The sequence below is a fragment of the Lissotriton vulgaris genome, chromosome 5 (genome assembly GCF_964263255.1).
Source record: "Lissotriton vulgaris chromosome 5, aLisVul1.2, whole genome shotgun sequence".
NCBI lineage: Eukaryota > Metazoa > Chordata > Amphibia > Caudata > Salamandridae > Lissotriton > Lissotriton vulgaris.
The window spans coordinates 1447072583-1447144671 of NC_141693.1; the positions used below are offsets into that span (position 1 = coordinate 1447072583).

At 45.6% G+C, this 72089-nt stretch overlaps 1 pseudogene across 1 annotated transcript; it reads right to left on the reverse strand.

Annotated features, from left to right (window-relative positions):
• Positions 1 to 3723: 3723 nt before the first annotated feature.
• On the reverse strand, positions 3724 to 40365 carry LOC147712720 (histone-lysine N-methyltransferase SMYD3 pseudogene; annotated as a pseudogene). The gene is made up of 2 exons (XR_015295766.1): positions 40289 to 40365; positions 3724 to 6153 (listed from the first exon to the last, which is right to left on the reverse strand). The product of XR_015295766.1 is annotated as a histone-lysine N-methyltransferase SMYD3 pseudogene (transcript).
• Between the last annotated feature and the right edge of the window lie 31724 nt (positions 40366 to 72089).

The following is a 72089-nucleotide window of genomic DNA, read 5'->3' on the forward strand; positions in this document are numbered from 1 at the left end:
TGGTGCTGACGTGGGAGCTGCAGGAGAGCTGATTCTACCATTTAGACGGTGCAGGTGATGAAACAGATGCAAAAGCTCAACAACTGGGCCCCTGAGGTGGCGAGCTGAAGGTGTTGCGGTGTTCCCTCGAGGTGCAGTGTAGAACAAAGGTAGTAGTAGCCGGACTTGCCACCAGCAAGCAGTGGCAGCAGTAAGCTCAGCTTTGGGTAACTTCGACATCCTGGAGTCCAGTAGAAAATAGTTTCCCACTATGCAATAAACCATTTACTTTTGGGTAATCCCTTGGCAGGCCTGATGGCCAAAGATTCTTTGGTTGTGAGAGCATTCTGTGCCTGCAGACTGCAGGGGACTAGTGCCTCTAGTCCAAGGGAGTTCTGCAGTGGATTTTGGTTCTCTCTTTTTGGAATCAGTCTCTGATCCAGGATGAGTCGCAGTCATGCAGTTGCAGGGTGGTTGCCACAGGTGCAGGTTTTTGCAATCAGGTCTTTTCTTTGTCCTTCGCTGCAAGTTGATTCAGATCTGGTGCCAGGGGTGCCCCTTAAATCCTAGATTTGGGGACATTAGGAATGTGGGAGCAAGTAGCCAATGAGCTACTAGCCACAGAGGATAATCTGTGCCTGAGGTGACCACATCTGGGGGGAGCCACATTTTCTACCCAGAACCTTCCGTCCTACCACTTTTTAAAATGGCAGAACCCATCCTCGTCTACACCGACCAGGCAGCCCACCCTAGGGGTGTGGCAAGCCTTCTGGGGGCTTACACTTCCTGACTACCTAATTTTCCCATCTGCCAAGTTGCAAATGTTCCTGGGGAAGGGGATTGCTTTGTCCTCCTTTTGGAATCAGTCTGATTGCATATCAGAAATGCTGTGGGCTTTAAAGCTCACCGCCTTGAGGTGCTACTTCATGCTACTTCACAAGCCATCCTGTCAGGGAAGAAGGTGACACCGTCCGCCCAGGTAGGCCTTTGTTTCTGACACCTGGGAGTGTTCACACCTCCTGGCAGTTGGCCAGATTCCTGTCTTGGTTGCAGCAGCTGCAGGCTGCCAGCCAGGGCACAGGAAAGGCTGGGGCAATCAGGCGGGCATCCTCTAATGTAGCCACCTGGGTACATGTCACATCAAATCTGAGTTGGAAATATAAAGACACACACATACAGAGGAAGAGTAAGTTAGAATTGATTGAAAAAGTTAAAAACGTCATCTGATGTTCTTAAGTTGTGTCTGTTGAATGTATATAGAGGTTCAGTTGAGAGCAAGTGTGAATAGTTAGGTTTTTAGAAATTTCCGGACCAGCTAGTGTTTGGATTGGGATCTAAACGTAAGCGTAGACACTCAGTAGTCGGCCCAATTGAAAACGTCATCATCTTGAAAGCTTTTGTGATCATGTGGAGGATGCTGACAGAGATTCGGGGTGGATGCATAATGGGGTGTTAGTGTCTGTAAGCATTCTGTGCCTTTATTTCCATATGCTTTGTGACCTGTGGGGCAGGTTTGATATGGTTGCACATGCAGAAGGGGAGTCTTATTGCACCTGCCAAGTTCTCTAATCTTTGTAGCCTGGCAATGAGGTTCTTGAAGAGGCCAGTGTAAATAATGTTGCAATAACTCTTATGAGCTTGCTACCAGACCAAATGACATACTGGTAGCAGTGTATCACTAATAAAAATCATAAATGTGAATATTGCCATCCAGATTAAAGTGTTACAAAGGTTAGGTATCGTCAATTATAACTCCTCATATAGTATATTACTGGAGAAGATTCATTATGTTGTTCATGTTTTGGGGCATCTTGAAAAGAAATGTTGCACAGAGTCATAACTGTAAGCTTGCGACAAGGAATCTAGGAGAATATAAAACACAGTGGTACTGAAGAAGAGATTGTAATTCAGGGTCTGTAATTAAGGGTAATAGGTGACTCAATGTCACCATGCAGGGCAGTGCTTCGTTTTCCTCCTAATACGTCCTGGGAACTGTGCTACTGGTTCACTCCAGCTGACTCACTTAACTAACAGACCTGAAAACAATGATCTGTAAAATATAAGTCCAGGACATGTGCATTGTATCCTTGGTGACATGGAGTAATCTAGAAACCTCATATAAATTTGGCAAAGCATGGCCATGACATCGGTAAAATCTACCATGGTCCATTGAGGTCCAGCAGGTAGTTGGTGGGGCAAAGTACTCCAATCATATAACTGATGCGTTGATGTGGCAATGGGTGGTTTCTTCAATCAGATAAGTTTAATAGTTTGCTTAAAGGACGGCACAGTAGTTACAGCATCAAAGTCAAATCTTCAGAGTTATCGTTGATGCTCAACACAGTTGGTTCTGGCGTAAAAAAACAAATCATGCAATCTACACCCGCACACTTCCTTAGAAATGAAAATGAGGCCGTTTTCTCTACCATCTCCAAAAAACATTCAGTCAGTTATGGAAGTGCTAGTTGGACCTTGCATCAATTTTTTTTAATTATTTTTCATCTGGGCTTCCTCTAAAAGCTGCTTTGAACTCAGCTTCACTCTTGCATTCATACATTTTAACTACAATATACAGATCCTTAACTTCACTGCCTTTTGTTTGAAAGGGTGGAGACTCTGGAGTCTACATCTGGGGTAGTTCCTCACTTGAAAATGGTGTATAGCAAAAAGGTGGAGCTGTACACCTGGTGTAGGAGTAGATCTACATGTGAGTAGATCTTACCTTGTAAACGTACCTTTGTGAATCAGGCCCCAAGTCTCCTCACCACAGAAATGGATCAATATATTATTAGAACGCTCTGCAACACCATTAAACTCTGTGTTGTGCAGAGAGTAGCAAATGTGCTTTATCTCACAGCCTAATTGGACACTCTTGTCAGTTACCGAATATGAGGTAAATTGCCTTGAATAACCTCATCGCTACCGGGGTCCTCTTTTACTCTCACTCTAGACTCTCAACCATGAGCCTCTACTCACACACTTTCTGCAATCAGTACTCTTCACTACCCACTGTAAATCTTCACCATCTATTCTGGTCCACCAAAATGCCTCTCTCAACCGCCTTTAGTCAGTGTTTGGCCCAAATGACCCTCCTGGGCCAGAAGAACTAATTTGGATTTAACAGTCGGTGCATTATCACTTTGTGGTAGCACAAAAGATTTGATAAGGCACAGGCTGTAAGACTATGGAGAGGCATTTATTAAACAGCATAGTGGGTTGGTCCATCGACTTCCAGCGCCAACTGACAGCTTTACAGGCCTACTCAGTACTGAACATTGGAACCCCACTGAGTGCTGGAACTTTAACAGAACAGCCCACTACCATGGCAGCAAGCTAATATGTGGTTAATAACTTACAGCCAGATAAGCAACATATCACCTACTTTGAGAAGTAGGCCACATCTGTGTTTTCCATATAAACTTGAATGCTATCCAGTACAGTCTAACAGAGATTAATTTGTGCCACCATTCAGTTTATTTTAAATGTCGTTATCATATACTTTTGAATGTTAGCAACAGGGAGAACAGATGAAATAATGACAGACTTGATAACACCATGAGAGTATGAAGGCCAAAACTGTTTTCAGCTTCCTCTGTATGATCTGTACTCTGCTTCCTGTGCTCCCTAATTGGCTGCTCTGTTTAGTTAGTCATCCACTTGATTTTAGCAAGCTGAAAAGGGGCCAGTTTGAGTCAGAAATAAAAGCAAGACATTCTATTTCCTTCATGGACCACACTGAGCAGGAGGGATTCTTTTAGCCTTTATTGTCATCACAGTTACATTAATACAAACACCCATTTTTCTCTATAATGCAAGCAAATTACAGTTTCAATTTTGAACAGTTTAATTGACAATATGCCATGTTGCTACAGCAGAGACATCCATTTCAACTAGTTAGTCACTCTGTATGGACGTATTACCCCCTCCGTTTCTTCCTCCTTCCTTCCCTACCTATTCAAAATCTATGCCACATGAGCATTCCTACATGTTGGAAGTGTACTCCAAAAACGATTTATTTTCATTGAAATAAGCTCTACCTAAGAGCAATGCCACACTAAGCAAAAGCAAATCACACATAATGCCCAATTTTCACCATTGTTCTGTACCTCGTAAATATGCACAGCTGTAGAGATGAAAAAACTATGGTCCTCATTTATGAGAAGTGACGCATCGATGCGAGAAAGCAGCGATGGTCACTTCTCAGTGCACCCTCCTTGCGACACCAATGATGCATCATATTTATTGTATGACGCATCATGTCACAAGGAGTTACAGATACGTCAGTATTTCTGACGTATCTGTAGGTGCAAAAGTGACGCATTTCTGGAGTGTGTCACAAAAGTGACGCAACTCCAGCAACATGTCCTTTCACATGGGGCAAGCCCCATGTAAACATGTGAAGGGGCCTGCATCAGTCTTACACCTGCTGTGAAGCAGGCATACGTTTTTGACGCATTTGCACTCTAGAAGTGGTGCAGTGAAATCTCGTAGATTTCACTGTGTCACTTCTACAAGGCTTACATACGTGGGAACGCCACCCTGCATACATTATACCTGACCAGGTATAATGTAGCGCAGGGAATTACAAAGTGACGCATCTGCTTAGATGCATCACTTTGTAAATAGGGCGCACCAGGAGGCATGTTTTACGCAGCTGATGTGTCAAAAAAAGTGATGCAATGGAAGCGCAAAACTGTTGCAAGGCCTCATAAATAAGGCCCTATGTGTTTAGTCGCCTTGTTAACATCCTATCATCTTCATCAGGTTCTGTGTCATTGGATGTTCATGTCCATAAAATAGTTTCATAATACCGTACGCTTCTTGAAACATAGACATACATTCAGGGAACTTGGCTTGCTGGAATAGTAATGAGCCCATTTGTATCATATGCAGTGCTTGCGAAGCATTGATTCCTGAATTATAGTGTCTATTGGGTTCCAGAGCTCTGTATCCATAGCTCAAAGCTTCTTGTGGTAGATTGAGTTTCATGCAGGCATCCATAGCACAAGTCAGTATTTTTAGCTGATAGATGTTCTCGTCTGGAACTAGTCCAGTGTTCCTCTCTAATTGAGCCCTGCACAGAGCCAGGCTTTCCCCCCAATGTTTCTTTGATTGTAGTTCAAGCACTTTTGATACCAAGTCCTTGGTCTTATTCGAAGCTTGTCTGTCACCTGCCAGCATCCTCTCATCATTGGCATGTGTCTGACACAGACGACAGTCACATTCAAAGCAATATTTGACCTTGAGCTGATTCTGCCGTTCCACTGTGAGCATCAGTTGGTCAATATAGGTAATAGTAAGCTCCTCTCCTGCCTGAATCTTTCTGATTGCCCGCAAGTGGAGGTGCCGTCCTATGAAAATGGTCGTACAGTTTGGCTCACAACTGTGCTTGAGAAGAGACATGCTGGGATACAGACCAACTGCAACACCTAGCAGGTCTCCATTAACAACTGAGCAACGGTTACAGGTCACTTTCGCAAAGAGGTCAGGAAGGTTTATATTAGCGAGGAACTGGGAGGGATCTGGGATTTCTTCTTTCAGATACAGCTCTAATATGTCTGAAAATAATTCAAACTCATTTTTAAATTCTTTGCATATTTTTCCAAAATTAGACTCAAGTTCAGACACAGAATAGAGCTCTTCTGAAGGACAAGGTGATTTTCGATTCATCTTGAAGACAATCTTGCCAACAAGCCTGACTGTGTCAGTGTCAAATTTAGACTTGGCACTCTTTAGACATTTGCACTCTCTCTTGTGGTCAAGCCAGGCTTCTGTCTGGCATGCTTTGCTACAGTATTTGGCAAACTTGCACTGAGAGCACTGAAGGAGTTTTTGTGTAGTGCGCAGGCAGCACTCGCACACTAGTCCCCTTCCTTGCTTGTCGACAGTGTAGGCAAAAGGCTCAGAAACATACAGCACTTCTCCGGGTGACAAATGCACAGCAGCCCGCAATCCATTTCTTTTGCCAACACTCTGAAATTTCTCCATCTTGCGAGTCATTGTAGGGAACTGGCTCATCATCAAATTGTGATCTGCTGAAACTAGGGGCCAGACTGTATCAAGAGGGCGTGAGGCTTTCCCTTTCTTCTTTTTCAGTGACGGTCACTTCGTTGCTTGAGTGTGAAAGCTCAGGTCATGGGCTGAATGAACAGCAACAATCTCTGGACACTTTTGCTGTGAAAAAAGACAGATAATGAGTCACAATTGCTTACTGGCCACCAAGCAGCATGACACTGAAATTAATGACGAAATTATACCCTACACTGATTAGTGTAGGGTATAGTAGGAATACTTAATACAACAAACATTAGGCTATGGTTGTATGTTAGAATATCAGAGTTATAAATATTTAAGTACAAGAATATCAACTGCCGCGTTTCAACTACCACAATATTGTGAATGTAAGTATATGATGCAGCTGATAAACAGCTAGATTCTTTGATATATATATATATATATATATATATATATATATATATATATATATATATATATATATATATATATATATATACATACATATATATATACATACATATATATATACATACATATATATATATATATACTGATTACGAGACATTTTGGGTAACTCACGAATAGACGTGCGCCAATCACACATTGAACAGTCCTTAATATGTGATAGAACTTAGTTACTGCATTGTAAAAGCAGGCAGATACATTCTAGAATAGGTGGAATCACACGCATTAAATAATATAGGTTCATAGTTTAACCAGCCTCGCCAATGTCGGACTGGAACAGCTTGTCACGACGCTGACACACACTCAACGCCATCTTCTCTTCAAGCCCCCACGTCTCCTTCAGCCACGTCTCCGAACCCACCTGGACCGAACACCACTACATCCACTTCACCTTTTGGAAACCCGTCGTACATCACAGCACCCTACAGGTCCCCCGTCAAGTACAACTACAGACAAACCTCGCACTCAACCCACCGACTAACCCTGACGATGGTGCACGCATCCTCAGGCGATGGACGGACGACTGCGCCAACACCTTAGCCCTGCTGAAAAAACAAACCCTCAAAGACACCAGCAAGAGACCCAACTGGTTCACCCCGGAACTCCTACCGTCAAAGCGCACCTGCTGGAAGTTGGCACAGCGAGAAGTCGCTGGGCAACCGCGCAGCCCACAAAGACGCCATCCGCAACCACCACCACCTCATCAGGACCGCCTAGAGGAACTCCTTCAAAGACGCATTGACAACAACGCACACAATAGCAATGAGCTCTTCAACATCGTGAAGGAACTCTCCAACCCCAGCTCCAATGGCAACGACATCCCGCCGTCGCTAACCCTGTGCGACTCCCTCAACACCTTCTTCCACCGCAAGATCGCCGACATCCACAATAGCTTCAACCCCTGGACGGCCCTAACAAGCCCCAACACGTTGGAACCACCACACCCCACCGACCACGACCCCCTGACAACCTGGGCCAACGTGAGCATTGAACACACAATCAAGATCATGGGCACAATCCACTCCGGCTCGCCGTCTGACCCTTTTCCACACCACATCTTCAACAAAGCTGGCAGCTCCAATGCACCCCACCTGCGCAACATCATCAACATCTCCTTCGATACCGTGACCTTCCCTGAAAGCTGGAAACACGCCGAGATCAACGCCCCACTGAAGAAACCCAAGGCGGACCCGAGCAAGCTCAAAAATTTCCGGCCCATCTCCCTGCTTCCGTTCCCAGCGAAGGTCGTCGAGAAGATAGTCAACATCCAGCTCACCCGCTACCTTGAAGACAACAGCATCCTGGACCCCTCCCAGTCAGGATTCCGCAGCAACCACAGCACCGAGACCGCCCTCATCGCCGCCAAAGACGACATCAGGATCCTACTGGACAACCGCGAGACGGCGGCCCTCATTCTTCTGGACCTCTCCGCGGCCTTCGACACCGTCTGCCACCGCATACTACGCACACGACTCCACGACGCAGGGATCCGAGACAAGGCCCTGGACTGGACCTCCTCCTTCCTCTCCGGCAGAACCCAGAGAGTCCGCCTCCACCCGTTCCGATCCGAAGCCTCCGAGATCATCTGCGGCGTCCCGCAGGGATCCTCCCTCAGCCCGACGCTGTTCAACATATACATGGTGCCTCTCGCACGCATCGCCCTACACCACAACCTCAACATAATCTCCGATGGCACGCAACTGATCCTCTCCCTCACCCTCACCAAGGACCCCCTCACCGCCAAATCCAACCTCCACCAGGGAATGAAGGCCGTCGCCGACTGGATGGAGGATAGCCGCCTTAAGCTGAACACAGACAAGACGGAGATCCTCATCCTCGGGCCCAACCCCTCAGCATGGGACGACTCCTGGTGGCCCGCGTAGCTGGGGACACCCCCGGCACCCACCAACCACACACGCAACCTGGGTGTCATCCTTAACTCGAACCTCACCATGACCAAACAAGTCAACGCTGTCTCCTCCACCTGCTTCAACACCCTTCGTATGCTCTGCAAGATCTACAGATGGATCCCGACAGACACAAGGAAAACAGTCACCCAGGCCCTAGTCAGCAGTAGACTCGACTACGGAAATGCCCTCTACGCCGGAGCCCTGACCAAGCTCATCAACAGACGGCAAAGAATCCAGAATGCCTCCGCACGCCTGATCCTCAACATCCCGCGCCGAGACCACATCAGCCCCCACCTGAGGAAACTGCACTGGCTGCCTGTCGACAAAAGAATCTCCTTCAAGCTCCTGATCCACGCACACAAGGCACTCCACAAGACCGGCCCAGCTTATCTCAACAGCCGACTCTCCTTCTACGTACCCAACAGGAAACTCCGCTCCGCAGACCTCTCCCTGGCTACCGTCCCACGCATCCGTAGAACCACAGCCGGAGGCAAATCCTTCTCCCACTACGCCGCCAAGACTTGGAACACCCTCCCCCTCATCCTATGACAAACCGAACACCGTCTAGCCTTCAGGAGACAACTCAAGACCTGGCTGTTTGACCAGTAGCATCAACACCCCCCTCTCCCCACCCTCAGCGCCTTGAAACCCTTGCCGGTATGTAGTGCGCTTTACAAATTATTGATTGATTGATAGGTTAATAGTTAAATCAGTTTTAGTTGCTATTTCAATGTGTATTAAAAGTAAAAGTGATGTAGGTTCTATAATATTACTAAACATTCTTATCGAAATAATGATGGATGTGAAAAATTAATGTAATCTAACGTGATTTAGATAAAACTACAAGTGATATTGAAAGGTTTAATTCTGAATGTTATCATTGCATAAGTGAAAATGTGCACCGAAAGTGAAAAGAGAAAAAGTGGTGTTGCATTTTCATATATAGTACAACTGTTCAGAAAGCTTCATATTATGATCTTTATATATTTACTAATGTAAATCATTTGAAACAATAATATTTTATGATTTGAAATTATTTTATATGTTATTACTATGAAAATGCAGTAATGTTGTATACTTACATGTGATTTCTGGAATTCAATAAAGAACAATAATCTGAATATAAGCTGAGTTTTAGAATACTGATTTCCTTTTATGAAACTTATATATCTATTGTTTTATGTTCTTCACATCTTAAATTTACTTTCTCGTAGGCCTGCTTTATTCCCTATTCTGTACTCCCTTACACTCGTGAGAAAGTTTCATAAACTTACAATGTGAAGCAAGATTGTGTCTTATTGGAGGAGTTCTCTCTTGCTTACCAGGACTATTTGCGACAACGTTGACACTCTGGGAACATTTGCTATGGGAAACTGTCTTCTTGAATTCATTCATGTACCGAATGCTAAAGTATCATTGTTCATTAGTTCACATGTGCCAGATGCTCTGTCAAAGGATGTGCTTTGCACCACCCCTTTCTATAATATGTGTCTTCTTTATGGCTCACGAAAATCATCTTACATGGACTGACAAGTGGACTGAGTGGTCTGACATGATGACGTTACTAAGGAGGTGTCACAAACGAGACTACAGGAATATAGTATACATTGACTTGGAGGGAAGAAGCAGATTTTTTTGGGGGGACGGAGATACAGCATGAGGCAGATGATGATTTTTACCGATTTGGCAGAACTTGCTTACTTTCCGAATTAGAGACTGCCTTACGGAACTTTGCAAATTTCATGTGCCTTCCTTTCGGACTGATGCATACACTGTGAGTGATATTTGTGGACTCTTTCTCAGTGGGACACTGCCTATGAGCTTCAGCAGTACCACTAAGAGAAGGGAAATATCTTTGTGAGATTGAGGGTTGCGGTTGTTACAAGTGTTCTCAGTGCACAAGGAGTAATTGCATCAGCCTGAGTGAGAACGCGCTGGTTGAGGTTTCACTTGAAGCGTATGTTAAAATAGATTAGATCATTGTAACTGGTTAGAGTTCTTGAGTGAAAGTATCTATCATTTCTTTAGAGGAGCAGACAGGGTTTATTGAAAATAGCTTGCATTGTGTGAGGTTTTTGCTTAGAGAAAGTGCACGCTCAAATGTAAAGGAGGGGTAGCCGCTGCATGGAGTGAGACTGATGTCGCAGTGTGCTGCGCTGGTATTGGTCGGTTGGTGTAATGCCAGGCTGTGATAGGTTGACTACGTCATACTGTGCTGTGCTGGTATTGGTCAAGAAAAAAAAAAACAGGAAGTGTAGTAGAAAACAATTGGATGACATACACTGAGAACAATAGTCCCTTAGCTTTTCCACAATATGAAACCTTTAATGTTAAGATAAATGAAAATTTGAGGAGACAATTGTATGAGATTAAACCACCTCCTAGACCGATGTAGTTTGAAGCACTTAGTGAATGGGAGCATATAGCTCATCAAAAAGAAAAACATAAATACCAGGGAAGGTACAAGAACACCCTGAATAGATGAAGTTGAGGCCAGATCGAATGTACAACAAAATGCTTGGAGAACGGACATAGTAGAGGGAACTAGAATGTATCCTGTACTATTTGCAGAGAAAGAGGGTGGAGGGAAGTGAAAATAAAAGAAAAAAACACCTTGAAGAGACAAAAACACTAGCTTTGGCTGGAGATAGTGCAGGTAAGACCCTTGGGGATGGGTGGGGGGAGGATTTTGACGGACGATGATGAGGGAAATTGTATTATTTATTTAATGTTCCCACATCATCGGCCATCGAAATACCCGCCACCCGGCCCTACCACTCTTACCTGCACGGGCCGCGATGGATAGTGATGATGAATTAATTTCAAATTTCTGAATGAGTTATTACAAAATCGTTTACCACCTTATAATGAAAGTCAGCCTCAGAATTTGAGAAACTAATTTCTGTGAAAAATTCCTGATGTGCCTTTCAAACCAATGGGAGGCAATACCAAAGTATCAAATGCTACTAATCAGACTGTTCACAATGCGCCAGATGTAATTACTGTACCAGTAACCGGTCCTGTAGTCCCTTGATACCAGTCAGGTAGTGGAGGAAATCAGACACACACTTTAGCTATCCTAATGGGATAATTGGTCCAACCTCTACTCCTGTGGATGATCCAGACACCAGCTGATGTTTCTAGTGGTTCAAATGTATATTCTGTGAAAAAACAAAGAAAGTCCACACTTTACCTGTAGAAAAATGCTATCCTTTCGAGATTGGTTCTAAAGTGAGTGTTTAGAAGACTGTAGGTTTTCCTAAGGGTGTATAGGAAAAAAGAATGTTTTGTTAAAAAAACCTCACCCACCAAAAGGTCCCTTGTTGGCATGCTTCATCATCGGGTTCTTCCCGCCCCGCGGTGGGACGGGCGTGCTCCGACCGACGAAGACGTGGGAGCACTTATTACTTAGGTGATAATATGTATTGGTGTGAGAGTGGAAGGGTCAGAAGAAATGTAGTGAGTTAAAAAATACCTGGCTGTGTATAAACTAAATTTTAATACTCCCTATAGCTCGTATTAGTAGAAAAGTATGCTATATAGGGCTGCTTTCTACCTGGTCTACATATTTTGAGGCCTTCCTCTTGCCTTCTCTTCAGGACCAAAGCGGTTGATCCCTACACAACTCTACAAGAAATCAATGTAGTCTGCCTGATCAATGTCAGAGTCTTGTGTGCATATTGTAAAACATGCACACAATACTTTTGGAGCCAAACTAAAGCCCCATGAGCTTTTTACACAAAAGGGGAGGAGCGCTTGCGTCAGCTTCAATTCTTTATTATGCACCCAAGGAATGCCTACCTTATCCTTACTTATCGGTGCCACAGGTAAGCATTGCTTGGGTGAGAGAGCAGCTTTGACGACTGCTGGGCTGTGTACTGGACGGGGGCCCCTCTGATCACAGGTGCTCAAAATACCTGGCGCGCACCACACAACAGGCAGCAGACACTGCAAAGGGAAGCCAGAAACCCCTACAGTGAGCAAAAAGAGCTGCCATTGAGCGCATGGTGTGTGACGTGACAAGGCAACCGAGGTGAGGAACAGCAGCAGTGGTGGGCAGAGGGAAAGCCCGAGACAAGCTACAACAGGCGCAGCAAAGGTCATAGGGGCACTCAGCAGCCAAGGACACCACAGGCCATACAAATAATCCTCAAAGCATGAACTATAATCCAGGACCAAGAGTCAGGGCCAAGCTGAAGAGCTGGAGGCAAACAACGTCACTACAACACAGAATCTGAGTGGATATTAGACAGCAGCAGAGCAGCAGACAGGCCCAGAAGAGAAGTAGCGCAAGGTCCAATAAGAGGGACAAGGAGACCCTCGCTCTGGTAATAGAAACCCCAGGTCTGAAACCGGGAAAAGCCATGGCACAAGCAGAGATTAAACCCTAGAGTAACCAAAGCCTAGACTAGAGTCAATGTCCCTAGAGGAAGGCTCAAGACTACACTCTACAAAGACCCGACTTTGTTGCAGGCACTAGATACTTCTGCACAAGCTCTTCCTCAAACATTGAGATATAGAGTGGTGCGCACACGCCTCTAAGCCAGTACACAGCACCATGGAAAGTTGCATCGCAGCGCAACAGATCGGGGAAAGAGAAGGGAAAAGAGATACAACATACACAACCAAATCGGTGCAACTGGGCACAATGGGAAGTCACCCCCCTGGTGAAACCCGCATGCCCACAGCTCAGAAGTTGATCATGGGTCGCATGAGAAATACCACACAACTACCTCCTGTGCAGCAAGGAGCACAAGGAAGCCAGCACAGGGGAGAGGAAGATAAAAGTGAGACCCCAAATTTAACACTTTCATCAATGCTTGACTCTGTCCTGGCAGCAGTTTTAAAACTGGGAACCGCCCTAGACCAAACCCGCACAACACTTGAGTCAAAAATAGACAGGGTTGCTTCAGATTTCACCCTGCTCAGAGCAGACCACCGTAAGCTTTTGGATAAAATGCAAACACATGAGCGAGCGAGCACTGTCGGGAACTGCAAACTACCACTCATGGCCACGCTGTAGCACTACAAGACATCATAGACCACATTAACGTATTAGAACACCACCTAGAAGACGCTGAAGGCCGCTTGCGTCATAACAACATATGCGTAGTTGACATCCTGAGGGAGAGGAGGGGCAAGACACAAACACATATATAGAAAATTCAAGAACTCCTCCCAGAAGATACACTGTCCTCGCAATTTGTAGTGGAAAGAGCACAACGTGTACTGGCCCGCAAACCACCCCCAGGATCCAAACCATGGCAATTACTATTCAAGTTACTGAACTACAGCGACAGAGACACTGTACTCAGAGAAACCAGAAAACTACAGAAAATAAAATACAAAACCAACAAATCATGCTGTTCCCAGACTACACATTGCAGGTTCAGCGACGCAGAGAAACGTTTGTGAAGTCAAGTTGCAGCTACTAGCACTGGATATCCGTTACTCTTTGATGTTTCAAGCCTGACTACGAGTTGCCACAAAAGGCCAAGATACACCATCAGAAGTGTGGGACTGGTTGGAAGAGATGGGCCAATTCGTCCAAGACTGGCTGCAGAACCTTTTCTGCAGCGCCAAAGCAAGAGGAATCACCGATGTGGCAGAAGATTGACATCGGATGACATAATATAGACAATAAAAGTGCACTGTATAATGTATCATTTTAAAGCAAAGGCACACATTGCAAGCATGCGAGTATCAAAATATATTCATGCTGTGAAGTACGTGCATGCCCCGCGACCAGCATAAGCGAAAATAGGAAGGGGGGGTGCAGTGAATCAACGCTCTGCCTATTGTGTGAGACACACCCCTGGTGCAGAACTAATGGAGAGCTGAGGCTCAGCAATCATCTTTGTTCACACACAAGGTATGCCCCAACATATGCAAGCGCAGCACACGTTTACCCCAACTTAAGTCATTCCTAACATGACAGTTGCCCCGGTTTGGCCCTACAGTTTGGACGAGTACTGACTATGATCTCGCCCTTATAAAGTTACGTACTTCCCAATTACACCCTTACTCCCAGTCATGAGCTCCTTGATGCTGGATACACAACTGGGCACCCAGGTCTCTGATAGTCCCCAAAGCTTCCCCCACGTGTGGAAGCACATGGCACAGACCAATTTTTTGACTTAGAATGTGAGGGGCATGCATACACCCAGCCGTAGATATTCCATATATGCATACCTTCAGTGCAGACACACCAGCGTTGCATTACTGCAAGAAACACACCTCACGCAGATAGAAGAAGTCCGCCTACGAAGACGATGGAGGGGACAAGTACAAAGCACCAACTACTCCTCCCAAGCCAGAGGGGCAATGATATCGGTCAAGGCAGGCGTCCCACACAAAGCAGAAGAAGTAATCCTAGACTCAGAGGGGAGGTGCGTATTCGTGAATGGCAGACTGAATGGTAAAACACTACTGATTGGCTCAATATATGCTGTGAATGTAGACAAAAATTCATTTCTCAGGAAACTCATGGACGTGCTAGCCCAATGAAGCGGACTCCCTTGGCTCATGGGGGGGGAGGACTTCAATTCAGTATTAAATGTGGAACTAGACAGGGCATATCCCCCCTAGCACGCACTGCAACAACATCCAATGCACAGGCCCTGACAGAGTGGCTAACTAACTGGTCACTCGTAGACGCATGGAGGGCACTTAACCCGACAACACATGTATATTCCTTTTACTCCTCAGTGCACGACCTCCATGTATGACTAGATCGTATAGTAATATCACCCCCCCCCCCATCCCACTTGTTAAACATATAGACTACCTAGGCCGCACGCATTCAGACCACAATCCGCAACTATTACCAGTTACATGGGACACAGGCCCTCCTGCTGCCCCATATGGTGCCAACAACCAGCGGCATTAGAGGACTATGCATTTCCTGCTTCGATGGGGACATCCATACTGGAGTACTTTAAGATAAATGAGCACACAGCAGAGGACCCCCTAATGGAATGGGGTGCAGTTAAGGTGACCAAGAGAGGCTACTGCTTACGAGCTACCTGGAACATCCAGAAGCAACTAAATGATAGTTTCAGCCGAATAGAAAAGCAACTATTGGGGCAAGAAACAAAGCAGTCAGCAGGTAACCAAAATACAAAGCAACTTGATGCACTACGAGCCGAACATGCAGAAACACTTGGATGGCTAAGTTGCCACAATTATGCGGCGCACTCAGCACTCACTGCAGATAGGGCAGGGAAAATGCTGGCCTGGCTCCTACGGCAACAACAGACATACCACCCTATAGGAGCCAAACGTACTGTGTCAGAACAGTTTGTAAACACACAACATGAAACACACGATGAGATGACAAGAAATTACGCTCAACTATCCCAATCCAGGAGGCCACGAGAGTAAGGGTCACCATCAGCGTCCTTAGATTCCGTGCACTTACCTGAGGCAACAGTAGAACAGCGGCTACATTTCTAAAACAGAGTAAACGGTCGAATAACTCCGATCCTTGATTCAATTGTGCTGTGACTCACAGACAGACCATCAATAATACTACGATGGTCCCCTTAATAAGCTTGTAAAGCTTGAGGAAGAAGCAAGTTTCAAGTGAATAGATTTACAGTGACGTTTAAGGTTGTCCCCCTTTTTAAATATTATCGCCCCTTCCTACCTTGTTCCTCCCTTCCTTCACACCTGTCCTGATGAAGACCCCGTTAAAGGACCTAACTTAGCCTACGGCCAGGGGTCGAAACGTCGACGGCTCTTTTTCTTTGACGCGGACCTCCGGCACTTGTCCTTTAATTACTCTTAATTGTTCATATGTGACCGTTGAAGGTCTTCTGTGTAATATTCTTATATTGAATGCCCTAAGTATTCAGGCTGTTGTATTAGATTTGCTCTGATTCATATGTTATTACTGCCTATGATTGTTTTCACTTTGATTATGTTTACTCTTCTCTAACTTTACACTGCCCTGAGCACACCCCCTCCTTCTCATTCCCTCTTTCCTCCCCCTACTTTGGGGCCTTCTGAATAGAATTATGGATGTACTGTTATATGTTTGACACCGGGTATTGGAAAATAAATCACAATACCTTCCTCTCTAGTCTTTGATTATTGTTTATAGAGTTGAGAAAGTAAAAATAAGTCCTGAATTTCGTGTATGGTGTACATAACACGTTTCCCTTGCGGGGACCCCTCTCTACACATACCATATAGCGCCCAGGTCCCCGCGACTGCATGGGTTCAACCCCCCTTTGTGTAACGAACAGTAGAACAGAGGCAACAATTAAATGGCACAAATAACCCCCAAAGAATTTAGATGCGCGATCATGGCCCTTGCGAATGGGAAAACACCTGGCCCAGACGGACTCCCCACAGAATTCTATAAGCCATATGCCGCAACACTAGTCCCCCACCTACACTCAGTATACACAAAAGAAATTGGTGCGCAGAAACTCTCCCAATCTATAAGAGACGCAAAACTGGTATCCCTACCCAAACTGGACAAGACCCTACAGACATGGGATCTTATAGGCCTCTGGCCCTACTAAATGTAGATTATAAAAAATTTGCAAAATTACTGGCCAATAGGCTCGCACAAATAGTGCCCTCATTAGTACACGCAGATCAGAATGGATTTGTACCCTCTAGGAGCACCTCATTAAATTCAAGGTGCCTCTTCAGGCTAGCCACTTACTCATAATATATACAGAACCTGATTATATATTATGATGTAATGAGTTGAGGGTAACCTTATTGTTATTTCCCTCTTATGCTCCTTTTGGTGTATGATAGCCACTTACTCACACAATAGCTGTCCGCGAGCAGGATGTCTGATCTTAGATCTAGAGAAGGCCTTTGACTCATTGGAGTGGGAGTTTCTCTTTGCGGTATTGGAAAAATACAAGCTGGGGAAGAACTTCCTTAGTATAGTACGACTACTCTATGACGCGCCAGAAGTATGGGTAAAAACAATTCCCTGTGTGTCACTAAGAGTGTACAGGGGAACCAGACAGGGATGTCCCCTCTCCCCGCTGCTCTTTGCTTTAGCGATTGAGCCACTCGCGGAGGTGATCCGAACCGAAGTAGGCGAGGGCATTGCCTTAGGGGATGGCATGCATATCTTATCATTATATGCTCACAATTTCCTACTGTATGTGGGAGACATTTACTGAGTACCCCAACAATTGGCACAAGTACTAGACAGATTTACTGTAGTATCAGGCCTTTAGGTGAATGCCTCCAAATCTGGTCTGTACTCCTTTACAGAATGTGCCACAGACCTGGTTTATGCACTGAAGAGAGAACAAGTTCAGTGGTGCACTACCACATTTCGCTACCTTGGAAAAACCCGTCAGATCTGTTAGATGGCAATTTAGGCAAAGCCATAACAGCAATCCAGTCCCAAATGGTCGTTTGGACAACTCTGCCACTGTCAGTAACAGGAAGGTTAGCACGGATAAAAATGGTAATCCTTCCGAGGCTCATCTACTACTTCACAAACCTCCCATTACACATCCCCCCATCCATTTTCTGCCCCTTAGAGAGACTAATCAGGGATTCCTAATAGGGTAGCTCTGTGGAAATTGCAGGAATTACTGTTAGCATAAGCTGAAGCCATTTTGTTTACGCATCCATTTGCATTAGCCAAGTGTTAGCCATGTGATTATGCCGTCCTCACTGTTGCCTGTCTTCCTATCCTGCTTGAGACATCAACTGTAGTTAACTCCTTCAGCACTGAGCCAGAGCACTGCACATGCTCAGATAGGCCTGTAGCTGCTAGAATGCACCTGCTTTAGAATGTAACTGTCAGGCTGTTTCAACTGATTAGCTGTCCTATGTTCCCTCCCACTTTGCTGAGTAAGAGGTTTTTGTCTGCCCATGTTAGTCGACAGGTATTCTTGTACATGCTTGTACCTCCTCTTTGAGTCTCCATGCTTATTCAGCAACAAACAAGGTATATAAATACCATGGTCTCTGTATTACTTGTACTATCTCATACAGTGCCCGAGGGTGCTGTATCGATGTAGTCCCACTCATAAGTGATTAATAAACGTATTTTTTGATATTCCAGCCTCTGTGCCAATCTCTATCTTGTTGGTTTAAGGACCAGTGGACTGATAAGGGTGAACCCCTGCAGCAGTGACCCCCTAAAAAGGCTTATTTTTCCACAGATCAAGACATTGTGTGGCAGTTAGAAAATTGTATCTACCAATCAACCAAGGCGGATTAGCGGTCCCAAATCTGGAACAGTATTACCTGGCTGCCCAACTGCAGTAGGTGGCCAGATGGATGGCAGATAGGCAAAGAGAAGATATGGCGACCACGCTCCCACCCGAGCAACTCCCATACCTGCGGAAGCTTTTCCATCCCTATGCAAGAACTAAACCTCCAGACTCATTACTGCAGCGAGGGGCACATAAATGTCCACCCTCCCACTAGAAGGAACTCCAAGGGGCAAAACAGTCACCTCAGCTACAGAATTACAGCACAGGCCGGAAGCAGGAATCCAAGACATAGGAGATTTATAGTTCGAAGGGGCGCTGTGTTCACACATGTTGGACTTGGCCCTTCTGGCAGGTTCACCCCTGAACTTTTTGCCTTTTAATATTACATAATTATAGTGATTTCTGGTCTTTGCGCACTTTGGCACTGTGTCACAGTGTAAAGTGTGTGCGCTCTCTGAGTGCGTGTGGTGAGATTGGCCTGCCCTCCCATAGGAATGCATGGGGAATATGTAGGTCCATGGTAGTTCCTGATGTGTGGGGAGTGCAGGGTCAAGTTTGGTATGTGCGAACTCGTAAGATTAAATGCTGCACGATGATGTGTGCAGATTTATTGTGTCTAGTGTGGAAGTGCCACTTCTAGAAGTTAGAATGTCGGTGCAGTGAATGTGAATTGACTGTCTGGCTTGTGATTGGCTGGAGCTGGTTGGTGTGCCTTGGCTTCAGGAGTCAGGATGGGTCTGCCCCTGTGGTGAATGGAGAGATCTGCATGTTGATGGGAGGGAGGAGTGCACCTGGGACCTGAATAGGGCTGGGCCTTCCCTCCACAATACTGGCTCCACCCCCTGTGTTGTGTCTGATGTCCCTGACCCATCCTGTGAATAGGCAGAGGGGCTGAGCAAAACAAAATGCTTAAGAACCAGTTGCATCTGGTTCGCCCTTGCCTGCACCTTTGACAACAAAGGATTTATGTGTATAAAAGAGGGGCTGTGACCCCAAGTAAATGTTCTTGTGGGGAAGTGTGGCTCAAATGGTTAGAGCGGCAAACCCTGATGCAGAGGTCTGGTCCGGGAGCGGGTCTTGGGCTCAATTTCCTCGGACCTGATAATTCTCGCCTCGGTGCCTATTCTAATCATGGGTCCCACTCTGCAACTCTGGGCAATAGCTTGCTTAATCTCCACAACGGCTCCAACAGCGTTGTGATGCCTGGCTTCACCTTGGGGGTGCCCAGGAGTGAACATTCCACAGGGAAAAACCAGGAAGGGTTCCTAAGCGGTATACGGACAGCGCTGGGACACCTCTGTTGGAGGTAGCTGTGCGCTTTACAAATGGCATTTACATTTTTACATTTACATTTTTTCCTGGCTTGAATCTACCAGGGGCGTGCTGCTGCTGGGACCCAGGGGAAGGCTTGCCTCCCTGGGCCCTGCTCAGCCCCTGGTTGCCTGGATACCTGGAGTTCTTGCTTGGGTCCTAACAGGAGGGGGCTTGCTGCTAGTGGGGCCCAGGAGGGACCGCCATGGTGGCTGTCTCCTTGCTGGAGTGCCCTGTGTGCTGGCCCCTGGGCCCTGCATTGCCCCCCTGATGCCCAGGATTTCTTGGAGCCCTTTTGCCTCAGTTGCTTTGTTGGGCTAGGGTTTCTGTCTCCCTTAGCGCCTGGGAAGCGCTTTGTTTTGAACTGTCCTGCTCGTGGTGCGCAGGTGCCTACCCTGCAATGTGCCCGGTTCGTTTTGTGGTTCTCTTGTTCTTAATAGCGGGAGCCTACTCCGCTGTATGGGGCTCGTGTTTGATTTGTTCGGGTGCCCACCCTTCTTATTTTTATATTTTAATGCAGGTGCCCACACTGCATTTGCCTTTCTTTTCATCTAATACGGGTGCCACCCCTCTCCTTTCAATATTTACAAAGGCGGGTGCCCACCCCACGATGAACCGCCGCGGCCCAAGGCGCGCTCTAAAACTTTTGCCGGTGCTGCCCCGGCTCGACCCGGAAGCCAGGCGGCCTTGCCTGACTCGGGGCGGGCCCAGGGTGCGTCATTTTCGCTTCCCCCCGTGGCCGGGGAGAAGCTGCACAGAGCCCCGCGGGCTCTATTTTCCAAAGTCCCGGTCCCGAGACGGGGGACCGGGTAAAAAGGCGCCTGTTGCGCCCCATCCCGGAGCAATGGTGTGGCGGGACTCCCCGAAGTGAGGGGAGCCCCCGGAGGCCGCATGCAGCCGCACAGAGAAGAGACTGGCAGCTGTGAGAGCCGGTAAGCGGGGCTCCGGGTTCCTAGGGTCTTCAAGGCACCGTACATTTCCAAGAGCAGCCCCAGATGGCAGCGGGCCGCTCCAACGCTGACGCAGTCCTTCCCCGAGCCCGAGGGCGTCAACGATGGCCACATCTATTTAAAGGGCCCCAAGAGGGGCCCGAGGGCCAGAGGGGCCCGTGTTCTTGCCCCAAGAGACCTACGACAGGGGGCATGTTTTCTTCAGGAGCCTAGGTGGCTCCCCCGCCCCCATTATTGTCTAGAGCCTGAGGGCTCAAGCGAAGCCCCCCCATTATTTTCAGAGCCTAAATAGCTCCTGGGGTCACATTACTTTTAGAGCCTAGGTGGCTTCAACGTGGATCATATCTCTTTTAAAGGCCCATGTCCTTCCCCCCACAGTTCACTAGGGGACACATGTTTGTTTTTAGAGCCAGATGGCTCAGTTTGGCGCAATTTGTTTAAAGGGCTACTGAGAGCCCATGCCACATTTTCTAACCTTCACAGCTGCCCAGCAAGTAGTGGGCAGATGCACCGTTTAGGTTTTTCTTTCTAGGGACAAAAGTGGCACAGAAGTGCCAAGCCTTCCACATCTGCGCAGCACTTAGTGCCAGCTGCAGCGTTTAGGCCCTGTTCATTGTCCCTAGCTGCCCAGCAAGTAGTGGGCAGCTGCAACGTTTAGGCTTGGTGCAGTGGCGCAACCTGGACTTTCGCTGCTTAGGCAGCAGCCCTGACTCTGTAGACATAGGGCATTTGAGCCCCTTCCTAGATGGTCAGTTGGCCGGAGGGGTTGTTACATTTATAGGGCGCAGGCCCTAATGTGGTTTATGTGCTAAATGTGATTTATGGGTGTTAGGAAATGTACTGTGTATAGTATGTTTTGACCACCCTGTGTGATGCCTCTAGATATGATTTATGCATAGGAGGTTGTTTTACCTGTTTAGGTTTATGTTAGGGAGATTATACTTCCCTGTGTGATTTACGCCCCTAGGGTAAGGTTTACTTAGGTGGTGAGGGTCTTATGTAGTTAGACTGGTGGGATACTGTGCATGATGGATTTCATGGCACAGACTGTTGCAAGTGCAGTGATTATCAGTGTTTACTGGCTGTACGTTCTATGACCTATTTTTACTTGTATGTTTATGATTTAGTTCACCTTGACCAAGTTATCTATTTTTACCAAGTGCTAATGCTGACAGTGGTCCATGTGGCCCTGTCAGGTGTACATAATCCCTTGTAAATATTGCCCGTGCCAGTTGGCACAATGCATATGGTGTGATTACTATCTGATGTGTTTTGAGAATACAAAGGCTATTTTTTATATAACCTTGTGTGGAGTTCCTTTTGTGGGGGGCCTGGGATGTTGTTGCTGGTTGGTGCGTGCGCAAATGCTTTACACATTGCCTCCGGGATCAGCCTTACTGCTCGTGTCAGGTAGCCAAGGGGATGAGCAGGGGTTATCTTTTGATTGTAACTTCCTTGCCCTAACTAGAGTGGTGGTTTCTGCCTGGCTTTGGCGCAAGCCTTAGCCAACCAGAAATCCCATTTCTAACAGCACACTTCACATGTGGAAGAAGAGGAATTACCACCTGGACAATTCTTATTGCATTGTTCACTCATGGCAGCACTTGCAACCACATGGAGGGACTTATCTGCGGAACCGGTCACACACCTTACCATGCAATATACACGTCATCGGTCAGGGAGGTCACTTGATCAAGTGGTTTACAGCCTCACTACGGCACCATACAGCTGCTGATCTGACGCCTCTAAGACAACATTTGGAAACTGAGATGAGCCGACAGTTTTGAAATTCAGAATGGTCCTCAATATTACAGAGCCACACACACGTCCCTAGAAATACGCCTGTGCTCAAGATTCAATTATTTATTATGTACAGAGCATATCTCACACCAGCAAAGATTAACCAGTACTTCAAGCGTCAAGACGATCAATGCCCCAGATGTTCGTTCAAAGAAGCAGATCTATTACACATGCTCTGGGAATGCCCTGCTCTAACAAAAAACTGGAAAGCGATAGCAGAGGATTTGGCACACTGCACAGAGTCCTATCCCCAGAATGGCACAAATACATATTACATTTACCGCATGGACCGTATTAATAAGGTAACGTCCCGTTTCCTCAACCTAGGGATTGTGGCTGCAAAAAGCCTGATCACTAGAAAGTGTAAGGCTCTGCATCCCCGGCACATAGAAATGTGTAGACGCTCTATGATCGTTTTGGCTAAGGCAGAGAGCATATCGCTTCATAGACAAGACACACTGGGGCGACGTAAGATCCCAATTGCCAATTGCTGGGATGTGATTCTAACTGAGTTGTCCCGTGTCCAAAACAGAGACGGACCCTCATCGCCCCCAACAATAACGTTGACTCCATAAAAGTAAGAGAAAGGAAATAGAATTAGGTTAAAACAATTACACCTGAAACAGCAAAGATAGAACAGACGGCAACAACAGGTGGCCCCCCTCGCAGCCCAAATAACACTATGACATAGTCATTGACTATGTACAAACATTCACACAAGAGCCAAGGTGCCCAGGCGAAACCAATAAAACCCAGAATAATAGCCAGCTTTTAACACCTGTTATCTTTATTTTTTTTATCCCTACACAAGGTTTACCCTGTTTGAATTTATAATTATAGACGGAAAAAAATGGAAGCGAAAAACAAGTTACACACACTTTTGAGAAATTGTACAGCTTTGAAAAAATGAGCAAAATGTTATAAATGTAATAAAGTGTTAAAAATCACAAAAAACGAGCTGTATATGGCTAATGGAAGGGGAAAAAACACGATGGTACTGGAAGGGCGAGATTTTGATCAATACCTTATCACTATCGATCTAAAACCCTGGTCTGGTCGACTGAACCTTTATTGCCTGTCATTGAGGGAAGAAAGTGCATCTCTTACCAAGTTAGTTCTCCCAATAAAGGACTCTGCTTCAAAGGATCACAAACAACTTCTAGCTTTCAAAGGTTTATTATAAAGTCAGGATAAGTTGCAGATACAAGCATCTCAAAATGAGATTCACCAGATACACGGGCCCAACTACGTACATGTGTTCTCTGAAAGCCCTCAGACGAACAACAGAAACTACCAATACCAGTTCTAAAAACAATAGTGCTATTAGCATAGACACATATTGAAATCTGTCAGTCATTTACAGCCGGAGATAAAATACAGGTTAGGCTGACCCTACCCTGCTCTAGATGGTATCCCTACTTAACCAGGTCTCAACCTATCAAAAGGTGTCAGCAGTGAATGACTCCCAAGGGAAGCCACCCACTCTCAAACTCTTGGTGAAAACCTATAGTTCTCCAATCATGACCCCTCTCTGCCTACCCATCCGCTCTCTAAAGGGTCCTCAGGCTTCTGCTCTAACTCCACCCAGGGGTGCTGTCCCTAATACAAAAATCCAACAACATTTAGGACGCCCCTCGTGAGACGCCCCTCACGTGGTGTAGCTTCTGGCTTTTTCCATGATGAGGCCTTGTGGTTAGAGTCGACCTTGCTTCTCAGATTCTTCTCCGGCCCGCTGATACCCCTTAAACATTCCGGAACCCTCCTCCATGTCGGGTCCATTTCTTGAACAAGCTTCTATTCATTTTATTAATAATTGAATACCCCCTTTTCTCTTCCAGACAGACATTTGCAGCCAAATCCCAAATCTCATGGTTTTCTAACCGCGTTGCAACATTCCCCGGCCCAGACTAATATGTGTAAATCAACGTTAAAGCTTTCCAGCTCTACAACATTTTTATAGTATTCAACTTCTTCTTTAATTATTAGCATGTTAATACTCTTATTCTACTGATTCGGTAAACACATCTATAAATCAAGGCCTACTCATTATTACTAAACATTAGTGCAATCCATATTGTGAAATTTAATCACCTTCCCCCTCCCTCCTAGCTCTGGCCCTGAGGCCTACCACGTTCAACGTTTCCGTATGCCATCTTACATTTTAGCAGCTACACAACATGGATTCAGGAATAATCACGTTTAATAAAATCGTATTGCTTCACACATTTCTGTATTAGTTCCACTTCTACTTAAATTTCTATATTAACTACACATTTCAGAATATAACTATGGATACTATCAGCACTCATGGCATTTCTCTTCATGACTTGTGCTTACTACGTGTAAGTGTGATGTATTTCTACATTTTGGTCAGTTTGCGCTCTCTCAGTTCCCCCCTTTGATGACCTCTCGGGGTCATCATTAATATTAAACTGCAGTGATTGCTAGCATAACTCGTTTCTGTGTTTCCAGAGCCCTCAGACTCCGGTACTGACTATCTTGTATGGCAGCCAATCTCTGCAGCTGTTTTCTCTGAGCCCTCGCTGACCTTCTTGCTCTGTACCATTTGAATACCCTCACCAAACCCCATAACACGATCCCACAGATCAATATTATGATGATAGGTTTTAGTATTTTCCACACAAAGCTTTTGCCTAAGGTGGTGAGCCAACCTCCAGCTTCACTTATTCCTTGACCCACCTTTTCCCAGACATTTTCTCTGCTCAGGTCTTCGATCTCTTTGTGAATATCAGTTATGTTCCTAATAACTTTTTCAAGGGGCTTCGAATTGTCTGGAATGTAAGTGCAACATTCCTGGACCTTCAAAGCCTTACAGACTCCGCCCTCTTTTGCTAATAGGACATCTAATGCAAGACGGTTCTGGAGGACCATAGCCCTTATCGATTGCATCTCTCCTTCTACCAGCATTAAGGACTGAGCAGTGCTGGCAGACAACCTGTCTACGACTGTTGCTAGTCGTCTAATTTTAACATCATTAAGAATTAATCCCAGAAGAGGGAACACAGCCCCAAAGACATCTCCAACCATTTCTACACCTCCTACATCTCTCCTTCCCCTTGATGATGTCTTGCCCTCGATGATCTCTAAGTCTTGGGCATGATATATTTTAGGGAAGATAATTGCCAAGTAACATGAGCCATACCAATTATCAGGTAGCCTCACGTAGGCATTTCTTCCACATACGAAATATACATTTGGAATCACTTGCATTCCCTTCAGGAAGTCCTTGGTGTAGTACTCTAAATTGAAAGCATGTTCACAGCTAACTTCTCCCACGTATACATTTTCATAATACGTTTTGGCTCTATGAAGACATAACTTTCCTCTCTGCGTTCTATCTAAAGCTATTGGACCACTACTACCCTTTCTCTTGTGTGCCTTTTCTTCCTCGGTCCAATCTGTTTTCCATTGTCCTGATTTTTTCAAAATCTTTTGTCTCCTATTCCGATCATCCACCTGCCCTATGAACTTTTTCTCGACTTCTGACACCTTGCATGTCAGGTTATTTCTGCGGGCATGTGAAGTATCTAAAGTAATCCAAGGAATGAAAAACTTTGCCAACCTGTCTTCACTCTTCCAGTAGTCCCATTTATTCATTTGTTTATAATTTGGGACTTCTGGTAACACTGCATCGTAATTGGAGAAATAGTATTCAAAACTATCTCTCCCATAAAATATACTAAGCAACAAGCTGCATGTAATGCCATATGTCAGCGGGAGGTGATGATATTGAATGCCTTCATCTACAGACGCCGGCAACTGCATGCAGACGTAACAGTCCTTGACCTCCATGGCATCCACGTATTCATATAATAATTTAGCATAAGCATTTGACCTAAAGTCACCTTGGGACTCATCCACGTGTAACCTGCGGGCTTCTGCAGCTAATAACGCTTTTTCTTGTGTGTTTTCCCCTTTCTCACCAGCAACGGTGGGTGTAAGCGCCTCTACAGATGTCACATCAGTTACCTTTGCCTCTTCCTCATGTCCCTTTACATAAGAGACTGTTACTACTAAAGCTATTAATATTATTACTCCTACTATTAGTGTACCTATTATACATTTCGCTCTGCGATTCTGGGTACCGGCCTCCATTTCGTCAGATAGTGTGGCTCTCTCGTAACTCAGCACAAAGTTCCTTTCTTTTTCCGTTCCTTTACAGTCTCTTTACTCCTTTTGTCTTGAGAACCACGCAACTGGAAGCTGACAACCCTTTCCGCAAAAGTTCCTTTTAGTTCAAATACAGACAACCCTAGCCCTTCTCCATCAACTCAGGGAAAGTCCCTAAGATTCTCTGCTTCCTAGGCGCTAGGTAATCTTCTTTTCTTCACGCTTATTTACAAAGTCTTTTAAGCATCCACTATCAGGCGCTCGCCTGCAGCTTCGATAGCAAAATTCAATATTTCCATACGAAGATTGTGCTCTTCTGGGGCTGATATCTTTGTACCAAAATCGGGGAATTGCAATTCTGTGAGAAACATGTGCTTTAACTTGCTGAGGCGGGGAGGTCGGGGGAGCATGAATGTCAGTGACCCTTCTTGTTCAACTCCGGGTACTAACAGTCGTATCTCCACTGTTACGATGGGCTCAGAACTGGACACTACCACCGCTCGGATCCTCCCTGTCACTGGTTTCGAAGCCATCTGTCGCCAGATATGTCCACTCAGGGGTGGAGTATCTTCTGTTAGGCACACGCACTCTTCTTGACCTCCTCAACTCCGGTGCTCCAGCGCCCTGAGCACCTTCTTCTGGGTCTGAGTCTTCTGATATCGGAGGAAGGGTTCTCTCCGGAGTTGACCTTAGGCTAGAGCTCCTTCTTTGCGGCCAATCAGCTTCTCCACGTACCCTTCTACTCCGTCTTCTTCTTGTTTTTTCACGCTCTCTGTCAGACCTGTCAGCGTCTGACTCGTACTCCCAGCTACCTTCTCCTTCAGTAGCGTCGTCTGTCTCGCTGCTGTACTGACCGTCCTCAGCTTGGTCAGACTCGTTCCTCGCTTCCGCTGGCACCTCTACAGCTTGGCTAGCCCCCTCTATGGCTTCTCGGTCCGCTGCTGGACGTCTATCCGAGAGAGGAGCTGTTTCTTCCAGAGGTGCTGGAACCCTCCGCGTGTGGGACGCGTGGATCCAGTTGGGCAGGCCTCCCACCTTCACTGCCGTGCTTGTGGTCAGGATGATCTGGAAGGGCCCACGCCAACGAACATCCAAGCAGCTGCTTCTCACGTGTTTTTTCACCAGGACCCAGTCCCCAGGAAGCAAGTCATGACACGGGTCCTGGCACGATGGTACCTCGGCAGCCTGCACCTGAAGGGACACAGAATGAATGGCGTCAGACAGCCCCTTACAATAGTCCAGGATCATATCATCTGTGATGCTAATCAGTGCAGCAGTTGGGACAGAAGGTAACCTCATTGCTCTTCCCATCAACACCTCATGAGGAGACAAACCCGTTCTCCTATCCGGGGTACTACGGAGGCTCATAAGGACCAATGGCAACGCATCAGGCCAACTCAAGGATGTTGATGAACACACCTTTGCAATTCTGGCCTTGATGGTGCCATTTATTTGCTCCACAATTCCTGAAGCTTCTGGTCGATAACTGCAATGTAGTTTCTGATCTATGTTCAAAGCTGCACAAATCATTTTCACAAGCGAGCTGTTGAAATGCGTTCCCCTATCCGATTCCAAAGAGGCCGGCACCCCGAAGCGCGGGATAAGCTCCCTAAGCAGTATCTTAGCTACTGTGAGGGTGTCGCACCTGCGTGTAGGATATGCCTCAACCCATCTGGAGAAAACGCAAACAACCACCAGGATATAACGGAGGCGGCTGCACCTTGGCATTTCGATAAAATCTATCTGCATTCGATTGAATGGACCTCCTGACCTCCCAATGTGGCTCAGTGCAACTGGTGTCTTTTTCCCTACATTCAACTGCTGGCACGTCACACAACGCTGGCACACTGCTTCGGCTGCTACTCTGAACTTGGGGTTGTACCAGGTCTGTCTAAACACTCTCAGCATAGCATCTCTTCCTAAGTGGACAGGACCATGTATGTGTCGGGCCATTGGGCTCACCATCTCATTGGGCAACACTGCTCTGCCATCTGCTGAGACCCAGAAATGGGCCTCACCCATCACACATCCTGCCTTTTGCCATGTTTCTCTTTCACAGTCAGGAGCATTCTCTTGCATCTCCTTCAGTTCGTCCCAAGTATCAACAGTTTCCAATATCATAGCTAATTCAGTCCTTACATTTATTCCACCCACTTCCACCTCTGTGAAAGAGTACCCTGTTTCCGCGCAATACCGCGCGACTTCGTCGGCATATCTATTGCCTTGTGACACGAAGTCCATATTTCTGGTATGTGCGGTACACTTCACAACTGCGATACCTGCTGGACATTGCAACGCCTCTAACAACAGGCGCACAAACTCTCCATTGCGAATGGGAGAGCCTGAAGAGGTCATGAAACCTCTTTGAGACCACAACTGCCCGTAATCATGAACTACCCCGTAACCATATTGACTGTCAGTGTATATGGTGACTCGGATTTGATTGCTTGCCAGGCAGGCACACGTCAGGGCAATAATCTCGGCTACCTGAGCGGAGTGTACTCCTTCCAGGCATCCAGCTTCCACTACTCCAGTAATTGTACAAACAGCGTAAGCTGCTCTCAACTGCCCAACTTCGTCTCTTACACATGAGCCATCGACAAAGAAAATTTCATCTGGGTCGGTCAGTGGCTCATCTACGATGTCGGGTCTTGGTTTGGTGCATAGTTCAGTCACATCGAGGCAGTCATGGTCTGTACATTCATCATCATCCTCAATATCGTTTGGAAGTGGCATCAAGGTAGCAGGATTTAAAACAGAGCATCTCCTGAGGGTCACGTTCTCTGCAGCAAGAATGACGTGCTCATAGCGCGTGAGCCTGCTGTTCGTCAGATGCTGTGTTTTGGTCCTGGTCATCAACAATTCAACAGAGTGGGGCACATGCACCTCTAACGGGTGCCCCATCACGATATTTTCACACCTCTCAATGCTGACACCTGTTGCGGCAACGGATTTGAGACATCCGGGCAACGCTGCGGCTACTGGGTCTAAAGTAGCCGAGAAATAAGCGACTGGTCTACGGGCATTCCCATGAATTTGGGCCAACACAGACAGCGCGCATCCCTCTCTCTCACAGCAGTAGAGCAAGAATGGTTTATCGTAATCTGGCATTCCCAGAGCCGGAGCACGACACAAGTCCTCTCTCAGCTGCAGGAACGCCATCAAACAGTCTTTGTCCCATGGTACCGGATCACTCACCTCCTTGTGCGTCAGTTTTTGCAAGGGCTTTGCTTTCAGTGAAAAGTTTGCAATCCACTGTCGGCAATATCCCACCATTCCTAGAAACATCCTGACTTCTCTCTGTGTTTTAGGCGCATTCATCTTCATGATGGCCTCTATCCTGTCTGGTGACACTTTTCGTTTACCTTTCTCAATTCTGTGTCCCAAGTACTGTACCTCTGTCAGGCAGTACTGTAATTTTCCCGGGGACACCTTATGCCCATTTTCAGCTAGGTGGTTTAACAATGCAATAGAGTCTTCCCTGCAAGCTTCTTCTGTTTCTGACGCCACAAGAAGGTCGTCTATGTACTGGACCAGAACTGACCTCTGGGGCAGCACTAGACTTTCAAGATTTCTCTTCAGGAGCTGGTTGAAGATCGATGGGCTCTCTGTATACCCCTGAGGAATACGACACCATGTTAGGACGCGACCTTCCAGCTTAAATGCGAAAAGAAAATGGCTTTCTTCGTCCAAAGGGATCGAAAAGAAAGCCTGGCAAAGATCAATTACAGTGAACCATTCTGCTTGGAACGGTATCTGAAACAGTATCACTGATGGATTCGGTACCACTGGACAACACGAAACGACTATGTTATTAATCTTTCTGAGGTCCTGCACTATCCGAAATTTCCCATTTGGTTTCTGCAAACCCATAATCGGGGAGTTACATGGACTACCCACGATTTCCTTCAGTATTCCCTGCTTAATCATGGACTCAATCACGGGTTTTATGCCTGCAATCGTTTCTGGAGTCAATTTATACTGAGGGGTTCTTGGGAACTCAGCATGTGGTTTCACTACAATTTTCACTGGGTCCACCCCTTTCACCAACCCAATCTCTTCCCCAGTGAAATCCCACACTTCTGGAGCAACTGTCTCTCTCAAATCCCAGGGGAGCTCGTCTACTGTCAGAGTGGGATACAACTCCACACATATTCTGGAATTTGCGACTTTAAAGTCTGCATCATCATCATTAGTCAGTACCTCCACTCCTTGCGGGGTACAGTATATAGTGCAGTTCAATTTGCACAAAAGGTCTCTTCCTAGCAGACATACAGGACTAGAATCGCAAACCACAAACTGATGTTCATCACTGTACTTCCCTATTTTCACCTGCACGGGTTCAGTCAGAGGACTGGTCATTCTCTTGTTAGCGACCCCCACCACTTGTATGGTCTCCCCAGACATGGGCAGGCCTGGCACTGCGGCCGACCTGATCGTGGATCGAGTGGCTCCTGTGTCCACTAGAAATGTCGTGGGGAACCCTGCCACTTCAGCCTCAACATAGGGTCCCCTCTGGTCTACCTCCAGGGCTGCCCCAAGGGTGCAGTCATCCCTTTCCACTCTCTGTCCAGTTAGTGGGTCCACATAATAGCATTCCTCTCCTCCGACAAACAGGGGCATCTGTCTATACGTCTTACCCATGGTCCCTACTCTGGGTGGCTGCGGGAACTGAGCTCGGGGAGGTGGCCCCCCCCCTTTGAGCACCTTTCCCTGGTATTGCGTTACCCCTCTTGTAGGCACACTCTGGGTCTCTTCCTCTTCTACCTCTTGGTCTCCTATCTCCACATTATAGGGACACTCGCGTTTCCAATGTCCCACCTCGTTACACTGGTGGCACCTAGTTGTTTTCTTTAAGGCAGCTATATCTATCCTGGGTCTAAAGGTGGAGTTCTCCTCATTGCCCTTGTTCTGGCTGTATTGTTTCTTTCCTCCAGTACCTGTTCCTGGTTGCTGTTGCTGCTGTCCCCCCTTCCCTGCTGCCTGCATCTGTACCACCATCAGTTTCTCCTTTAGTTTCTTAGCCTTGGAGTCTATCTCATCACAGCAGTACCTGGCATACCTCAGTATTTCGTCTAGGGGTTTATTTTGCCAACAGATCAAGTGTTGCTGTATCATTAAACTAATATCCGGTCTCAGCCCCAAAATGAATTTGGACACAAACTGCCCTATGTCCTTCGGATCCATGACATCTAGACCGCTATACTGTTTAAACGCCTTCAGCAATCTCTCGTAGTATTCGTGAACTGTCTCTTTGGGTTCCTGTCTTGTTCGGTCAATTTTTACCCAATCTATGTCCTGCATTGGCACTTTATCTTTCAGCCAAGTCAATACTCTCTCGAACTTTGCCATCACACTCTCGGACGGCCCATTAGTCCTAGCATCTCTCTCTGGCTCTATGGTGGGCCACTCAGCGCTAACCTTGCATGCGGTCCACAAATCCCCTGGCACTACTATGTCAAACAGCGTGTTCAAATCTATCCATAGGACCTTTGAGATTTTTACGAATCTCTCAACTTGCTTATACCACTCCACTGGGTTTTCCCGCAGTTTGGGGAAAGAGGTGGTAAAAGCAGCTAAATCCCCCCTACTCCAAGGGACGTGGACATAGGTCCCATTTGCGACTTCCCTCAAAGGGTATGTCTCTACTCCCTGCTGTCCTCCTGGTGTCATCCCAAGTGTGCTTCTCCTGACGGTCCCTCTCTTGGACCACCTCTCTTCCCACTTATCTAGGGCCCTCCATGTCCTTATTCCAGTGATCAGTTCCCTTATGTGTGTTTTCAATCCGATGGTTCTCCTCTCATCTAGATCTCGGTCTGTGTAATGTAGCCTGTGGTTGCCCTGTAATGCTTTGGTCCTTGACAGGTCTACCATATATTTGCCTGCTAGTTCGACTAATTTCTCATGGGTTGCTCTCGCCTTTCGAGTTACGTCCTTTGCCATGAACAGAATTTCATCCTGCTCATACATGTCCATTCTTTCTAAGGGCAGGGTACCGTCTACCATGTCATCCAGATCTGACTTTAAGCTGGAGACATCGAGTCTTTTGGCTTTTATTTCTGCTCGCAATAACTCCTTCGAGGGAGGTTCACAGGTATCTCTCCCATCCCAACTCCGGGCCCTACGTTTGGGTTCGGGAGAGTTGGGGAGTGCTCTCTCTTGTTCCCATCTCTCCAGATCCCATGCTCGGCCATCCGATCTTGGAAGGTGATGGAACACGGGCCTGTTACCCCCTATCTTACTTTGTCCATTCTCTCCTCTCTTCTCACAGTAGGACTCTCTGTTATCCTCCCTTCGGTCTCCATTCTCTCTTGGCCTCGTATCACTTAGTATCTGATACGATCCTTCCTGGTTTCCCATATTCCCTGGACTGCGCTCATGTCCGTCGTCACAGGGACTATGGTGCGGCCTCTCGCAACTCCCACTCTGTTCTCTCCTGCTGGGCCCACAGTGGATACACTTAAAGCTGTCCCTGTACTCCCGAGCCCTCCTGTCTTCTTCACTATGTATTGGGCGAGACACCCCCCCGTTCTCTGGGCCCCCATTTTCCAGGTCTGATCTACCTCCACTCCGGGCCCAATGGGTGACTCTTCTACTGTCCTTCTCCCTCCCGTCCCACTCCGGACTGCTCTCTCCAGCCCCGCAGTGAGTCCGGGCTCTGCTGTCCTGACTTTCCCTTTCAGCTTCCGCCGCTATGATGCTCTTGTGAGCCTCAACTGCCTCATCCCATTTCTTCATGTACTCGTTTAACTCTTGAAAGGATTTCCGTCCTGGTCCCCTCATATCCTCTGGCCATCTAATGTCCCCCAGATCTCCTGTTGTGTGTACTGGGGTGCTCCAATCTCTTGGTATCGGCAACTGACTTGGGGAGTTGATCGTATCTTTCCTCCTTGCCATCTCTGCTCTTTCTCTGTCCCTCCGTACCCGTTCTTCCCCTCTAGCCCTGTCTGGGTCATATACCGATACTATAGGACCTATGGTAACAGGTACCTGTAGTGCATCAGGTAATGCGTAGGATGTGGCACACTCCGTTTCTGGCGCTCTTTGCACCACAAACCTCCCGACCACCTGTTGCACTTGGCTAGGCTGGGACAGTTCTTTCTTTGCAGCGGGATCCCAATTGAGACTGGGAAGCGGCCCATGCTCTCCTGCATTGCCCCCCCCCCCTTCTCTCCATTATCGACATCTCCCCCTGCTCTGTTATACGGAGGTGGCCTGTCTGTCAATAATCTGTTTATCAGGCTGTCCTCTGTCTCGCTCTCGTCATCCTCTTCTAGGGGGCTTTTGTTCCCGGGCATCTCTAACACTGGATATAATTTATTAACTTCCATGTTATGCACCCTCCATCTTTTAGCATCCTCATCCCACTTAGCATCCTGTACTGCCCTTACCGAACGTTTCACTCTTTCTTGCCGTCTGTTCATGTTTTTCTCATGCGCTGCCCTAATCCATGCATTAAGGGCTTCAAACTGTGTTGGTCTAGGCAAGGGTCTCGTAGAGGTCATAATTGCTTTTAATCTGTGTAGCACCTCTAATCTGAACGTCCCGTACTTCGGGAACGTGAGTTCCTCATTTCCATCTGTCATCTTACTCCACTCTGAGATCCACAGAATCGTGTGCAGCCCAACATTTGTCCCCATGTAACGAGCTGGCGTACCCTCCGGCGGGGCTTCTTCCCCTTCATACGATCCCCTGCGTTCTCTTTTAAACAGCGCTCTTAACCATTTAAAACACTTCATAATTATGCGCAAGATTTCCAGCTTGAATACTTTATTTACTTCCTGATGTCAATCCACCAATCTTAGCGCGGCTTTGCTAGCTGGCCTATCGCAGCGCGGTCTTTCACCGGCCGGCCAATCCCAGCGCGGCACTTTCTGACGTCACTAGTCTCCGCTTCGCAGCAGCACCCCTCCTTTCTCAGCTCTCCTCGCGGTCATGCATGCGTCCCATTCATACACCGAAAAATGACTACTTCCGACCAAGCGGTCACTTCCCTCGACTGTACATCCACAGTCTATCTGTAATTGTCAACACAACTGACGAGATGTCTATCGTCTCTCTGATAGGTTCTTTACACACACAGTAACTTCCGGCCAGCGTCCGTTACTCACGCACTCACTCTTACGTTCCCCCTATCTGGTCCTTCGGGTGATCACTGGTACCTCATGACCCCCTTCACACTGGTTAACAATTACTCTGAGTGTCCGATACACCCGAACCACTTAAGCTCTCCTTGAGCTTAAGATTTCCACCGGTTGCGCGCGCTCACAACCTGTTCCACAGTCTCTCTACAGGCATTCAACTCCGCCAGACATTACAACATCGATACAATACAAAACACCGCAATCTAGCACGCATGACCCTTTATACTCACTCTCGACCGATACTGCTGCTTTTCTGTCTCACGTCATCCGGTCCTTCTTCCGCGGGCGGTTCTTCCGATCATCGGTCTCTAGGGGCCTTGGGGTAATCTAACCTGGCCTAGATCACCTTCCTCAAGAAGGCAACCATCCTCTATAGCTACCAACTGGAAGGGCGAGATTTTGATCAATACCTTATCACTATCGATCTAAAACCCCGGTCTGGTCGACTGAACCTTTATTGCCTGTCATTGAGGGAAGAAAGTGCATCTCTTACCAAGTTAGTTCTCCCAATAAAGGACTCTGCTTCAAAGGATCACAAACAACTTCTAGCTTTCAAAGGTTTATTATAAAGTCAGGATAAGTTGCAGATACAAGCATCTCAAAATGAGATTCACCAGATACACGGGCCCAACTACGTACATGTGTTCTCTGAAAGCCCTCAGACGAACAACAGAAACTACCAATACCAGTTCTAAAAACAATAGTGCTATTAGCATAGACACATATTGAAATCTGTCAGTCATTTACAGCCGGAGATAAAATACAGGTTAGGCTGACCCTACCCTGCTCTAGATGGTATCCCTACTTAACCAGGTCTCAACCTATCAAAAGGTGTCAGCAGTGAATGACTCCCAAGGGAAGCCACCCACTCTCAAACTCTTGGTGAAAACCTATAGTTCTCCAATCATGACCCCTCTCTGCCTACCCATCCGCTCTCTAAAGGGTCCTCAGGCTTCTGCTCTAACTCCACCCAGGGGTGCTGTCCCTAATACAAAAATCCAACAACATTTAGGACGCCCCTCGTGAGACGCCCCTCACGTGGTGTAGCTTCTGGCTTTTTCCATGATGAGGCCTTGTGGTTAGAGTCGACCTTGCTTCTCAGATTCTTCTCCGGCCCGCTGATACCCCTTAAACATTCCGGAACCCTCCTCCATGTCTGGTCCATTTCTTGAACAAGCTTCTATTCATTTTATTAATAATTGAATACCCCCTTTTCTCTTCCAGACAGACATTTGCAGCCAAATCCCAAATCTCATGGTTTTCTAACCGCGTTGCAACATTCCCCGGCCCAGACTAATATGTGTAAATCAACGTTAAAGCTTTCCAGCTCTACAACATTTTTATAGTATTCAACTTCTTCTTTAATTATTAGCATGTTAATACTCTTATTCTACTGATTCGGTAAACACATCTATAAATCAAGGCCTACTCATTATTACTAAACATTAGTGCAATCCATATTGTGAAATTTAATCACCTTCCCCCTCCCTCCTAGCTCTGGCCCTGAGGCCTACCACGTTCAACGTTTCCGTATGCCATCTTACATTTTAGCAGCTACACAACATGGATTCAGGAATAATCACGTTTAATAAAATCGTATTGCTTCACACATTTCTGTATTAGTTCCACTTCTACTTAAATTTCTATATTAACTACACATTTCAGAATATAACTATGGATACTATCAGCACTCATGGCATTTCTCTTCATGACTTGTGCTTACTACGTGTAAGTGTGATGTATTTCTACATTTTGGTCAGTTTGCGCTCTCTCAGTACTTTATGTTCATTAGATAGTCGATTTGATCAGCTGAGCTTTGTACGAAGCAACTATAGTAAGCACCAACTGGATTTATATGAGCAATCAATGTATAACTTGATATAATGTGAAAATTAATAAAAACAGGTTTTTTTTTAAAAGAAAAACTTGGTCACACTTCTCAAGAAATTGATGATTGGCTTAGAGGTATTGAAACGTCTGTCAATGAAAAGGATTTAGGAAATATTAGATCAAATGCTTCGGAGTTGAAAAAAACTAGGGGGCATATTACCAACAAGTAGCGATATTTATCGCTAAATAGGCTTAGTGACGATTTTTTTATCGCTGCCTATCACTGGATATGTTAGCGGAGAAAACATTCTATTAGCAATGTTTTTCTCCATTGTGCTAAAATATCCAGCGATAGCGGCGAAATGCTTGAATATCGCTGAGAATACAGCGATATTCACGCATTAGCGACGAAATGCTCTTAGCCATGTTATCCACCTCCCATTGGATAACATGGCTAAGAAATGGTCTGGGCAGGTGTTAGTATCTGGAGATATTCGCGCTTAGCGTGAATATTTCCGAAGCTACGCCTGCCTTACTAATAGGCGATAGCGACGCTAGCGACTGCTTTCAGTCGCTAACTGGTTGGGTATGCCCAGTTTGCATGTCATTAGCGATAAACATCGCTGACATGCAAAGCGGGCCCCAAACCGCTCGCTATCGCCTAAAAGCTGTCGCTAACATCAGTTAGCGACAGCTTGCTAATAGGGCGAAAGAATTATCGCCGCTTAGCGGCTTGGTAATATGCCCCCTGATTTCTTGATGTAGTGAGACTCAAGGTAGAGTTGGAGGATAATGAGCCGTGCGAGGACTCACACCAGAGCTTTTGTTTGACTCAACACTAATCAGTGGGCTGCACTGCGTATTTACCGAAGCTTTGCAACAGTCTTGGCTGAAATTGTTGTAGGTGTGTAATGACTGAGACCTTGATCCTTCTGTTTGTGCGTCCTTTAACATAGCACCACGAGCCATTTCCCTGGGCCCCACCATCATTAGCAAATTCACTGCAACTGGCTTTTTACATCTAACCACCAGTTGGCCAATCTCTACTGGGAGGACAGAGATGGAGGTGTAGGACTGGGTTGAAGGTAAGCTGAAGGCTGCACCTCTGCCCATTCGTTTCTATTTAAGGATCGGCGAGCACCAGTGGAATAGCAAGTATGTAACGGGCCCTACTGCAAGCATGAGATTGAATGACTGGAACAGTCTTGTATATTGCAACAGCTGCTCCATAAGGAGCCTCCGGGCGCTGTGAGCTGGGGGAGAGAGCAAGTGGCTTAAATATTGAAAAGATGCATTTTAAGCATTTTCTCGAATGTGTCCACAGTAGGATAGGAGCCTGTGGGATATGGGCCCTCTGTTGCCTTCTATGGCTAAGTAGTAAAAACATCCATAACTGGGGTGCAGAGGGCTCTTTAAAAAAATGTGGGTCTTGGTGCCACTGCACCTGTAAACAAATTGATACCTAAATCTTGGAGACCACTGCAGCATCGCACAGCAGCACGGTTGATAGACCCCAACATCCTCCTAGTGATATTATTTTATGTAATGTAGATGCTGTCATGTCATTTAATTTTATATATGTAGCTGCTATATGTTCTGTTATTTTATGTTCTGTTATGTAATATGTAGCTGCTGTCCTGTTATTTCATGTTGTTATGTAATACGTAGCTGGTAATATGTAGCTGTTGTCCTGTCAGTTCATGTTATATTATGGCATGCTATATATAGCTCCGGTATGTTATGTTGTTCCGATCCTGTTTATTCTGTGAAAGGTTGCTCCTGTCTATGTTATGCTATGCTGCTGTTATCTAAGGAATGTTATGTAGCTGCTGTCTCGTTATTTTATGTTGCTACTCTCTATGTTATATTATGTTGCTGTTGTCTACATCTATTGTTGCCGGCTCTATATCTTATATAGCTGCTGTCTGTTATGCTGTTTTATATTATATTATGTAACATGTAGATGCGGTTTGTTATGTTATTTCGTGTTATGTTATGTAATATTTAGCTGCTGTGTTTTATGTTGTGTAGCTGCTGTTTATATTCTGGTTATATTGCTTCTGCCTATATGTAATGTTATGGTGCTGTTGTTTGTTTATATTATGGTTATGTTGCTCCTGTCTATATGTAACGCTAAGGTGCTTTTGTTTATGGTATGGTATGTAGGTGCTCTATGTAATTTTAAGGTTTGTAATATGCAGTGGTTGCTTTCATCATTGTTAAATTACCTTAAGTAACATGAACCTGCGGTGTGCCTTATGTTATGTTGCTACTGTCTATGTTACACTCATACTACTGTCCAAGTTATGTTATGTAGCCACTATCTTATCTACTCTCGTGTAGATAGATACTTGTCATATGATGCTGTATAAGTGCCTATTTTGGCTTATTTGCATATCTGTTCAGTACAATGTACCTAATTTATATGACATAAAACAGATTATTAATACTATTCAACCCCTGTCCGAACAGTTCACGAAAACTGACTCCTGTTACTATCTGCTTCCCTCTCTGGTTTATCTCACTTTCCTGCCCTTCTCTGTCCCTCCCTTGGTGCTGTGACTGTATATCCAGTCATATCCCCTCCCTATGTATATAGAGATAACTCTAATCACTAGTATATGCAGTAGACCGTTGTGCTCTCTTCCATTTCTATGTGACTCTTAGAGTATATCCATGTGTATCCCCTCCCTATGTATATAGAGATAACTCTAATCACTAGTATATGCAGTAGACCGTTGTGCTCTCTTCCATTGCTAGGTGACTCTTAGAGTATATCCAGGTGTATCCCCTCCCTATGTATATAGAGATAACTCTAATCACTAGTATATGCAGTAGACCGGTGCGCTCTCTTCCATTTCTATGTGGCTCTTAGAGTATATCCATGTGTATCCCCTCCCTATGTATATAGAGATAACTCTAATCACTAGTATATGCAGTAGACCGTTGTGCTCTCTTCCATTCCTATGTGACTCTTAGAGTATATCCAGTCTTACCCCTTCCCTATGTATATAGAGATAACGCTAATCACTAGTTTATGCAGGAGTCCGCTCTGCTCTCTACCATTCCTATGTGACTCTTAGAGTATATCCATGTGTATCCCCTCCCTAAGTAGATAGAGATTTCACTAGTATATGCCTAGAGTTTATCGATTTGTATCTCCTCCTTGTGTGACTTTATCTCTTGTACATTTGCAATTTTTTTCTGTTTGTACCTTTTTATAACGCATGTAATCCTAAGTCCGTATGTTTTCAACTGGTTCTTATGTAAGTCAAAAATTTGCCAATTCTTTTTGTACCGTCAGTCCTTATGTTTGAAACTGGGTCCTATGTAAAGCGCTCTGACACCTTCGGGTAAAGTTCGCGCTATATAAAATCGCATAAATAAATAAATAAATAAATAAAAAAATTGCACTTTTGCGTCGGGACGCAAGAAAAGAACTTTCCGGCGCCCTGGTTGGTTCCTCCTTCCTTCTGCCTGGAGCTCCCGTCCCTTGACCCTCATCCCACCTCTCGCGAGCGCTCTGTGCCGCCTCCTCTTACCTTGCTGCTCTCCTGCCGCCTTCGCTCGCTGTCCTCTGCTGGGCTCTCCCGTCTTCTGCCTGATCTCACCCGCGTTCACCAAACTTCTTTCTTGCAGAAGAAACGAAACTTACGCCGGTATCTTCTAACGGAAATTGTTGCTGCGGCTTCGATTTCCTTTCTCCTCAGGCAGAAAAGAAACAAGCATCGCCAACGCTAATAGGTGTGGCTCTTGTTTGAGAAATTACAAAGCGACTCACTAACGTGTGATATGATTGTCTACTGATGGCAGCGGCAAAGCGAAGTTGCCAAGCGCCATAATGCAAATAAAGAGAACGAGCCCCAGTGGCCTCATTAAGATAGTAAAAATACAGCCATATTTGTCACACTAAATGTATAAGTGAGGATCTCCGACGGCCTTCGGGCTTTTGTGCTTTACGAACTTCCAAGATTATAAAAAAAATAAAGATGCCATTCTAGGTGTCTCACTCTCTTCTCTGCCTCTCCACCCTCTCCTCCTCCTCTCATCTCCACCTGGCTTCCTTTCAAGTAGCCATAAACAATGCAGTAGCTGCAGTGACACCACAGCTAAGGGTTTTGACGGGCCCTTTGCAATCCAAAAATCATACACAATTACACCACATATTGCAAAATGTGGCATACGGTATGACGTCGTAGTGTCACCTGCATCCTGAACCACAAGGCGTGTGATCATAGAAATGTGGTAGAGTTCCATCCCCTGAGAAGGAAACCGCTCCTTGGTTTTGAAGGTACCTGTTGGTAGATAGATAACTGGGAAAAGCAACCAATACATCAAAAGCATAACAAAAAGTATCAATTATTATGGTCCCCAGATGTCTTTCAGGCATGAGGCGCATGGTAATGTGCTAGCGTACAGCTCACTGTTCGTGTTGCATTATGTTAAGCTGTTTAACCATCTCTTTAATGGGGGTGCTGATTTGCGTCCCCATTTAATGGCAATCTCTCTTTTCGCCAATAGCAGGCCAATGAATTTCCGGACCCCTTTAGTGAAGTTGGCCACGTAACCCAATTGGGCTAACTCAGGTGTAGGTGTGAATTCCAATTCCACCATCTTCCCTAATGTACTAATTAAACACTGCCTCCCAGTAGGTATGGGTCTTAGTGCAGTTCTAAGTGAGGTGTGCAAAGTCTGCATGCGGAGCCCCGCATTTCAAACAACAATGGGGTCTGCTAGAATCTATTCTGTGGGATATCTCTGGGGTGATGCGAATGCGTCGCAAGAACTTAAAATGAATTAATTTGTCGCGGCTGTTCAGGGAGACATTTTTGGTCTGTGCGCAGCACTCAGCCTATTGGTCGTCTAGAATGGAATGCCCCAGGTCTACCTCCCAGTCTGCACGGATCTTGGTGTAATCTAAGGGGACAGCTGTGGCACACGCTCTATACAATTTGGAGATGATAATGGTAAGTGGGATGAACGAGTCGGGTTCAAGAGGGAATGTGGGCATAATTTCTCTCAATGCCCAGCGTATCTATTTCAGAACAAATTTATCCATAAAGGAGGCCGTGCTGAAACTTTTCTCTGTTACCACTGAGAATATGTGACCGCCAGGGAATAGGTCCCTAACTGTACTAATGCCGTACTTGGTAAGTGAACGTTGAATCAGCTTCTCACCCCTAATTGGGATCCAGCGATTATTTATAATCGGAAGGGCCGACAAATATAGCATGGGGCTCCTGAAATTCTGCATAGGTTTTTCCAGGCCCAACTGGTAGTGTATAGTGTTTGGAAATCTCTAGGATGCCTCTAGGCAAGACCATGTTAACGGTGTTAGGCAGAACAAAATCTGCTTCTGGCCGCAAATAGGGGATTCTGGCGTCTGGGTGGTACCAAGCGTGAGTATAGTGGCATTGGGCAACCAGATAATACAGCTGAAGGTCTGGGACACCAAAGCTTCCTCTGTCGTAAGGAACAGTCAGGATCTGCCAGCGAACCCTGGGTCTTCTTCCCCCCCCAGGTTATACTGATGAGGTGAGAGCGTAACGTTAAGAACAAACTGTTCGGTAGGGGAAGGGCGAGGTTATTAAAGAGATATAAACATTTCGGGAGTACAATCATTTTTATGAGGGCCACTCGACCCGCAAGCTAGAGAGGAAGACGTACCCATTTCTCAATCTGTGACTAAGCTTGTGAACCACTTGGCTTTAGTTCAGTCTGATAACCTGTGCTGTGTCAATGTGGATATGTATGCCTAAATACTTGGTCGATTCCTCGCAACATTCGAGGGGGAATTCGTGGGCCCATTGTTTTGTGCTGGGAGTCAGGGGGAATATTACAGATTTGTGCCAATTAATTCCTAGACCGGAGAAGCGCCCGAACCTTATAATTTCTCTTAAAAGGGGAACGAGATTCATCTGCGGCTGGCGGACATAGAGAACAATGTCATCTGCGTATCAAAAGGGGACCTGCTTGAACTGAAGCCATCTCTGTAGATGTTTCTCCTGGAAGTGCCTGACCAGAGGGTCCAGCTTAAGTATAAACAGGAGAGGTGACATAGGGCAACCTTGTCTGGTGCCTCAAGAAAGTGAGAATGAGCAGGATAGCATGCCGTTGAGGCTCAGTCGTGTCATGGGAAAGCTGTAGAGGAGTGCTGTGACTCCGATGAACCACCTGGGCATATCCATCCTGCCCATCACCTCGGGGTGGGGATGGAGCAATAATTCTCTGTCCAAAACCTCTAACTGAAGCTCGGTACGGGCCAATAACGACTTCAGGTAACTTAAAACTCCAGCATTGTTAGCGATGCAGACCACCCGTATGTATCCATTAAATGCCTCCCAGAGCATAGCCCAGGTATCAACTGTGCCGGTATTTAAGTCAAAGTAGTCTTCTATTGCAACTCCAATCTCGGAGTAAAACAGGTCCTCTTTAAGAGCTCGGCTTGGGAACCGCCACTGTCGCTCATAACCACCTGGCCTAGGGATGCGGAAACTGAGAACCATCTGAGCGTGGTCGGAGTATGTCCTAGGGAGAGTTGTGGTAGCCCTGTATCACGGGCAACGAGCGGGAGAGATCAGCCAGTAGTCCAATCTAGTCCATGTGTTATGTGGAGCAGAGAAATGCGTATACCCAAGGGTGGATAGATTACGTCGTTGGCATATATCGCCAGGGAATCGCAGAGTTCAAAAAAAGCCCTACACGCGCGTGGCTTAGTGTCGGGAGAGGCGGAGGAGCAGTTCAATGATAGGTATAGGAGCAGGGTGAAGTCCCCGCCCACAATCATGTTGGTCGCTCCCAGTTTTTAAGAGTTGAGAGTGTAAATCATGGAAAAACTCAGGGCTGTCAGTGTTAGGAGCATAAACGCATATGAATGCTACACTATGACCCATTAATTTCCCCGCCACTATCGTGTAGCGGCCATCTCCATCGGAGAAGACTTTGTGCAAGTGAAAAGGGTTACGTTTATGTATCAGTATCGCCGTGCCCCTGGCATAAAAACTGAAGTTAGTAAAATATCGATGTTGGCCCAACCCCTAGCAAACTGCATAGTGTCTGATTTGGGTAGATGTGTCTCTTGTAAGAAGGCGATATTTATTTGGTGTCTCTGTAGATAGTGTAAAACTTTTTTTCCGTTTCCTGGTATTGTTCAGACCCCTAACATTCCACGAAATCAGGGACAGATCGGAGGGACCAGGAAGATTGTCTATCATAGCCATCTGGGCTCTTTGGCTAATAATGTAACATCAGTGTCATGGAAAAAAATACAGGGCTTAGCAGTGAGCAGAATGGTAAACAAATAGTAATGGTAGAATCTAAATCATAACCCCTCCCCCACCCAGCCTTGCGCATCCAAACGCATGGAACAATTCCCATTGAAAGATAATTCAATGCATCTAGAAAACTTCCCAACGGTAGTAGCAAATGTACAAAAAGATATATTAAAATCTGTAGTGACATCTAAGTGATATACACCCTGAGGGAAGACAATCCCCGTCGATTACCCCGCATAGTAACACTATCAACTAATATTCATACTATCTCAAAAATGAACATACAAAATACCCAAAGCACATGTTGGCAAATCGTGTCCCAGTATCAGGGAGCGCGCTCAGTCATTGGAAAAGAGTTTGTCGCTGGCATTCGATCTACTGTGAGGGAGGGGAGTCCCAGGCCTTTCAGGAATCTGTTGGCTGCCAGTGTTTTTATAGGTTCTGCAGAATTTCTGTACTGCCGTGGGTGTATCAAATATGCGGGCTCTACCTCCTATGTTTACACGTAGACGTACCTTATAGAGTATGCTATATTTTAGTCCCAAGTTTCTGAGAGTGGTTATACTTCCATCGGGCCTCCTGTACCATAGCTATAAAGTCTGGGTACAATGCAACTGTTGAACCCTGCCATGTAGTGTCGCCCCGATCTCTGGCAAGTTTAAAGCAGTGTCTCTGTTCCGGAAATTCATGATGCGAGCAATGATGGGTCTTGGGGGACAACCCGGGTTTGGGCGAGGACCCAACGAGCGATGGGCCTGTTCGACTTCAAAGCTAGGAGGGAAGGTGTTAGACCTGTCAGCCTTAGGGTGGTCTCCCCTACATTTTTGTCCCTTTTGCCTCCCATTTTTACCTTACATTTTGTTGGACTTAGGACTCCGGGTGCCTCACCACTGCTAAACAGTGCTGAGGTGCGGGTTCTCTCCCCTAAAACATTGTGGGGCTGGCAAATCTACCACCAGCCACTGCTACCGCAGTAAGGCTAATCCTCCATAGGCTAATATTGGGAACCTCCCCTTATGGGATAACTTCTGACAGGGACCTAATAAGTCTGTCATGTTTGGTCTTGTTGGACTCTGGGCGGGGAACCCTTTCCAATGATATATAGGGTTTGGGAATTACTACGCTAGGGATCCCACTTTTACAAGGTGGACCTTTTCCTGCCTCCACTTAGATTAGGCTCTGCAGACTCCCGCTCCCCTCTGCATACTAATAGCCTGCCTGGGTTGGGAGGTGGGAGTGGTGATTCACACCTTCTTCTCTGGGATGAGCTGTGATGGGCTGCCCACTGTAGCCCTAACGGCCTGTCTCTCGTCACTGTGACAGCTAGGTCAGGGAAGGCAGGGAACATACCAGCACTCCCTGGACTCTTCCAGAAGCCCCTGCCCCCAGACCCTTCCAGAGACTTCCACCACTTTCTAGCCCCTGGACTGTAGAAAATATAAAGGAGGGTCCTGGCCTCACATTCTTGTTACACTGCTGGACCTGGAAGAATCCCTGCTGGAGTGAGGACTGCTGCGCAAGAGGATTGGAATTGGAATGGAATTGGAAGCGGTATTTATAAAGCGCGACTGTCGCTTCGGAAGAAGCATCCTGGCGCTGACTGAAAGGTGTGCGGAAGGGTGCGGTTAGGCAGGATTAGATGGTGTCCCTCACATACTCGTCAGATAGGCTGAAGATCCATGTTTTCAGTTGTTTCCTGAATTGGCTTTCCTTAGTCAGGGATCTCAGGTGCTGGGGCATGGTATTCCATGCTTTGGAGGATAGGTGGGTAAGGGTTTTACCCCCTTTGGTTTTCAGGTTGAACTTAGCTAGTGTTAGTAGGTTGTTGTTGGAGGATCTCAGGGTCCTGTGTGGGTTGTAGTGGGGATAGCGTTTGATTAGGTACTTGGGACCAGTGTGGTTAAAAGCCCGGAAAGCCACGGTTAGGATCTTGAATAGGATCCGTTTGTGCAAGGGCAGCCAATGGAGGGTTCTCAGGGCGGAGGAGGCTGAAGATCTTCTGGGGAGTTTAAGCACCAGCCTGGCAGCCGAATGCTGGACACTCTGTAGTTTATTGAGTGTGGATTTTTTCACCCCTGCCAGGAGGCCATTGCAGTAATCTATGCGCGATAGGATTAGTGCCACAGTTACCGTTTTCCTGGCTTCAATTGGAAGGAAATCAAAAAAAATTTTGAGGGATTTAATGATTCCGAAGCAGCTTCCTGCCACTGTCCTGACATGCTGGTCAAAGGACAGGTCAGTATCGAAGGTGACTCCAAGGTTTCTTGCGGTAACGACGGTCTGTGGGGGGGCTGTGGAGTCCTCTGGCCACCAAAGATTGGGACAGAAGTTGACGTTTTTCCCCATGGGGAGGATCTCTGTCTTCCCTGTGTTACACTTGAGGTGGTTGGTTTCCATCCACTGGAAGACATCTTTCAGGCAATCTGTTAAATTTTGCTCGGCGGTCGTGGAGTTCTCCTCAAGCGGGACTATGAGTTGGGTATCGTCGGCGTAGGATGTAACAGTGATACCATATGATTCGTGAGTTAAGGGGTATAAGGTAGACGTTAAAGAGCAAAGGGCTTAAAATAGAACCCTGTGGGACTCCTGATCGAATCTCTTTCTCTACAGAGCTGAAAGGTCCTAGTTTAACGGATTGTGATCTTTCGGAAAGGAAGGATATTATCCAATCCAATGCCCGGTCAGAGATGCCAATGTCCCTAAGTCTGTCTAGGAGTATAAGGTGGGATATTGTGTCGAACGCCGCCGTGAGGTCCAACAAAATCAGTACGGCGTTTTTTCTTTGATCTTGGAGAATTTTTATGGAGTCAGTCAACTCGATCAAGGCTGTTTCTGTTGAGTGCTGAGGGTGGAATCCTGATTCTTGGGGGTGGAGGATATTATTTGTTTCCAGATGGGTTTTGAGTTCCCTATAGACTATTTGTTCTGTGATTTTACCCAATACTGGGAGGAGGGAAATAGGACGGAGGTTGGTCAGGTCCGAAGGGGATTTGTTTGGTTTTTTCATTAGAGGTTTAACCGTGCCATGTTTCCATGCATTAGGGACAATACCAGTACTGAGGGAGGTGTTTACTATTTCCTTTATGATAGGATTGACAGTGTCAATCAATAGATGTAGGATACTAGGAGGGCAGGAATCGGAGGGGGCGCCTGACTTGCATGCTAGGATGACTTCCTTGGATTGTGCTAGGGTGACCTGTGAAAAGGTCTTTAGGTGAGCCGTGGTATTGTCTTCAAGTTCCTGTCTGGAGAGGGACTGGGAACATTGGTGTGGGGGGAAGTCCTTCTGAATAAGGTTGATTTTCTCTTCAAAGAAATCTGCTATTTTGTCGCAGAGATCTTGAGAGGGGGGTATTTCAGACTGTAAGGCTGTAGGATGGGTGAAGGATTTCACTATTGCAAACAGAGTTTTTTGCTTTTGTTTGGCGTCATTAATGGTTCTGGTGTAGAAATCTTTTTTTTGCGTTTTTTATAGTTGCGTGGTAGCTTTTCCTTAGTTGGACGTAGGAGTTTCTATCCATGCTGTCATAGGTTTTTCGCCATTTGCGTTCTCCTTTTTTGCAGAGTAGGTGAGCCTTGGCTACTTCTGATGTAAACCAAGGGGCGTTTGTTTTAGTTTTTGTTTTTGTACCTATTTTCCTGATGCGTTTGGGTGGGGCACGGATTTTAATTTCGTGAGATATCCAGTTGTGGAAGGATTGAGAGTCTTGTTCCACATTACCAGTCATGTTGGGGATCTGGGTCTCAAAGGTGGGATTGAGTTTAAAGGCTTCTTCTACCTTTTTCCAGTTGACTTGGTTCTCTGGAGAAAAGCAAGGTTTAGTTGTGTTTATATGCTGGGGGGTTCTGATGAGGAATGGGATAAGATTGTGGTCGGTCCAGATTTGTGGGATTGGGGTGTGGGTTTTTAGAGAGGGGAGATTGGTACAGACCCCGTCTAGGGTGTGTCCCGCTCGGTGGGTGGGTTCCTTAACCTTTTGTTGGAGGTTAAAAATTTCCAATGTTTGATGGAAGTTAAGTGTCTGTGCATCCTCTGTGGAATCGAGGTGCAGGTTGAAATCACCCAGCAGGGTGGCATGCGGGTATCTGATTAGGAGTTGACCGAGGGTGTCACTGAGGGAATCTAAGAATTTGGTGGCGGTGCCTGGTGGACGATAAATAAGTCCTCCTGAAAATGAGGTGGACTCATTGAGTTTGATGGAGAATCCGAGGGATTCGGCGCCTTTTAGGGATTCAAGGGTGAAGGTGTGGCATTTGATGGAGTTGCGTAAAAGCAGGGCTACACCCCCGCCACGCCCTTTTAGTCTGTCTTGCCTGAATATGGAGTATCCTTGTGGAAGAGCAGTGGCTAAGTCGGGGTTACTGTTGTTCGTAAGCCAAGTCTCCGTTATGGAAAGACAGTCTAGGTTTGATTCCTGAATGAGGTCTGTAATGTCTTGGTTGTGGCAGGTCATAGATCTTGCGTTGATCAGCCCTCCGATGAAGGATGGGTTTTCTTCCCTGAAGTTAACCTGGGGGGCTGGGGTCTTGACCGGGGAGGAAGTCCATCTGCAGAGCCTGCAGCTAAAAGGCCCCTGGATGGTGTTGATGTCGACTTTACAGGTACAGTGTGCGCCGCTGCGTAACTTTTTTAGTGAATTGGCTTGGTAGTATAAAGTGGGGAGACCGGGGGCAGAGTTTCCTACGCCTGTCGCGGTCTTGGCGCGGACGGGCGCAGACGGGCTTGCCTTAGGCGCGCCTTCGGCGCGCAAACGGCACTCCCGCTGCGCTCGTCCCCTGCGCTTGCGCTGGTGGCACATTTGGGGAGAGGGATTCTGGGTGTGGCCTGTCAGGGGGCGTGGCCTCGTGTCACGAGTGTTTGGCGTTCGTGCTCAGACTCTGGCACCTGACAGCGCTAGGTCCGCTGTAAGTGGAGTAGTAGCCTGGCTTTTTATTCAAGTACAGGGTTTTAAAACAAGTAAACAATCAAAGCAACAATTTTAAAATGCGAGCGTCTAACCTCCGGCTTCCGCCTCAGAGGGTGTCAATTTCAGTAAGACGCGCTATTGGTCGGCGCTGTCTTATAGGCGGGGGTTGTGGGCGTGGCCTGCCAGGGGGCGTGGCCTCGTGTCACGAGTGTTTGGCGTTCGTGCTCAGACTCTGGCACCTGACAGCGCTAGGTCCGCTGTAAGTGGAGTAGTAGCCTGGCTTTTTATTCAAGTACAGGGTTTTAAAACAAGTAAACAATCAAAGCAACAATTTTAAAATGCGAGCGTCTAACCTCCGGCTTCCGCCTCAGAGGGTGTCAGTTTCAGTAAGACGCGCTATTGGTCGGCGCTGTCTTATAGGCGGGGGTTGTGGGCGTGGCCTGCCAGGGGGCGTGGCCTCGTGTCACGAGTGTTTGGCGTTCGTGCTCAGACTCTGGCACCTGACAGCGCTAGGTCCGCTGTAAGTGGAGTAGTAGCCTGGCTTTTTATTCAAGTACAGGGTTTTAAAACAAGTAAACAATCAAAGCAACAATTTTAAAATGCGAGCGTCTAACCTCCGGCTTCCGCCTCAGAGGGTGTCAGTTTCAGTAAGACGCGCTATTGGTCGGCGCTGTCTTATAGGCGGGGGTTGTGGGCGTGGCCTGCCAGGGGGCGTGGCCTCGTGTCACGGATGTTTGGCGTTCGTGCTCAGACTCTGGCACCTGACAGCGCTAGGTCCGCTGTAAGTGGAGTAGTAGCCTGGCTTTTTATTCAAGTACAGGGTTTTAAAACAAGTAAACAATCAAAGCAACAATTTTAAAATGCGAGCGTCTAACCTCCGGCTTCCGCCTCAGAGGGTGTCAGTTTCAGTAAGACGCGCTATTGGTCGGCGCTGTCTTATAGGCGGGGGTTGTGGGCGTGGCCTGCCAGGGGGCGTGGCCTCGTGTCACGAGTGTTTGGCGTTCGTGCTCAGACTCTGGCACCTGACAGCGCTAGGTCCGCTGTAAGTAGAGTAGTAGCCTGGCTTTTTATTCAAGTACAGGGTTTTAAAACAAGTAAACAATCAAAGCAACAATTTTAAAATGCGAGCGTCTAACCTCCGGCTTCCGCCTCAGAGGGTGTCAGTTTCAGTAAGACGCGCTATTGGTCGGCGCTGTCTTATAGGCGGGGGTTGTGGGCATGGCCTGCCAGGGGGCGTGGCCTCGTGTCACGAGTGTTTGGCGTTCGTGCTCAGACTCTGGCACCTGACAGCGCTAGGTCCGCTGTAAGTGGAGTAGTAGCCTGGCTTTTTATTCAAGTACAGGGTTTTAAAACAAGTAAACAATCAAAGCAACAATTTTAAAATGCGAGCGTCTAACCTCCGGCTTCCGCCTCAGAGGGTGTCAATTTCAGTAAGACGCGCTATTGGTCGGCGCTGTCTTATAGGCAGGGGTTGTGGGCGTGGCCTGCCAGGGGGCGTGGCCTCGTGTCACGAGTGTTTGGCGTTCGTGCTCAGACTCTGGCACCTGACAGCACTAGGTCCGCTGTATGTGGAGTAGTAGCCTGGCTTTTTATTCAAGTACAGAGTTTTAAAACAAGTAAACAATCAAAGCAACAATTTTAAAATGCGAGCGTCTAACCTCCGGCTTCCGCCTCAGAGGGTGTCAGTTTCAGTAAGACGCGCTATTGGTCGGCGCTGTCTTATAGGCGGGGGTTGTGGGCGTGGCCTGCCAGGGGGCGTGGCCTCGTGTCACGAGTGTTTGGCGTTCGTGCTCAGACTCTGGCACCTGACAGCGCTAGGTCCGCTGTAAGTGGAGTAGTAGCCTGGCTTTTTATTCAAGTACATGGTTTTAAAACAAGTAAACAATCAAAGCAACAATTTTAAAATGCGAGCGTCTAACCTCCGGCTTCTGCCTCAGAGGGTGTCAGTTTAAGTAAGACGCGCTATTGGTCGGCGCTGTCTTATAGGCGGGGGTTGTGGGCGTGGCCTGCCAGGGGCGTGGCCTCGTGTCATGAGTGTTTGGCGTTCGTGCTCAGACTCTGGCACCTGACAGCGCTAGGTCCGCTGTAAGTGGAGTAGTAGCCTGGCTTTTTATTCAAGTACAGGGTTTTAAAACAAGTAAACAATCAAAGCAACAATTTTAAAATGCGAGCGTCTAACCTCCGGCTTCCGCCTCAGAGGGTGTCAGTTTCAGTAAGACGCGCTATTGGTCGGCGCTGTCTTATAGGCGGGGGTTGTGGGCGTGGCCTGCCAGGGGGCGTGGCCTCGTGTCACGAGTGTTTGGCGTTCGTGCTCAGACTCTGGCACCTGACAGCGCTAGGTCCGCTGTAAGTGGAGTAGTAGCCTGGCTTTTTATTCAAGTACAGGGTTTTAAAACAAGTAAACAATCAAAGCAACAATTTTAAAATGCGAGCGTCTAACCTCCGGCTTCCGCCTCAGAGGGTGTCAGTTTCAGTAAGACGCGCCATTGGTCGGCGCTGTCTTATAGGCGGGGGTTGTGGGCGTGGCCTGCCAGGGGGCGTGGCCTCGTGTCACAAGTGTTTGGCGTTCGTGCTCAGACTCTGGCACCTGACAGCGCTAGGTCCGCTGTAAGTGGAGTAGTAGCCTGGCTTTTTTTTCAAGTACAGGGTTTTAAAACAAGTAAACAATCAAAGCAACAATTTTAAAATGCGAGCGTCTAACCTCCGGCTTCCGCCTCAGAGGGTGTCAGTTTCAGTAAGACGCGCTATTGGTCGGCGCTGTCTTATAGGCGGGGGTTGTGGGCGTGGCCTGCCAGGGGGCGTGGCCTCGTGTCACGAGTGTTTGGCGTTCGTGCTCAGACTCTGGCACCTGACAGCGCTAGGTCCGCTGTAAGTGGAGTAGTAGCCTGGCTTTTTATTCAAGTACAGGGTTTTAAAACAAGTAAACAATCAAAGCAACAATTTTAAAATGCGAGCGTCTAACCTCCGGCTTCCGCCTCAGAGGGTGTCAGTTTCAGTAAGACGCGCTATTGGTCGGCGCTGTCTTATAGGCGGGGGTTGTGGGCGTGGCCTGCCAGGGGGCGTGGCCTCGTGTCACGGATGTTTGGCGTTCGTGCTCAGACTCTGGCACCTGACAGCGCTAGGTCCGCTGTAAGTGGAGTAGTAGCCTGGCTTTTTATTCAAGTACAGGGTTTTAAAACAAGTAAACAATCAAAGCAACAATTTTAAAATGCGAGCGTCTAACCTCCGGCTTCCGCCTCAGAGGGTGTCAGTTTCAGTAAGACGCGCTATTGGTCGGCGCTGTCTTATAGGCGGGGGTTGTGGGCGTGGCCTGCCAGGGGGCGTGGCCTCGTGTCACGAGTGTTTGGCGTTCGTGCTCAGACTCTGGCACCTGACAGCGCTAGGTCCGCTGTAAGTAGAGTAGTAGCCTGGCTTTTTATTCAAGTACAGGGTTTTAAAACAAGTAAACAATCAAAGCAACAATTTTAAAATGCGAGCGTCTAACCTCCGGCTTCCGCCTCAGAGGGTGTCAGTTTCAGTAAGACGCGCTATTGGTCGGCGCTGTCTTATAGGCGGGGGTTGTGGGCGTGGCCTGCCAGGGGGCGTGGCCTCGTGTCACGAGTGTTTGGCGTTCGTGCTCAGACTCTGGCACCTGACAGCGCTAGGTCCGCTGTAAGTGGAGTAGTAGCCTGGCTTTTTATTCAAGTACATGGTTTTAAAACAAGTAAACAATCAAAGCAACAATTTTAAAATGCGAGCGTCTAACCTCCGGCTTCCGCCTCAGAGGGTGTCAGTTTAAGTAAGACGCGCTATTGGTCGGCGCTGTCTTATAGGCGGGGGTTGTGGGCGTGGCCTGCCAGGGGCGTGGCCTCGTGTCACGAGTGTTTGGCGTTCGTGCTCAGACTCTGGCACCTGACAGCGCTAGGTCCGCTGTAAGTGGAGTAGTAGCCTGGCTTTTTATTCAAGTACAGGGTTTTAAAACAAGTAAACAATCAAAGCAACAATTTTAAAATGCGAGCGTCTAACCTCCGGCTTCCGCCTCAGAGGGTGTCAGTTTCAGTAAGACGCGCTATTGGTCGGCGCTGTCTTATAGGCGGGGGTTGTGGGCGTGGCCTGCCAGGGGGCGTGGCCTCGTGTCACGAGTGTTTGGCGTTCGTGCTCAGACTCTGGCACCTGACAGCGCTAGGTCCGCTGTAAGTGGAGTAGTAGCCTGGCTTTTTATTCAAGTACAGGGTTTTAAAACAAGTAAACAATCAAAGCAACAATTTTAAAATGCGAGCGTCTAACCTCCGGCTTCCGCCTCAGAGGGTGTCAGTTTCAGTAAGACGCGCTATTGGTCGGCGCTGTCTTATAGGCGGGGGTTGTGGGCGTGGCCTGCCAGGGGGCGTGGCCTCGTGTCACGAGTGTTTGGCGTTCGTGCTCAGACTCTGGCACCTGACAGCGCTAGGTCCGCTGTAAGTGGAGTAGTAGCCTGGCTTTTTTTTCAAGTACAGGGTTTTAAAACAAGTAAACAATCAAAGCAACAATTTTAAAATGCGAGCGTCTAACCTCCGGCTTCCGCCTCAGAGGGTGTCAGTTTCAGTAAGACGCGCTATTGGTCGGCGCTGTCTTATAGGCTGGGGTTGTGGGCGTGGCCTGCCAGGGGGCGTGGCCTCGTGTCCCGAGTGTTTGGCGTTCGTGCTCAGACTCTGGCACCTGACAGCGCTAGGTCCGCTGTAAGTGGAGTAGTAGCCTGGCTTTTTATTTAAGTACAGGGTTTTAAAACAAGTAAACAATCAAAGCAACAATTTTAAAATGCGAGCGTCTAACCTCCGGCTTCCGCCTCAGAGGATGTCAGTTTCAGTCATTGCCACTGGGAAGGATGCTGACTGCTCCAAGAAACTGCTGCCCCATAACCTGCTGAGCTGCCCTATTGTCTGCTGATCCTGCCCTGCATGGGAGACTGCAACATCACCACCAGAGTGTCTCCACAACATCTCAAAGGAACTACTTTTCTTTGAACCACATTTTAAAGAGTCTTCAACTTTTTAAAGATTGCCTTTTTGGGACTGCACCCTTTCTAAGCTAAAGGAAACTACCTGTCCTTGGACCACAGTGTTTTAAAGACTGTCCTTTGGAACAGCAACAACACTCTCAAGATTTGCCCTGGATTCATTCTTATTGATTATTGATCTTACTCGGAAACTGGAATCCTTTTTATTATTGATCTTGCCTGGAGCTGGATTTACCTGCTTTTGCTTCTCGCATATCTTTTAGATAAAGAAATTCTTATTCTTATACAAAACTGGTGTGATGTTCCTTTTGTGAGTGTTTTTACTGGGTCATCGCTGTTGTGTGTTGCACAAATACTTTACACATTGCCTCTGAGGTTTCACCTTTGCTGCTCTGCGCCAAGCTACCAGGTCAGAAGCGGTGGTCCCTACTTGGACTAGGGTGCATACCCCTGCCAACTAGAGACCCCGGTTCTAACAGAAGGTCTCTCAGCCAAATAGGTTGGTTAGTAAGGATTGTACAAATAGGTCTATGAGGCCAATATTGGTTGATTCCTGGACCACAAGGCTGCGAAGATTGTTGCACCTACTGCGCACTTCCAAATCTACCTTTTTGATTGCAACTTCCTTCAGGATACCCTCCACTCGCTCCAGGCGTTTGAGAGATTGAGCTGCACCATCTTCAAGATCAGAGATTCTCCCCTCTGCTGTGTCTAGCCTTTTATTGTGAATGGCAAGTTTGGCCCCCAGTTTTCAAGTCTCTGATCAAGCGCATCGAATCGGCCGTCGAGCGCCTTAAAGCCAGCCCTGAGCTCCTGTAGTAAAAAGGGGGAGGAAGTTGCTGGGTCACCCACGGGGGAAAAGTCTTGACCGCCCTCCGCCATGTCGGGCCTGTATCGTGTGCTTTCTCCACGAGCTTTTCAAATGGCAGTACTCTTTGCCTGGGGTCCTTGCGGGCCATGCCGCTGTGGGAGCACCCAGTGAGGAACCCACTTGAAAGTACATTTGTTGTGGGGTGACTTCTCGGCAGGGCAGGAGGTACATTCCACCAGGGGGCCAGAAGAGAAGTGCCACTGCACTGCGGTAGGATGTCATATGGCAGCAGAGCAATAGCAATCGAGGGACAGCCAGCTGGATGGTGCACTGGAGTGTTGTTCTGCTATGAGGAATGTATTATGTACCTGTAGATAAAGAGCACCTTGTCGGACCCAGCGTGCGAAGGTCGTCCGTCTAGAGGGATAAGCAGACGTGTACTGAGGGGCTACCTTGGGTGACTTGGCAAGTATCTAAAATAGTAGCCACATCCTGTTTCTAAAAGATTCAATCATGGAGTGCAGTTCCGGCCACTGCCGTCGTGACGCTTTTCAGATATCCAAGATGCCGGCACTGTCAGCGCAGGGCAACCGGGAGAGAGCTTAGGTCCATGTGAGTTGTGCCCCCCGAATGCTCGTGCAAGCAGCCGGGTGGCTGCCTCCCAGGCAAACCCACAGACCCTAAGCCCTGCGGACCTTAGGGATGTGCACCAGTCTTGAGCGCCGCTTCCCAAACCAAGGAAATGGGAGGGCGTGTTGCAGCGAATCTGACGGGGGGAGCAAAGTGGCAGGCTCCCAGTGCACTTACCGCGCACATAGTTGAAGCCAAGCTCGGGGTCCGTAGTCACGGCAGTCCGGAAAATCTTCATGAGGCTCAAACTGCCAGGTCTCCAGGCCGCTGTATCGGGCGAGGCTCCTACCTCTGAAAGCGCAGCACCGGTTACGGGTGATCAGCTGCAGGCGGGAGCGATGCGGATGCAGCTTCCCATTCTCCGCTACATCGAGCTTCCGCCGACACGACTCAGGGCATCCACACTGGGCTGATGTGAAAGATAGAGCGTCTGGGCTGGGTAGATTCGGCAGACCTTCAGTGCAGCATGGCCATCTTGGTTGGCGGCCTGGCCATGCCCCCAGAAGGGCACTGTCATAGTCAAGGTCAGGGACTGCAAGGAATTGCACAGTAATTTTATTATCATTTACTGGTAGGAACGATTTACAGTTTATGAAGAATATGAATAGGAAAATGCTGCTTTGGATACGTTCTTAAGGCAAGTTTCACAATCAGTGGCGGCTGCTACTTAACGGGGGTAGAGTGTTGTTGGTGGGGGGGACATAAACAAATCTCCACTTACCTGCAGGCGGGCCGCCTCCCGGTCTTCTTCAGTTGTTGACAAGCAGGAATCACAGAGAGAATTTGGATTTGGATTCTGGCAGGAACCATATTACCCACCAGGTTTTGGCTTCCCACAAGGCCTGCAGCCTTTTTTATATAGGGGCAAGGACAAGTGCAGAAGAATGCAAAAAAGACAAAACACGAGTATGATTGGAGGACGAAACACCCAACACAGTGGCAACCAGGAGAAAGGGGAGAGGGACTGGCCCGATGACCAGCAGGGAGCTGCAAACATCGCAAACCTCAGTGACCACACTTACTAGGCATGAGGAGTCAGTTCTCTCTAAAGACCTGGGTTTCGTCCCTACACCAACCAACGATCCATTCACCCTGAATATAGAACTAACCCAGTTCTTCAGGAAAATAAAATTCCAGAATCACTTTGGGGACAGCAGGGATGAACAGGACGATAAAACCGAAACAGGCCTTAGGAAAAACTCAACATTAGTACCACCGACCCAAACCATCCCATTTCATATACTAGCATTCGAGCAAGCGGTTCTGAAAGAAGTGGAGGAGATCAACTTCCGGAACAAAAAGAGCTTCCAGAATCTGACGAAGGGAGAAAGGACAGCACTTCAAAAACTTCAGAACAATACTGATCTGGTCATCAAACCAACGGACAAGGGGGGAGCCATCGTCCTGATGAACCAGATGATATACCAACCTGAATGCAACCGTCTACTCTCTGACACAATAAGTTATGAGATATACCACAATGATCCAAAGACTTGCCTTGCAAACAAAACCAGAACCAAGGTTGACGAAGGCCTCAATCATTTATTTATTTTTTATTTATAAAGTTTTATATAGCTCAAACAAGATCCAGAAGGATATTAGAGCGCTTTGCAAAAAGGATGGAAGGAGGGTAATACATGCAATATCAACATTAATTAGAAAAAAAAACAAGAATAATCACATAATTACAAGACGCATGGATCATAGGGGAGTAATACAATAAGCAGTTACATAGCGGACTAAACGGGGGCACACTATGGGATAAAGAAGAGCAGCATCCAATGATGGTCCAATGGTTGTAGGATCAATGACCTTGAGCAGGTGAACCTAGCCCAATTAAGTTAGGAATTTGTTCAATAAGAATCTTTTGGCTTCTAGTTTGAAAGCAATCGTTGAGGAGAGTCTGTGTATTTCCGATGGAAGAGAGTTCCATATCTTTGGGGTGGCGCCGGAGAAGTGTCGCTGGCAAGTTCTCTTTTTCCTAAAGATTTGTGGTTTCAGTAGGAAAGGGTTAGCGCTTTTTGAGGCTCTACCTCCGCAGGATCATTCAAGTTTTTGCGCTAGGTACCAGGGAGTTTTCAAGTGGAGGGCTTTGTGTGCCAGAACGGCAATCTTTGACTGAATTCGAGCTTCGTAGGGCAACCATTTAAGAGATTTTAGGACTGGGGATATGTGCACATTTTGTTTGGTACCTGTAACCAGTCTAGCCGCAGTGGTCAGAGATGCCCTTAGGGCAGCCAAGGCATATTTGAGAAGGTCACAGAGCTTAGTGCTGCCATAGACTAATCTCGGTAAGATGAGCGTTTGAACCACTTGCTTGAAATCAGTTTGTGGAATAATGATTGGATCACCAAAAATGAGACGGAATCCCTTGTGAACGAGACCCCTTGAAGAACCCTGAGATTTTACACTCTCCCAAAAATCCATAAGGACAGAATGCCCCCTCCTGGGAGGCTGATAGATTCAGGCATTGGGTCCATCCTGGAATCATTATCGCAAATTTGCGATTGTTTTTTAAGACCCACCATACAGAAATCACTATCCTACCACAGGGACACAAAGGACGTCCTATGCCTCCTGCGCGACAAGGAGATCAATGCAGCTGAAGACCTCTTTATCATGATGATATAGAGGTGCTGTACACCAGCATTCCTCAGAGACGCACCTTGGCTGTAGTGGAACAGATTCTACTTGACATGGATTGGGAGTTTACCACCCCTCCACATTTTATCATGGAGTGCACAGAGGTGACAGAGAATTTTTTCGAATTTGAGGATGTGATATATAATCAAATCAATGGCACGTCCATGGGCAATACTTTTGCCCCAAGCATGGCGTGCCTTTATGTACAACAGTTCGAGGAGGACCACACCCTTAACCCCTTTGGTGTTGATGACGGCCCCCAGCCATCATGCATCACGGTGCTCGTGTGCTGATGACGGCTGGGGGCCGTCATGAACCCGCCCACTTCAAAAAACGCCGCACAGGAGCAGAATCGCTGCCCCACCCAAGGGGTTAATCAAAACAACCCATATGCTGCACACATAAAAACCTGGAAGTGCTATATAGAAGACGTTTTCATCATATGGCATGGTAACGAAGCAGAAGCAACAGCATTTGTACAATGGGTCAACAGCAGGGCTCGAGTCGGGGTGCCACGCGGGTGGACAGCGTCCCCCCTCTTATTTTACCGGGGGGACGCTGTCCCCCTGCCAAACAGCTGGACTTTCTCTTTGGCCTCTCTGGGACGAGATCGAGCCCTGCATGTGTAAGAAAATCCCCACTGACGCATGACGTGTAAGTTTAAAGCTAGCCCGTCTGACACTCCCAGAGCTGTCTTCTAAGATGCAATCGCATCTAAGGGGAGAGCGAGCGGAGGCAATGATCTTGATGGTGCAAGCCACCTTTTGTGACATCACTTCCTGTTGTGACGTCACTTCCAGTGGCAGCGTCCCCCCACATCTTTTTTAGGACTTGTGCCCTGATCAACAGTAAGGATTGATTTATTTTATTCTTTTATTTTATAGTTTTATAGTGCACGAACCAGACCCGTGAGGGTATCATAGCACTTTACATGATTAAGGGTGGTATACAAAGCGTTAGGAAGGGAGGGACCAATTGGGTAAAATAGGTGGATACATTATACAAGAAAAAAGCACGCAGTCAAGGATGAACACTTAAGGTTCATGCCCGCCATCAGCAAAGACCATGCTGTTTTCTTGAACCTTGATATTGCTATGACAGTGGAAGGAGTCAGCACCAAGGTTCACAATAAAGCCACAGGCAGAATTAGCCTGCTTCTATATGAAATCTATCATCCTAGGGCTCTACGGCAGAATCTTCCTGTGGGTCAATTTCTCCGGGTGCGCAGGAACTGTTCAGATACAGAAACTTACAGCAAACAGGCTGAACTGCTTGAGAAAACGTTACTCAACCACCACTATCCCCAAAAATGGTGGGGAAGGCTGAGAAGAGGGCCAAAAATAACAACCAGGAGACACTTCTGGAAGATGCACCTAAAGAAAAAACCAACCGAATTGTGTGCATGACCACATATACACCAACACCCAATGCTGTTCACAACACTAACCGAAAAAATGGACACATTCTGAACGGTTTGAAAAAACAGTGGGAGCCACCCCTGTTCGCATACAAAAGAAACACAAGTCTGCGGGATGAGCTGGTACATGCGACGAATCACCCCAGGAGAGAGAAGCCCAACTGACTCTCTGAATCCACTAAATACCAACAGGACACTTCCCGAGTGGAAGCTGTGTCTCCTGCCCTCTCACTAAATCTATCACAGAGGTGGACATATGCACTGGAAACCCATGGAAACTCAGGGGTTTCAGTAATTGTAACACCAAGAATGTGGTGTACCTCCTCGCCCGTCCTTGTTGTCTCATGTATGTGGGCATGACCACAAGAACAATTAAGATCCGGATTATTGAACATCGAACAACCATCCAATGCAAGAAACCAATACAAAACTCACCCGCCATTTCCTAGAACAAAACCACCAGGACACCGACCTGAAATGGGTGATCCTAGAGGTTATGAAGAAACAGAAGACCGACATAACCAAACCCTTGCCTATCAGGGAACAGAGGTGGGTTTACCGCCTTCGTTCATGTGAAACAGGTCTCAATGATGAAATCCCATGGCTACAGATGGCACGGTAATACCCTTATTAAGACACTCTTCGGAATAACAGCCCACCCAATGGCTGACACAACCCCTGCACCTCTTGTCTAGGTATCTTGTGCACTGTTAACAGACTACCAGTATACAGTACTTTTACAGGACGTCACCTTACTAACCTTCTTTTATACTTTAGGTGACCCCCCTATTTACATACAGCACTTTGAATATCTGTAGACATAGGTCACTCAATTTTTACTTGGCAGACCTATCACAAGCATCTTTTTGCAATTCCACTATGGGCTTTTAAAACCTCATTTGCATCATTTTTAGTGGTATAATCATTCTTTCTCTAATCTCTAGTACACAGAGCAAGTTGCGCTCACGTGACTAGACATGGCCACAGATTATTGGTTGAGCCGCCCGGTCTCACTAATGACGCGGGCCTCTGCCTTTCCCGGCGAAGCACAACACACGTGGGTATAACCACGCCCTGGCCTTAGATTACAGGCTGCTATCCCTGGATATAGGGAGGACCCTGGCCACTCTTCCTCCGCTTAGCCCATCCCAACTGGGGGCGACCTCGCCCCGGCTACAGGTCGCGTCCTGACTGGCTGTCAGGGGATGCACCCACTGTCAAGCTCCTGCCTACCTCCTTTGAAACCATGCTCGCTCAGATACCCGAAACTTGCATTCCAAGCCTGCGACGGCCTATCCATCACGCTGAGAGCAGGTCAGGCTATTTACCACCTACTTGTATCAGCGCTTTTTGGGACACCGGATCCCATTACCTGGTAGACAATCAATCACGAAGCCAATTTTGCCGATCTGCCCAATTAAGTGCACTTTAAAACCACGCTCTCCCCACATTCATTTATCGTCGGGGAGGAGAGGAGCACACATATCGGTGCATTTACGGGAGACGCAACTTGAGGCAGTAAGATGATGATTGCAGGCATGCTTGAAATGAGTGTTTGGAAAGGGAGCACTTTTGGGTTCCTTAACTTTGTGCAATTGAGTTTTTAGTCTTGTTATTGTTTGTTCTCTGTTTTTCACTCTTTTAGAGTCTGACTACAGGGGTCTTCTTTTGCCCTCCTCCCATGGGGCATTTAGGTTCATGTCCTAGGGTAAGACAGTGAGATACTCTTGCACTTATAATGTTTCCTTTGTGTGCACAGATGAGTGTCACGCGTCACACATATAGCCACTCACCATTAATTCATTGTGCATGTGGTTGAATGAAATATTGACAAAGTGACCCAGGTTCTTTTCATTGTGCTTTTGTATTTTTATTGTTTTTCAGGCTTCAAAGTGAGCCCCTTCTTGTTGGAGTGTGACATAAGTCACCCCACCTAGTGGCATCTTATCACCACAAGGCTGGTAAGAACAGAGCCCTCCTTTCTTTTCTTTTAGGTCCAGATGAATGCCACGGACCTAACTGGGCCACACCTATAACGGTGAGGGGACAGTAGTCTCCCCATAGCACCGTTCACTTTTTTTTAATACCATATAGCTGCCTGCCACATGAAAAATTAATTTGGTAACTATAATGGTTTTTAAATCTCTCTCACTCCCCACGGGCCCCCACTTAGTTTAGAAATGTATCCCTGTCGTCAGATGTATGCCCACCCTCTCCCCAACCGAGTTTCTAGAGGGCGAGGACTAGTCAATGATAAAGCATGACACCCCGTGGTGTGTGAGATCACTCCTTCACATTTTGTGAGATGCCCATATTCACAATTTTATTCCCCCCCTTTTATTGCACGTAGGACACTACTCTGGGAGCAGCTCCATTTTGTGTTGAACACTTAAAACTTCCTGCCAAGTCTTAAACTCTCCTTTTATTACACTTAAGCCACCTCTAGGCCTTAGGTAGCCCCACAGACAGTGTGCTGTATAATTAAAAGTTAGGACATATGCCTTTATGTGTGGCATGTCCTAGTAGTGACAAACTGCCTATTTCATTTTTCACTGCTGTGAGGCCTACTCCTTTCAAAGGCTAGCATTGGCAGTTCTCTTATATATGTTTGAGTGGTGATTCCTGATCAGAAAGGAGTAACCAGTTGCCATGTTTGGTATGTTAAGAATAGTTGTGATAAATCCTGCCTACTGGTGTAGTTGGATTTTACATTACTATTTTAGAAATGCCACTTTTAGAGAGTGAATGAATATACTACAGGGGTAACCCAATTAACCCATAGGCCTTTGGGTATGAAACACAATGGACAAAAAAAGTAAAGCCTACGGAATTGTAATATATCTAACTGATTATAAGAATGGATACCATTAATTATCCATTCTTGGGTTAGTCATTCTCAACACAACTTAATTGGAAACAATTTCAGATATAGAGTTTCTCCAGCTGGATTGCCAAAACAAAACAAATATATATGGTTATCATGTATATGGTTTAACTATTTCTTTTAATTAAACCATATTTCTCCATAAATACTGGTATCTCACATTTAACACAAATATACACAATTTATACATATACACAAACAAAATGTATACATTTACACATATATACAATTATCTTAGAACCAAACTCGAGGTTCTTTTGCCTCACTTATTTTACAAAAGGATGTTTATATACAGTTAATCCACATAACATTCCTTCTTTCCGGGTCACCAAAACAAACCCAACACAAAAAGAGTGTTCAAGGTTAACCACTTTTAACCTGTCTCCATCTAGCACTCCTTTTAAATTATTATTTCATCATCAAAGTCATACAGATTTTTTGTATTGGTGTCTTCAAAAAATGTGTGTCGACGCGTTTCAGCCTCTAATCAATCCAGGCCTCATCAGGACTATGAGGGCAAATATAATTCAAACCTAAAACAAAAAAATTAATTTATATTCCATATATATTATCCGGGATAACATTTAACACTCCTATGCACATAAACCCTGTGATTCTATTTACTTCATCAAGTATCTAATCTCGAAGTGAATGGCATCAATAGCATTTATTTTGTATCTAGTGAACACCTTACTTAGTGCACAATAACTTAAAAATATAGAGTATAATCTCCTCAAGTTAAACCCCTAGACAAGAAACCGAGATTATTGTGTAAAGGTCCTATGTATAAACACACTTTCATGCATTAACTAATCCCAATTGTGTGGCCATCAGTGTGTAGAAAAAAGATTTTATTATGTATATACACATTACGTACCAGGTATGAAACTTATGTTGCCAGGAATAAAGATTCTAAGAGAACACAATTCTCTTGCAGGCAGCTTCGCTCATTAAGGCTACAAGGAAAGAACACCAGCACTAACTAAAACCTTTGACAATAAAAACAGAGTAGAGATTCAAACCACTGTAAGCACCATGCTTACCTTATTTCAGGGAACGTCACAAATTTAGGCAATCGTATAATCCCCTCAAATGCAATCCTGCAACGGAGATAAGAAGGAGTCACTTTCAGAACTCGCCTAATCCACGTAATTTCTCACTACCAACAAGCAAAAACCCGGACGAGTAGCGTCCACTCTACTATCGTACCTGGATTTTGGATCCTCAGTGTGTACCCGGCGGAAATTACTTCGTTCGCCAACCAAGGAATAGTCTCAAGCCTCGCCTCCCGATTTAAGCATAGCCCGAGTTGTCTCCATGTTAAAAAGCAACAACGGACTAACCCGCAACAAGATACTCAAATATCGCGATGAAATCGCGCGTAAAGCTAAAAGAAAGACTACATACTAGCTTTCATGGCCATAATTAAAACAATTATTCCAACCTAACAAAACACAGAACCCTGCCCAAACCACACCAAAAATGTTTGTGTGAGCAGAAAAAACCAAGAAAGTTAATATTCAAAATCTTTTTTTTTGCCAAAAACAACCTTATAACCCCGTGTGATGCCAACACCTCTCACAGTCTAGTCATACAAACAATATCGAACCAAATCTTAGGTCAATTATAGGAAATACTAGCTAACATTTATAACACATCCACACATATATATATGTATATACTGCAGCTTATGAATGTTAATCACAGAAGTCCTTCTATGGGTTATTGTAATAGTGACCAAATGCCATCTCTGTCATTTAAGATAATAAAAAGGTTTTTGACTGTGCACAAGCGTTGACTTCAAATTGAATAAGGTGTAGCGTGCCACGGAGGTATCACCTCGTCGTCCTTGAGGTGTTCAAATCAAATAGTCACCACTGCGTCCCTTCAAATTAAGGGGCGGCCCTCTGGGAGCAACTTAGGGTTGAGATCGCAGCTGCGATATTTACAATGTGATAAATCTAATCCAATCTTTGTATTCAATCAAATAACACCATCCGGTCTCGATTGCAAATGATATATTTATTCCATCTTCTTAGATTTCAAATTGTTATGTTGTACATCACATTCAATTCGTATCCATTATTTCATATTTCACAAGGTCCCAATGCATTTCTTGCCATCAGGCACTTCATCAGGGGAATCTGTAAATCAATGTATATGATGAGGACCCACACTCAGACATCATATATAACAAAAAACTAAAACAACTAGTCTTAGCAACAGTGAGAATCTATCTCTCAAGCGTGTCTCCAATGATTCATGCCTACGAAATATCATGCGTATTTAATCAAACAACAGTGTGACAGTGAACCGCTATAAATATATACAGCCAGTGAGCAGTAAAATCGTAAATTAAAAATATCTTGCTCGTGAACCCTAAAACGAAAAATCAAGTGCATTATACATATTCAGTCAATAAGATGGTGCTTACGGGTTAATGGCCAGTGATTGTATCGCCAGGAAAAACAATGTCGATGTTTCCTCAAGACGAGTGCATGATTAATAAGTGGCGCGCTGTTTTAAACTAAGAGCAGAGGTGACAAGTAGACACAGTTATGCCGTATAAGTTTAGTTATGCCGAATACATGTCAAAGCTACGAACAAAACCTCAGTGTAAACTGACTCTTACCGGTTAAGCCGCAATGCTGCCGCGTTAAGTGCAAAATGCTACCTAGAACGCCGAAGCGTAATGTCCACATTCCACCATTAAAAGCATATTGTTTCCGAGTTTAGAAATAAACGATGTCACGCTGAACGTTATGAAAACGTTTGAAAATCTGGCGGCCATATTGAAATGTACAATATGTGTGAAAAGGATATGTTCCTCTGTTATCGATGTTAAATACATGATGGAAACCAGGTGAATAATACAGTGAATAAAATTAATATGTGTTAAACAATCGTGAGCTTCTAATAATACAATAAGCTATGCCTAATTAAACTCAAAGAAAACAATACATATAACATATATTGAATCAATTGGTGAGTGACCATCCAGTGTTTTCTACTGTCAAACCATTATCAAATCATTGGTATATGTCACAGATAGCACGATAATTCTGTTTGGTCGTTTAGCCCATAGGGCTTTAATGCATCCAATCTGAAAATCCATTTGTTTTCTTTCTGCAGTAATTTCCGATTGAGATCAAAATGTTCATCATTATCAAGTGTGTCTAAGACCAAAAATTTAAATTGCGAAACATTGTGTCTGCGTTCATTGAAGTGTAATGCCACTGTCGATTTTTCATCATTCCTTCTAATACTACTCTTGTGTTCAAATAGTCTGGTTTTAATCTTTCTGATGGTTTTCCCAATGTACACAAGGCCACAGGGGCACTTCAATAAATAGACTAAGTTTTTGGAGTCACAAGTGGCTGTCACTTTGAGTTCTATGGCTCTCCCACTACGTGGGTGATTTCTTTTTCTTCCTTTAATGATAGCATTACAATTGTTGCAGTTCAGATAAGGCTGTATACCTTTGTATTGGGTAATGGGTTTTATCATGTTCGGAGTCTTTAGTAGATCTAAAATGTTCCGGCTCCTGGTAAAAGCAAATCTGGGATTCTCTTCAAAAATGCCTTTGAAGTCTGGCTCAGACGCCAGAATCTGCCAATGTTTCAATATTGTTCTTTTAAACACATGACTCTTTGTAGAGTATTTTGAGACAACAACCATCCTTTTAGTTTCCACTTTATGAACTGATTGTAGGAGATCACTCCGCGTCTTAGTGGAACATTTGGCCTCTGCTTTTTGTAAAATTTCCGAAGGGTATCCTCGTTCATGGAATCTTTCCAACATCATCTTTACTTGTCTGTCAGATTCTCCTGAATCTGAGACTATTCTTTTGGTCCTATATAATTGCAAAGTTGGAAGATTATTTTTCAAAGATGATTGGTGAAAACTTCGAAAGTGTAGCAGGTTATTGCGATCCGTTGCTTTCTTATACAATGTGGTCGTGATTTCATTGTGTTCGATCTTCAATAAGACATCCAGATAAGCTATAGTTGTTTTGTCAGCCTGGTATGTAAATTGTATCCAATCATTGATGTTGTTGAGATTATCCAGTTCCTGTATTAAAGCATCATATGGGCCCTGCCATAGCACAAAAATGTCATCAATAAATCGTAAATAAATACGTGCATATTTTTTCCACTGTTCTCCACTCACTATGTGATTTGTCTCGAAGTTGCTCATAAAGATATTTGCGTAGCTGGTAGCCATACAATTACCCATTGAGGTACCACTGAGTTGTAAATAATACTCTTCTTTCCATTTGAAATAACTTTGGTATAGTGAAAAATTTAGTAATTGTATCAGAAACACTTGGAAATCATGATCAAGGTCAGATTGTAATAACATGGATTCTACTGCTTCGATGCCTAAGTCATGTGGAATGGAGGTGTAGAGAGTTTTCACGTCAATGGTGCACAGCCATACTTCTTGACCTTCCAAGAGTGTAACTTGAGCCATTTTTTTCAAAAAATCTGTAGTATCCTTGATGTACGATGTAAATGTATTGGCATTTATATAGCGCACTACTTACCCGTAGGGTCCCAAGGCGCTTCGACCGCTGCGAAACCCTTCCTGGCTTCCCTGAGAGATGGTCCCTTAATGGGTATCTCCAGGGTGAGACCAGGCATCCCCGGCGGTCTGGTGGGGCCGTTAGTGAAGATGAGGCAAGCTAATGCCCAGAGTTGCCGAGTGTGATCGCTGATCAGAGTGGGCACCGAGGCGAGAGAATTATCGAGTCCGCTGACCCTGGTCCAGAAACCTGCCGCGCCGGGAATCGAACCCTGGTCCCGGGCCGTCCTCTGCTCTCGGGTCTGCCGCCTCTAACCAGTGAGCCACACTACTTCACGATGTGGCTTTGATTACAAAATCTTTTAATTATAAGTCTAAGAACTGTCCTATAGGTTCATGTATACTCTCTCTGGTGTTAACAATGGGGCGTAAAGGTGGGTGCAACAATTTTTATGAACTTTGGGGAGCATGTAAATTGATGGTGTTCTGGGATGAGTTTTTGTCAAATTTTTTTTGTTTTCTCTGTGATGACTCCATCATTGCATGCTTTCTCCAGAATTGACTGTAGAAACTCCTAAAATTTTGTTGTAGGGTTGAACCCTAAGGGAGCATATGTAGACTGATCCATGACATGTGTATCCACTTCTGTGGTATAGAATTCAGTATCCATCAATACAATTGCACCTCCTTTATCAGCTTTGTGGACTATAATTTTAGGATTGTTAGCAATGTTCTTCAGAACATTGAGTTCTTTCTTAGATAAGTTATGAAATTTAGTTCCATGTTTGTAATCAATTTGGTTTATCTCTTGTTTGACCAAGGACTCAAACGTATCAATTGACTTATGACTTATGGGTGCTTGATAAGTGCTTTTAGGTCTGAGATGTTTCAATTGAATATCTTGTTCTCTCTCAGTATTAGGTGTCACCACATTCTCAAAGAAAGGACGCAATTTTAAATTGGGTGTCAGTTTAAAAAGACTGATGTGTAGCTCCAATTTGTTTGCGTTGTGTGTGGGAACAAAAGATGTTCCTTTCTGTAATATTTGTTTTTCCTGTTTGGTGAGCTGATATGAAGAAATATTTATCACTAGTTGGTTCTCCTTCATTATCTGTTCTTTCGTTTGGTCTTGATTGTCGGTTCCTTTACCGCTGATGTTGATGGTTCGTCTCCTTTTGCCCCACTGTTTTTAACTGTTTGGCGTGTGATTTTACAGAAGATTCCAAAGGAAATTGAGATCAATGGTAAGATCCATCACCAAAGATCATTTTCTAACTACAATACCAAATTCACTATATATTGTATAAAATGCCCATGTGATAAGTTTTATATAGGGCAAACAGTGCAAGCCGTCAAAAAACGAATATTGCAGCATAAATCTAGAGTGAGATGCAATACACCAGGGGCTCCGTTGGTATTGCAATATCAAAGAAACAGCCACTCTGAAACAGACATGGAATGGTCAGTATTATGTACTGTTATAAACACACATAGAAGTGAGACAGAAAACAAACTTGATCAGTTGGAGGCCAGATTAATTGAAAAGTATCAGACAGCTAGAACAGGTCTAAATGACAGAGATGAAATTTGGTCACTATTACAATAACTCATAGAAGGACTTCTGTGATTAACATTCATAAGCTGCAGTATATACATATATATATATGTGAGGATGTGTTATAAATGTTAGCTAATATTTCCTATAATTGACCTAACATTTGGTTCTATATTGTTTGTATGACTAGACTGTGAGAGGTGTTGGCAACACACGGGGTTATAAGGTTGTTTTTGGCAAAAAACAGTTTTTGAATATTAACTTTCTTGTTTTTTTATGCTCACACAAACATTTTTGGTGTGGTTTGGGCAGGGTTCTGTGCTTGGTTAGGTTGGAAAATTGTTTTGATTATGGCCATGCAAGCTAGTATGTAGTCTTTCTTTTAGCTTTACGCGCGATTTCATCGCGATATTTGAGTAGCTTGTTGCCGGTTAGTCCGTTGTTGCTTTTTAACACGGAGACAACGCGGGCTATGCTTAAATCGGGAGGCGAGGCTTGAGACTATTCCTTGTTTGGCGTACGAAGTAATTTCCGCCGGTTAAACACTGAGGATCCAAAATCCAGGTACGATGGTAGAGTGGACGCTACTCGTCCGGGATTTTGCTTGTTGGTAGTGAGAAATTACGTGGATTAGGCGAGTTCTGAAAGTGACTCCTTCTTATCTCCGTTGCAGGATTGCATTTGAGGGGATTATACGATTGCCTACATTTGTGGCGTTCCCTGAAATAAGGTAAGCCTGGGGCTTACGGTGGTTTGAATCTCTACTCTGTTTCTATTTTCGAGGGTTTAGTGAGTGCTGGTGTTCTTTCCTTGTAGCCTTAATGAGCGAAGCCGCCCGCAAGAGAATTGTGTTCTCCTAGAATCTTTATTCCTGGCAACATAAGTTTCATACCTGGTACGTAATGTGTATATACATAATAAAATCTTTTTTCTTCACACTGATGGCCACACAATTGGGATTAGTTAATACATGAAAGTGTGTTTATACATAGGACCTTTACACAATAATCACGGATTCTTGTCTAGGGGTTTAACTTGAGGTGATTATACTCTATATTTTTAAGTTATTGTGCGCTAAGTAAGGTGTTGACTAGATACAAAATAAATGCTATTGATGCCATTCACTTTGAGTTTAGATACTTGATGATGTAAATAAAATCACAGCGTTTATGTGCATAGGATTGTTAAATGTTATCCCGGATAATATATATGGAATATAAATTTTGTTTTTTGTTTTAGGTTTGAATTATATTTGCCCTCATAGTCCTGATGAGGCCTGGATTGATTAGAGGCTGAAACGCGTCGACACACATTTTTTGACTATAATACAAAAAAATCTGTATGACTTTGATGATGAAATAATAATTTAAAAGGAGTGCTAGATGGAGACAGGTTAAAAGTGGTTAACCTTGAACACTCTTTTTGTGTTGGTTTTGTTTTGGTGATCCGGAAAGAAGGAATGTTATGTGGATTAACTGTATATAAACATCCTTTTGTAAAATAAGTGGGGCAAAAGAACCTCGAGTTTGGTTCTAAGAAAATTGTATATATGTGTAAATGTATAAATGTTGTTTGTATATATGTATAAATTGTGTATATTTGTGTTAAATGTGAGATACTGGTATTTATGGAGAAATATGGTTTAACTAAAAGAAATAGTTAAACCATATACATGATAACCATTTGTATTTGTTTTGTTTTGGCGATCCAGCTGGAGAAACTCTATATCTGAAATTGTTTCCAATTAAGTTGTGTTGAGAATGACTAACCCAAGAATGGATAATTAATGGTATCCATTCTTATAATCAGTTAGATATATTACAATTCCCTAGGCTTTACTTTTTTTGTCCATTGTGTTTCATACCCAAAGGCCTATGGGTTAATTGGGTTACCCCTGTAGTATATTCATGTTAATTACACTTTTTTAAGTGTGAGGGATTTTTTGATTATGACATTGGTGGTCAGATTCTTTAATTGATCAGTAAAAAAAAGCATTGTGATTAATTTGGAGTTCCCCTGGTTGCTAATTTGTAATTTATCTTTCATGTATGATGTACAGGGATACATCTACCTATGCACTTAGATCTGGTTTTACAAAGTAACATTTGAGAAATGTCAGAACCAAATGTGGTGAGCTATAGTGAAGACGAAATCAATGCCTTGGTATCTAAAACTCCATCTTTGTTAAGCGGGGATAAAGCAGCTTCTCATATAGCTAATGTTGATAAAATAGAAATATTAAAACAATTGAAGAAAAAGAATATCAGGACACATTTGCACGCTCAAGTATTATCGGAACATCTAAAGAATAATACAATTCCTGTGGGTTTACAGGTAGAAAATATTCCTGTTATTTTCACAACTGACAAAACATATCTTAAGAAATTTGGAGGAGTGGGGACTAATTGTTCTGTAGACTGGATGACCCTCTCTGTTGAGACGGCATTAAGATTATATGAAGAAGAACTCAAAGAAATAGAAGCTTTGGAACAAGAAATTCTAGGTGATCCAACAATCAAGGACTGTAAAAAATTGTTGGAAGCAGTTGAAAAAACTATCTCTGATTTCACTGTTCACAACACTAATTTACAAATCACAAAAGTTGGGAAAGATATTAAACATTTTAAGCCAGAAGAAGAGTATCCTTTTTTAAAATAAGACTTTTACATCAATAACAACTCCAGTTCATTAAACCTACAATACAGAGGAAGATCTAGAAATAAGTTTATCCCTTTTTCAGATACCTCTTAGGATTCAGACCAGGGGTCAAATAGTGTATACTACCCCTATCCCCAATTTGCTAGAACAAGACCCCCTTTTTTAGGCAGAGGGAGGTTCAGACCCTGGGGAGGGGTCCGAGATGGAGAGGGTACAACCAACAAGGGGGGCAGTACCCTCAACAAGGAGCATACCAACAAACAGAACAGTATCCAAACCCAGAGACAGACACCCTCCGAACACAGAAGAAGACGTACAGACGATAAACCAAGGGGAAAGAGAACTGATCCCTATCTATAATTTGTCTAATTATACTCCAACGAGTGATGAATTAGCGATTTTAGCTAAGGGACTTACATTTGTACCGTCTAAATGACAAAATCCTGTAGACACCAAGACAGAGGTATTAGGATTCCTCAGAAAAGTCAGACTTAAAGCATACTTTCTAGAACGTGAAAGTATTGTACAGAAGAATATCAGTGGGTTAAAAAACAAATCCAAATTCTTACCTGATAGCGTCCTACTTCCACCAGAGATCCTAAGCTTTGAAAATCGGGTATTACGATAACTTGATGTTTCACAGACTAAAAAAGTCTACTACAATAACAACTCCAGGAAAAACCAAAGTTTGTTTGCGCTCTCAGGTAATCAGACAACAGAATCCGAGGTGTAATCTCAGCAGTTTATTACACAACGCGTTTCAGCATAAAAGCCTTGTTCACGTGAACAAGGCTTTTATGCTGAAACTGGCTTTTATTGGACTACCATCAGGGAAAGCTGTAGGACCTGACCTCATACCCTTAGAATTTTATAAGAAATTCTTTGAAATACTAGAGGTGGATATCAATACACTCATGGTTTCGATTCAGGAAGGAGCTGAACCGCCCGATTCCTGGAGTGAAGCGACAATGGTGGTTTTCTTAAAAAAGAATAAAATTCCCACTGATCCCTGGTCATATAGACCAATTAGCTTGATGTACAGCGATACAAAGGCCTATTCGAAAATAT